Source organism: Vigna umbellata, chromosome 4, assembly GCF_029865625.1.
Source record: "Vigna umbellata cultivar VRB3 chromosome 4, Vumbellata_1.0, whole genome shotgun sequence".
Lineage (NCBI taxonomy): Eukaryota > Viridiplantae > Streptophyta > Magnoliopsida > Fabales > Fabaceae > Vigna > Vigna umbellata.
Genome location: NC_142168.1, coordinates 28,578,667 through 28,649,925, shown reverse-complemented (window position 1 = coordinate 28,649,925; position 71,259 = coordinate 28,578,667). Strand labels below are relative to the sequence as shown.

The 71,259-nt window shown below is 32.1% G+C and overlaps 6 protein-coding genes and 1 pseudogene across 12 annotated transcripts in view; 3 read left to right on the top strand and 4 right to left on the bottom strand.

The window, feature by feature from the left end:
- The window catches only part of LOC124835535 (E3 ubiquitin-protein ligase RING1-like pseudogene), a 9,734-nt pseudogene extending 6,982 nt beyond the window's left edge, over positions 1–2,752 (top strand). The window contains exon 2 of one of the 4 annotated variants that reach the window (XR_015785841.1): positions 2,272–2,752. The product of XR_015785841.1 is annotated as an E3 ubiquitin-protein ligase RING1-like pseudogene, transcript variant X4 (transcript). Of the gene's footprint in view, positions 1–926; positions 1,341–2,271 lie in introns of those variants that run through there. The other 3 variants (XR_015785838.1, XR_015785839.1, XR_015785840.1) reach the window with 3 other exon arrangements.
- A 12,653-nt stretch (positions 2,753–15,405) lies between these two features.
- Positions 15,406–18,358, top strand: LOC124835532 (uncharacterized). The gene is made up of 3 exons (XM_047310467.2): positions 15,406–15,767; positions 16,615–16,751; positions 17,135–18,358. Exons 1-3 carry the CDS (start codon positions 15,642–15,644, stop codon positions 17,922–17,924), a joined length of 1,053 nt encoding a protein of 350 aa, XP_047166423.1. The 5' UTR covers positions 15,406–15,641; the 3' UTR covers positions 17,925–18,358.
- Positions 18,359–19,824: 1,466 nt separating this feature from the next.
- On the bottom strand, positions 19,825–25,386 carry STT3B (staurosporin and temperature sensitive 3-like b). Its single transcript, XM_047310462.2, has 6 exons — positions 24,283–25,386; positions 22,907–23,443; positions 22,050–22,504; positions 21,125–21,247; positions 20,501–20,560; positions 19,825–20,216 (listed from the first exon to the last, which is right to left on the bottom strand). Exons 1-6 carry the CDS (start codon positions 25,147–25,149, stop codon positions 20,087–20,089), a joined length of 2,172 nt encoding a protein of 723 aa, XP_047166418.2. The 5' UTR covers positions 25,150–25,386; the 3' UTR covers positions 19,825–20,086.
- A 2,358-nt stretch (positions 25,387–27,744) lies between these two features.
- On the bottom strand, positions 27,745–31,535 carry LOC124835533 (succinate--CoA ligase [ADP-forming] subunit alpha, mitochondrial). Its single transcript, XM_047310468.2, has 7 exons — positions 31,254–31,535; positions 30,919–31,128; positions 30,295–30,465; positions 29,648–29,771; positions 29,427–29,488; positions 28,820–28,901; positions 27,745–28,052 (listed from the first exon to the last, which is right to left on the bottom strand). Exons 1-7 carry the CDS (start codon positions 31,437–31,439, stop codon positions 27,913–27,915), a joined length of 975 nt encoding a protein of 324 aa, XP_047166424.1. The 5' UTR covers positions 31,440–31,535; the 3' UTR covers positions 27,745–27,912.
- A 1,887-nt stretch (positions 31,536–33,422) lies between these two features.
- Positions 33,423–39,439, bottom strand: PARC6 (plastid division protein). The gene is made up of 12 exons (XM_088111445.1): positions 38,824–39,439; positions 37,914–38,027; positions 37,648–37,785; positions 37,445–37,549; positions 37,233–37,355; positions 36,201–36,569; positions 35,949–36,044; positions 35,723–35,839; positions 35,286–35,351; positions 34,431–35,204; positions 33,980–34,170; positions 33,423–33,855 (listed from the first exon to the last, which is right to left on the bottom strand). Exons 1-12 carry the CDS (start codon positions 39,076–39,078, stop codon positions 33,771–33,773), a joined length of 2,433 nt encoding a protein of 810 aa, XP_087967571.1. The 5' UTR covers positions 39,079–39,439; the 3' UTR covers positions 33,423–33,770.
- A 5,750-nt stretch (positions 39,440–45,189) lies between these two features.
- Positions 45,190–55,239, top strand: RHL1 (root hair initiation protein root hairless 1 (RHL1)). 2 transcript variants are annotated; one of them, XM_088113980.1, is made up of 12 exons: positions 45,190–45,632; positions 46,765–46,875; positions 47,444–47,530; positions 47,654–47,865; positions 48,074–48,187; positions 48,461–48,647; positions 52,205–52,241; positions 52,326–52,375; positions 52,505–52,553; positions 54,097–54,131; positions 54,723–54,767; positions 54,895–55,239. In XM_088113980.1, the coding sequence occupies exons 1-12, from the start codon at positions 45,309–45,311 to the stop codon at positions 54,925–54,927; spliced, it is 1,284 nt and encodes a 427-aa protein (XP_087970106.1). In that variant the 5' UTR covers positions 45,190–45,308; the 3' UTR covers positions 54,928–55,239. The 2 variants fall into 2 exon arrangements, with proteins under 2 accessions (XP_087970106.1, XP_087970105.1); XM_088113979.1 differs by having other exon boundaries at positions 52,202–52,241.
- A 4,112-nt stretch (positions 55,240–59,351) lies between these two features.
- LOC124846098 (putative metal-nicotianamine transporter YSL7) lies at positions 59,352–63,846 on the bottom strand. Of its 2 annotated transcripts, XM_047323313.2 has the most exons (6): positions 63,118–63,846; positions 61,732–61,886; positions 61,246–61,343; positions 61,018–61,152; positions 60,737–60,926; positions 59,352–60,647 (listed from the first exon to the last, which is right to left on the bottom strand). In XM_047323313.2, the coding sequence occupies exons 1-6, from the start codon at positions 63,539–63,541 to the stop codon at positions 59,544–59,546; spliced, it is 2,106 nt and encodes a 701-aa protein (XP_047179269.1). In that variant the 5' UTR covers positions 63,542–63,846; the 3' UTR covers positions 59,352–59,543. The 2 variants fall into 2 exon arrangements, with proteins under 2 accessions (XP_047179269.1, XP_047179270.1); XM_047323314.2 differs by lacking the exon at positions 61,732–61,886 and having other exon boundaries at positions 63,118–63,251.
- Positions 63,847–71,259: the final 7,413 nt, after the last annotated feature.

Below are 71,259 nucleotides of genomic sequence, written 5' to 3'. Positions count from 1 at the left end.
ACCATAAATATGATAATAAGCTCTTGAGTCAATTGTCCATGGTTTTTTATTTCCATAGACTGTGAGATGCTGGTTGTGGACAAACTGAGATGTGTGGTAAGATTGTGCTTGGTTGCTGAAATTAGATTCTTCGTAAAATATAATTGGTTTTATGCTCAAACTAACTTAGAAACTCTCATATAGTTTCTCTAATCTGTCTTTAACTTGTGCATAAGCTAATTTTAGCTTATAGAGAAGTTAATTTCATGTTTTTCTTTTCAATTTTTTCTCCTATAAAAGATTGTGGAGAAATAAGACTCAAATAAAACAAGCCTGCATACAAACAAATCCACGTTTAGGTAATTAACAAACCTGACACATAATTTACATTAAGACTGTAATACTCTGGAAAACCTGTTCAATTGATTTTTTCAGGGTTTAAAATAGAGTGGTGTGGAGTTGCCCCTATCCGCCACCATAGGAACTGCTGTAGCATAGCAGTTTAGTGTGGCAGTCATGGCAGGCCTCAGCAGGTGGTATGTTGATTCTAAAAAAGTCATCTGAACAGAGACATTAGGACTGTTTTTGAAGGCTATTTTTGATATTTTATTTTCCAAAAAATGAAATATACAGATGTAATAACACTGAAAATGATAAAGAAGACTTGCATTTAGAACATGATGATTGATGATTCCTAGGCAAACTTGTTTTGACTTTTGTTCTTATTTACTTGTATGTCTTGTTTAACACACATGACTTCATATTGTCAATTATGAAGAACGCTAATGTTAATTTATCATTCTTTAGAATTTATAAGTATATTATAATATGCATTATATAAACTATATAAAAAATTTAAAAATTGTAGTTATTCTGCTATACACTATACCTAGCCTGTGTGGAGCTGGCCACTATCCAAGATTTAAAACATTGTATTTTTATTACAGGCTACCTTCACTAATTTGCTTTCAGGTTTCAGTGCTGCTAAGATGACACTGACTGCAAAAAACTTTCTGCACTGCCTGATCTTGATGGCATACTTGTTGCCCTATAGTGAATTTGAATTGGATTAGACCAAGCCCTTTTAATTGGGCAGGTAGTTATATTTGATGACAGTTGTATAGGGTTCTTTAAAACTAAACTTCATTCATCATTTAAGGTCATGGCTTCATATGCTTCTGGTTTTCTATTTTCAATTCTATAGATTTCAACAAAATGAATATTGTCCATATATTCATTGACTTGTTGAATTCATGGTATCTTACCAACATCCTCTTGTTCTTGGTTGGAAGATTTAAACTCTCAAATTTATGTGTTTTTTGTTGAAATTATGGTTATTGTATTTTTGTACAGTTTTCTCATAGAGCTTTTTTTGGGTGTATGTACCTATCTTAAGGATTGAGTGTCACATGCTATAACTATTCCTTGTATTGTCTACCCTTCTCTTATCTATTATATATGAAATACATCAGCTCAGCACAATAACTTGCTGATTTTTATCACCTGTAAATTTAAGTTGGTATCAAAATCGGTGCTATCCTACTTTGTCTTTGGAATGCCATTGTCCACTGCTGCCGATCAGTGACTCTTTTGTTCTGCAAAAGTCAAGGTTAGGTATATCTCGAGGAGTGTAACTCAACCCTTGTAGTCACGTGACCAAAAGCTCCCAAATGGGCTTTCACACGCTAATCTCTGTGGGCGTTGCACAGGGTGCGCATGCATGCCATCTTCCTATGGTTATATTCATGTTGGACCAAAGCCATTTGTCCCGTAAGTATCTTTTGGGCATGTTTCTGCCCTCAGCTCCCTATTTCAACCTCCTTGGATAGGTGGTCAAGTCTCTCCCCTTCCATGGAGCTATGGTTCCTTGGTCAAGGATATCCTGACCATTTGGAGAAGGAAGTCAATGTTGTTCCCATTGAAAATAAGTCTTAATGCGAAAAACTTGACTTCTTTATGTATTGTTTTATGGCAATAAATTGAACACAACGTTTGAAAAATACTTAAATACTTCAAGACATGGTCGTTTTTTAAGAAGGCTCGAGATACTTTTGCTAATGATATTCGATGTCTCTTTTATGTGACTCTAAAAGTAGCCCTTCCTCAAATATTGGATTTCTCATCTCTAACAACAAGCTTGTTAGACATCCTAGCTAACTCTTTGAGAGAACCTACAATTTAATTTATATATGTATGAGGCATTATTTCTTCTATTTTTTTTAATGAGAAATGTTACCACTTGCAGATGTTCTTTAAGCTACTTTTACATTTTCTGTTCTTGACCTTTTACAGGATGCTACAATGTAGTTAGCATCTTTTTTGTGATATTGCTTCTCAGATGCCATACACTTGAGCAGATTTTCATTTTTTGAACTTTCTTGCAGGTATGTGGAGTTTTTCAAATTTGCAGCATTTGTTGAATAGAAATGATGTTAAATATCAATTAGTGGTTCGTGACAGTTGAAAATGTTATATTGGATTATAATGAATTTGCGCAACTGTCCATCACCATTTTTTGAGTTCTTTATATAACTAGATCAATACCTGTACGATGCACAGGCAGAAAAAGAAAATTAAAACAGTGGCCCGTACTTTTATCAAGAGTTTGTGTATAAGTAATAAAAAAATTACGCAAAAGATGTGTAGGTCCATAATGCACAAAAAACCAACACGTGGATGAGTAGAAAGTGGTTGGATAGAATTTATAATACTGCTACTATTGATGATATGTACATTACTATTGGTTCAATATTTTCTGAATTTTTGTTTTTTATTGCGTGACTCGTTTTTTTTTCTCTTATACTCCTGTCTGTTTGTTAGCCAATAAATCCTTCTACTGCATTGGTGGCAAAGCTATAATGCACTAGGTTTTCCCCCCTAATGTTAGCAACATGTTCTAACACATTATTGGTAGTCGAAATTTGTTGGAAATCCTAATTTTGTATGTTTCTCAATTCCTCTTTATTTTGTAATTTTCAGAAAATGTCAATAATATTTTTAATGAATGTATTAGAAAGTATATTGTTATTAGTCCTTTAGTAATCTGAAAATTTGGAGCAGAAAACGCCTTCAAACCCGGGAAAGGAAGATTTCTTGTTGCGTGAGTTTTCCTTGTTCCAATGTGGGCGTAGGATGTAATATGCATAGTCTTGTGCTGAATCTGTATGTGCAGGTCATGTTTCCTGCTTTGAAACGTTACTCCTAAATTGAGATTTGTTGAGTAGCGTAATGACATTTGTTAACTTTACGTAGTTGGCTAGAAAGGTCAACTTATTCACCCCTAAAATGGTGCCATTAACTTTGCCATCACTAAAGGAGTTCAGGTTCTAACTGAACATAGGTGCTGTCTAATCATTTGTTCAGAAGTTTCAATGTTTCCTGGAGTTGTGGCACGCACTTTCCCATCAAGAAAGGGGATTCTCATCCTGTGGAGGAAAACCTTCACAAGTTATTTGGCCAGTACCAACTTAGTTTTGACTCAGTTTTTTCAAATTTCAAAGATGATATCATGCCTTAGAAGTGAGTAGAAAACCCAATTTATGTAGGTTACCTAGAACGTACTCAGTCAATAAGTTCCTCATCGTGAACTAGTTAATATAGAAAAGGTCACATATATTTGAAAAACATCAACCTCAGATAAGTGACACCTCACATACTTCATAGAGATGGAAATATGAAGTTCTGAGTTTTGTAAATTAGTGGCCACATAACATTGAATGGACAAAGTTCAGTGTCAAGCCTATTTGCCTAAAGGGGTTAGAAAAAAGAGGTCTAATTTCAAATAACATCATGATAAATGTGTTTGACTAATCATTTTTTAAAATTAAACTTAAAAATACTTATTAACTATTATTGATAGCAAATTATATTTATTAAAAAAATTAAATTTCTGATGACATGAATATCTCTATTTATACATAAAAAATTCATGGGAATCTATTTTATCATTAATCCTTTCCTCTTTTTTTTTATGACATTATTGTCAAGAGTAAAGAGGTGGTGTCTGTGAAAAAGAACGTAAAACAGTGTATTTTAGATCTTTGTAGATGTTATAATAATGGTAATAGTAATACGATGGGAATTTTATATGTTATAATTATCTTAATCTCACAATGTGGACAGAAGTCAGTTCTTGCCAGACCACTTTTCCTCCTTCATCCACACAGAAACGGGTGGCACTCAGCATTTGGATGGGAAAAAAAAGTAAAGAAAATGATTACATTTATATTTTATTTGACATGCCATCATCTATAGAAATGAATTAAAAAATTTATATTATCATAAGGATTTTTAAGGATGGGTTTGATTGGATTTGAACGAATTTGATTAAAATTAATATTAAAGAATTTGTTTGGTTCATTTCAAAGAATTTCGATAAATACATTACCAAACCTAATTCAAATAGGTTTAATTGGGATGGACTATATTTATATATTTTCTATCAAAATTATAAAATTATTTTACGATTTAGAAGATTTTATGATAGTGTATTTTAATATAACTTTTCTAATTTTTGTATGTACATATATACATATTAATTAAATATTGTACTTGAATAAATTAAGAAAAGTGAAAAATAATGTAAAGTAGAAAGACGTAAAATCATCAAAATTTAATTAGTAAGTTGTATTTTATATGGTCTTCTATAATTTTTTTATCGATTTTCTTCTCTTTCATATAATAAATGAGATTTTATATAATAAATGAGATTTTATTCCTCAAACATTATTTTCATTTCTTTACAAAAAAAAAACTAGAAAAAGAAAATTGAGCTTATAGTGAATTTATTAGTGGAGTAAAAAATTGAATAACATGAAATATTACCTGTTAAAGATGATGTAAGGAAGTTTGGACAAAAGAGACTAAAACAAAAAATATAGAAAGAAAAAATATATTCAATTTATGTGATTTTTCTCTATCTTTATTTTCATAAAATATATAATAATAAATTAAAATTGAAAATATGTTATATTGTTTTGGGTTTATAGGTTCAACACTAAATCCACTTGATCCAAAATATTAAATATGTATAATCCAAAATGTTTGAATTTGATTTAATTGGTTTGAATTCATTATATGCTTATATTCATAAACAACACCCTAATTTTTAATTTGAATAAACTAGGTGATGAATCTGTGCTACAGAGAATGAAAATAAAGAGAATGTGAAAAAAAATGAAATACATTGTATAGAGCAAGTTATTTAGTAATGGATGGACAATTTTTTATATTAAAATAATTACACAATTGTTTCTCGCATTCTTCATGTTTATTATTTTGGAAAAAATTATACTATAATTACACAATTAATTCTCTCATTCTTCATGTGTTTGTGTTTGCATATATTGATGGCTAATATAGGAAGAGTAAGAGACGATTAAATCATTGTTCCTTATATATTTTCATCTTAATAGAATCAAATACGAATTTGTTACAACATTCATATCAAACCCTTCTATATAAAAAAGTGAGATTTAATGTTATAAATATTTAAACTTTTTAACTTAAAGTCATTATATAACTTTGAACTAGAACAAGTATTAATAAATAAAATATGTAATTTTTCAATCACGTTGTTGAAAGAGTAGAACATATTATAACACCGTTCGAAAGATTGATTTTGAAGTATACAAATATCACTTTTCAACAATCTATTGATATCTCATTTAGTTGATGAATATTTTAATAGTTGAAGATTTTGTGTAACCTTCTATATCATAATAAAGCAGCAATCTAAATGTTAGGCACTATTTGACTTGATTCATTTGTTTGGCACTACTTTATGACACCAATAACTTCTTTTTTACTTTTATGCAATCGGAAATTGTTCTTTCAACTAATGAAAGAAGGTATGGAACCAATACTTGTAGAAGTGTAATTTACACTAATCCACACTCATTGATGGCTTATCATCTCAATAATTAAACTTTTTTTTTTCGTAAAAATAAGTGTTTAAGCAAGCCATTCAAGTTATTACACTTGGTCACTAGTTAGGTACCATAACATTGGTAAAGTAAATTGTAGAAATTTATGAATTAATTTGATTGCTTCTGTTGTGATTAATATAGGGTTTGACTAATAATGGCTATATATGGTCTTTAAAAATAAAGATTTACGAGGTTTAATTTAATAGTTGATGGGTAAATAATATTTATAAAATAACATTAAACTATAACTAATTTATTGAATATATAATTTATTATTAAATGTAAAATATAAATCACTTTTACTTGTAATTGTATACTTAATATATTCAAATTTATAATAGAAATTAAAACCGTTCATATTTAAAATATCATAGTCAACTCATAATGTTGATACAAAATAATAATTAGTTATGGAATAATTTTTTTAAAATAAATAAACAATGATAATAAAGGTTAATTTTAATGTCTTTATAAATAAAGGTTGTAGAGAGGTGAAACTTGGTAGACGAAGGTATTCTTGTCCCAACAATAAAAACAACCTATGAATGATGTGCATATGAAGGTTGTGGAGGACGCCAAACTCAAAGATATGAAGATCAAGAATCTTTTGTTTCAAACAATTGATAGAGAAACCATAGATAAGGGAACCCAAGGCAATTAGGGAATTTGAGTTACTTGCTATGAAAGAAGGTGAAAAAGTAGATAGTTTCTTGAGTCAAACCTTGACCATGGTAAACAAGATGAAGACCAGTGATGAGAAAATGGAGCAAAACACAATGGTTCGTAAAATATTCTGCTCTTTAACGAACAAGTTCAATTATGTTGTTTGTTCAATAGACGATTCAAATGATCTAAGTATGTTAACCATTGATGAGTTGCATGGAAGCCTACTTATACATGAACAACAAATGTTGAGATAACAAAAGGAGGAACATGTGTTGAAAATGTCCCAGGAAGATAGATCAAGTCATGAGAGAGGTTGAGGTGTATCTAGAGAAGGTCGTGGTTGTTGGTTTGTCCACACAACAACCAGATATACCAAGTATACTAGGTAGTTTGTAGTATAACAAGTATCATATTCACATATATTTGACAAAAAAACACAACGTTCTAACTGGTTTGATCCTTGATAAGACTACAACTGAATGGAAGAACCCAGGTAATACATGATGTTTATTATATTCCAGAGCTGAAAAACAATATCTTAAGCATAGGACAACTTCAAGAGAAAGGGTTAGCCGATTGAAATTGCAAAGTAGTTCATCCTAGGAAATGGTTGATTATGAAAACTCATATGAGTAAAAGCATAATGTTTTATGTGCTATACTTGAAAATTCTTTATGTTTCTAACTAAAATTATTTTAGAAAAAAAACAGCTTACATGTGGCACTATTGCTTTCAACACCTAAATCATAAGGCTCTGAGCACCATTTCCAACAAGAAGATGGTGATTATACTCGTACAACAAAATTGAAGCTTACTTTACAAGTAAAAGGTTTAAGAAATGTCCAAGTGAACACACACTCTTTATAAAGTCACAAGGAGGTAAAATATTAATAGTTGTTTCGGTTGAATTGGTCAGAGGGTCGGTCGTCCTTCCTTACTCTGTTCTCTTTTGATCTTCAATCCTCTCCGAGAACGCGATCCACTCCAATGGGTTGTTGACCTGCAGAAAACACTCTGATGCTCTATGTTTCATAAAGAGGTCTATATTTTATTAAGATTGAAAAGAATCCTTGTACCTGGACAACAGTTGTCTACTTATAAGGCTTGTGACAGCCACGTCCATTGATTAACCATTAGTGCAATATATTTTAGGTAATCAAATCCAATAATTAATCATTAATGTCGTATATTTGTAGAGCGTAAGGCAATCTGATCTATTAGTACCTGCTTAATGACAATCAATTTCGATCGTTATACTTTATATAGTACATAAGTCCCCCAAGTCCGAGCAAGCTCTTTATTAAAAGAGGTGCGTAGGGATTATTATGAGCTATAAAAGAGGTCGCTCACGTTGTATTTAGGGAGTCTATCTTCGATGCTTTAAGTCTTCATTGCTCTATGTACCGAGTGGCGAACTCTAAGAGTTCTCTTTGGATATGTTCCTTAGACTGAACAGAAAATGCTAATAGTTCTCTTTGAAACTTTTTCCTCTGCAAGAGATCTTCACTCCAAAAAATATGCTTTTAAATAAAGTAAATGCTTCAATATTTATTTTTATAATGAAAAGGCATTGGAACCTGACAAAGCTGAACCTGTTGATTACTTGACTGATAAGCGTTCTTTTTCGAACTTCCTGCGTTGAGCGGGATTTTCTGAAGCCATTTTTCTGACTTCCCCCCGAGCGGCTTGAGGCAGAAGTCATTTTTCTGACTTCCTGCGTTGAGCGGGGATTTCTGAAGTCATTTTTCTGACTTGCCCCCGAGCGGCTTGAGGCAAGAGTCATTTTTCTAACTTCCTGCGTTGAGCGGGGATTTTCTGAAGCCATTTTTCTTACTTCCCCCGAGCGGTCCTGAGGCAAGAGTCATTATTCTGACTTCTTGCGTTGAGCGGGGATTTCTGAAACCATTTTTCTGACTTCCCGCGAGCGGCTTGAGGCAGAAGTCATTTTTCTGACTTCCTACATTGAGCGGGCATTTCTGAAGCCATTTTTCTGACTTCTCCCGAGCGGTCCTGAGGCAAGAGTCATTTTTCTGACTTCCTGCGTTGAGCGGAGATTTTTGAAGCCATTTTTCTGACTTTCCCCGCGCGCCTTGAGGTAGGAGTCATTTTTCTGACTTCCTACGTTGAGCGGGGATTTCTGAAGCCATTTTTCTGACTTCCCCCTAAGCGGCTTCAAGCACAAGTCATTTTTCTGACTTCTTGCGTTGAACGGGGATTTCTAAAGCCATTTTTCTGACTTGCCCCCAAGCGGCTTGAGGCGGGAGTCATTTTTCTGACTTCCTGCGTTGAGCTGGGATTTCTGAAGCCATTTTTCTTACTTCTCCCGAGCGGTCCTGAGGCAAGAATCATTTTTCTGACTTCCTACGTTAAGCGGGGAATTCTGAAGCCATTTTTCTTACTTCCCCCGAGCGGTCCTGAGGCAAGAGTCATGTTTCTGACTTCCTGCGTTGAGCGGGGATTTCTGAAGCCATTTTTCTGACTTGCCCTCGAGCGGCTTGAGACAGGAGTCATTTTTCTGACTTCCTACGTTGAGCAGGGATTTCTGAAGCCATTTGTCTGTGTTCCCTCCGAGCGACTTCAGGCAAGAGTCATTTTTCTGACTTCCTGCGTTGAGCGGGGATTTCTGAAGCCATTTTTCTGACTTCCCCCCGAGCGGCTTGAGGCAGGAGTCATTTTTCTGACTTCCTGCGTTGAGCGGGGATTTCTGAAGTCATTTTTCTGACTTGCCCCCGAGCGACTTGAGGCAAGAGTCATTTTTCTGACTTCCTGCGTTGAGCGGGGATTTTTGAAGCCATTTTTCTGACTTCCCCCTGAGCGGTCCTGAGGCAGGAGTCATTTTTCTGACTTCTTACTTTGAGCGAGAATTTCTGAAGTCATTTTTCTAATTTCCCCCGAGCGGCCATTATAACCTGACCAAGTTGAGGTCTGAACCTTCCTGCATATAATGTTTTATAATTTAAAATTAAGAGTCGTTAGAACCTGACAAGGTTGAATGTAGCTCTGAATCATCCTGTGCATAATATTTTATAATTTAAAATTAAGAGTCGGTAGAACCTAATAAGGTTGAACGCAACTATGACCTGTGCATAATATTTTATAATTTAAAACTAAGAGTTGGTAGAACCTGAGAAGGTTGAACGCAGCTTTGAACCATCCTGTGCATAATATTTTATAATTTAAAATTAAGAGTTGGTAGAACCTGACAAGGTGTAACGCAGCTTTGAACCATCTGTGCATAATATTTTATAATTTAAAATTAAGAGTCGATAGAACCTGGCAAAGTTGAACGCAGCTCTCAACCATTCTGTGAATAATATTTTATAATTTTTATAATTTAAAATTAAGAGTGGTTAGAACCGGACAAGGTTGAACGCAGCTCTAAACCATCATGTGCACAATATTTTATAATTTAAAATTAAGAGTTGGTAGAACCTCACAAGGTTTGAATGCAGCTCTGAACCATCGTATGCATAATATTTTATAATTTAAAATTAAGAGTCGTTAGAACCTGGCAAAGTTGAACGCAACTCTGAATCATCCTGTGCATTACAAGGTTGAACGCAGCTCTAAACCATCCTGTACATAATATTTTATAATTTAAAATTAAGAGTCGGTAGAACCTGACAAAGTTGAACGTAGCTCTGAACCATCTTGTGCATAATATTTTATAATTTAAAATTAAGAGTTGGTACCTTCCTGTGCAGCTTTGTACCTTCCTGTGCAGGATATATTTACTCACAAAAATATGAGTTAAACAACTATATTATAATTTGTAAATTATAATGAAAACTAGAACCTGTCAAGATTGAATGTAGGACTGAACTTCCTGAAAGTTCTTAAAACAAAAGATATGCTTTTAGGAATTATTACGAAATTTTTTACTCTTGTTACAAAACCTGGTGTTGATCCGAAGTAGCTATGTCGAGACTGAGCGCACGTCTGGTTCTTGGTGGTTTCATGGGGATGCCACTCGGCCCCACGGTGGACGCCAAAATGTTTCGGTTGAATTGGTCAGAGGGTCGGTCGGTCTTCCTTGCTCTGCTCTCTTTTTGTTTCGGTTGAATTGGTCAGAGGGTCGGTCGTCCTTCCTTGCTCTGTTCTCTTTTGATCTTCAATCCTCTTCGAGAACGCGATCCACTCTAATGGGTTGATGACCTGCAGAAGACATGTTTCATAATGATGTCTATATTTTATTAAGATCGAAAAGGATCCTTGTACCTAGACATCAGTTGTCTACTTATAAGGCTTGTGACAGCCACGTCCATTAATTAACCATTAGTGCAATATATGTTAGGTAATCAAACCCAATAATTAATCATTAATGTCGTATATTTGTAGAGCATAAAGCAAACTGACCTATTAGTATCTGTTTAATGACAATCAATTCCGATCTGTATACTTTATATAGTACAATAGTCAATCTTTATGTTAATGATTTAATATTTATTGGAAATGATAGAGCCATGTGTGAGAAGTTTAAAACTTCAATGATGTTGGAATTTGACGTGTTTAACTTGGGAAAGATAAAACATTTCATGGAAAGAAATTAAACAGTGTTCAATTGAAGTTTTTCTTTGTCAAAGGAGGTATATACGAGCAGTGTTCTCTAGATTTGGCATGGGTGATAGTAATGTTATCAAAAATCCAATAATACCAAGAACAAAGTTGTTTAAACATGAAGGGGGATGAGAGTTGATACAACATTGTTTAAACAATTGGTAGAGAGTCTCATGTATCTTATTGTAACCAAACTTGACTTGATATATGTTATTAGTTTGATAAGAAAACTCATATCCAATCCCACTATGTCACACTGGACTACAACAAAACGAATTCTAAGATATTTGAAGGAAATAACTTACTTTTACAGGTTTTATAAATAAAAAGAAAGAAGCTTATTTGAACGAGGAAAATTAGTTTTAAAAATATGAATTATTATATCGTTGTATATTTATTTTTTTATTAAAATATATAATTTTTAAATTATTTTTCTACTTTTCATATTATATTCTACTAATTAATTAAATATTTAATTAATTCATTATTTACTTAAACCAAACACAAGAAAATTACTATTTTAACATGTATATACTTTTCATTTTTCTTTAACGGTAATAAAAAAACAGGCTAAAATCTTTTTTTTCCTCTAGCTTTTATAAAAAATTTAATTAAATCTTGAATTTTTATTTGTTTTAATTTAGTTTTATAAATTCTAAAAATATTTGATTAAATATGTCCGTTATTGACATTAATTAATTTAATAGCAACTCACTCCACTAAAAAATAAAATTAATTTTATTTTTGAATAGAATGATTTAATATATAAATACTAAAAAAATAACCTTAATTTAACAAAAATAATTTAATTAAATTATTTAAAAAAAATTAAATGAAATCAAATAAAAATTAGAGATTAGAGATGTAATTGAATTATGATAAAAGTTAGAGAAAAAACATTATTTTAAAAAACAATTTTTTTTTGTAAACAAATAATATATTAAAACGTGCATACACTTTATTTATACATAAAACTTCAATTTAGTACATTTGACATGATAGATACTAGCTATATCCATTTTTGCATTCACCTTTAATAAATTAAAAACTGTGGTTTTTGACTTTTGATGTAGATTTTTCTTAATAAAAATTTTCAAAACATTATTAGTTAAACAAAATATTAAAATCTTAAAACAATAAAATAGCATATAGTTAAATAGTGTGCATTTTTTGTTTACGATAACAATGCAATAATTAACCTCATAAACTAAACTTTAAAAAAAGTATACAAATATCTTTAATATTATTTAGTAAACGTATGTAGTTTCTATCACGTTGACTGTTTTGAGTAACCTTTCACACGTTAGAATAAAGTATAAATATATATATATATATATATATATATATATATATATATGTATGTATATATATATATATATATATACATATATATATATATATGTATGTATGTATATATTACAGAACCCTGAGGGAGAAGGAATCTTAAGAATGTGAAAGAATCCATTGACTTGATTGCAGCAGCACTGTTTGACTTTGATTATTTGTTAGGCATTAGTTTATGACAGCTATTACTCTTTTTTACTTTCAGTGTTCAGAAATTGTATTTTTAACTAATCTAATAAACTCTTGGAAAAATACCAATAGCACTGTAATTTATACAATAAATTCACTTTTATTCTTCAACTGTTTACATTTTTTTTTCTGAAGAATTATTTAAGCAAGCAGTTATTTTAAGCAAACATTAAATAATAAACATTTTTCTTTGTGTTTAAATTGTGATAATTAGTGATATTTTATTAGTATGTATATTTGTCAACTTCTTTTATGAGGGTATTTATCAACTAAGACTTGATAAATAATAATAAATGTTATGTTTTATTGAGAAAAAAAATTAATGTTTAACATCTTTTTTAAAATGTCAGTAAAACTATTTAATAAAAAACAGTATAAAAAATTAAAAATCACGCAACCATAAATGTGTTCAGATCGACAAAATAAGGAACAATTAATGTCTCAAGCATATTTTTTTTTACTAAAATGTTAGTGCAAGAGCACATGATTTGGTTCTTGTCATTTGCTTGCACAAATTTTATTCTTGAAACTTATATAAAAGTTTTTAAATAATCAAACACTCATTTTTCTAATGTCTTTCAATATTTTAAAGCAAAAAACAAAAACAATACACTCAACTTTCTTGATGTAGAAAAACATTGAAATATATTAAAACAGTGTCTAATAAAAAGTTTGTGGGATTGTTCACACACAATACAATGTGATGGCATTCGATGAATTTTTCTATCCTAAATTAATACATTATGGGTCCGAATTTGACAACCAATACATAAGTTATAGTGGTTTGAAGTTATGTTGAAAATGAGTTTCAAAAATTATATATTTGCAACTAGATCAGACCAAAAGCTTATGGGATTTTTCATTATTATCATGACATTAGTCTCAAATCAATATATTATGGATTAATTGATAATTAGATTTTTTTAATTTTTAATAATAATTGAAATTAGTTTATTTTTAAAATTTTAATTTAATTTAGTTATTTAATTTTAGAAATGTGTGAATTTAATATTTTTAATAAATTTTGTAAAATTATTTGAAATTTAATAGATATTTTTTGACTAACATTGAAAAGTGTGTCACAAATTATAAACAACTTAGATGTTATCTCCTGTAACACATCTAAAACATCAAATAAATTAAAAATTAATTTGATTAAAAAAACTAAATTCAATTATTTCTAAAGTTAAAAAACTTAATTAAACTAAAATTTAAAAAAAAATTCACTAAAAATTAAAAAAAAACATATTTAATTTTTTATTTTAATAAAACTTATTATTTGTTGATTATAAAGACATATAATATAACTGAATTTACTATATATAAATATTTATATCTCAATCTCACCAATATATAAATTAAAGGGTGCTCACATCACACTAATGAAAATAAGATCAAATTCTTATATATAAAATGAGAGGAAATATTAAAGAAATGAAGAATGAGAGATACCACCAAACAATAATACAGAAAAAAATGAACCCAAAGAGATAAAAATAAAAGAGTTCAAAAGTGTTACAATCATCAGGGGACCACATAGTTGAGTGGTTTTGGCTATGTTATATAGTATGTGTCGGTGCACACATATCTCTCACCGCGTTAACCAAATATATAAAATTCGGAACATTAATAGAACGTTTCCCTCTTTATTATTACACTTTACAACACTACAAATCACACACTTTTCAATAAATTAGACACACAAATTTACCAAAAACAATAAACAATTGAGAAACTCAATTAGAAATTGACGAAAGAAATCATTGTGATTCCAAATCTAAAAGTGCTTCAAAGGAGTTTGTTTGCACAATCATTTGACTTTCTTTGTTTTTTTCTCTTTGGTTTTAGTAATTTGCATAATGCCATATTGAAATTGCTTGAAACCAAGCTAACTCACCAAAAGAAACACATTGTTTATTTAAAACAATGAGTCGTGTTTCCAATGTCATCAATTTCCTTAAACTTTAATTTATCTTTTCTTATTGGAATAAAGTATTCTTCTATGAAAACAAACAAACAATTTTATGAAAATTGTAAATACGAAGCGTTGAATATCTATCATGAATAAGTTTTAGGAATCAAAATTTGAGTTTTCAGAACATCTGCTTTGTGGGTAATTTTTTTTTTTTTTACTTCAAATCAATAAAATAATAAATTTAATATAATTTAAGAAAAAAACCTATTATAAAAAAATAGGCAGTATTTGTATCGATTCTATAGAATGTTTTTATTTGACGATGTAAATATGAATGACCCTTATAATAATTATTTAATTTTTATAACAATTATTTTACGAATCAAACTTATTATATAATATTTTAAAATTTTATAGTAACTTTTTATATAGATCAAAATAGAATCAAAAAATATTATCTTATGGTAATTCGGGGTACAAATTATATTTATAGGAATTTGTGATTAATGACAATGTAAAAGAGATTTTTTTAACCATCTATTTGATATTTTTTAAAGATTTTGTGATATCAGTATCAATTTCTCAATTCGTTTCACCTTAAAACATTGACTTAAATTTTGTTAAGAATCTCACCAGAAAGAGAAAAAAAAATGAAAAAATACATTTACATTAATAAAAAAAAGGAAAGAAAGAAGTTAAATAACAAGAAATTGGAAACTCCCATATTTTGCATTGCGGAAATGGTGTTTGTGTGGAATAAAGTCAAATTCCTGTAGAAGCTTAAAAGGATGAAAAAGAAAGAAACCCATTTTCTTATTTATATTTTCCTCTGAAATCAAAATAAAAATCTCACTCCAATAACCAAGCTTCCGTCTATTGTTTCCTATTGTTTCTTTCCTCTATCCATATTCAACTTTCCTTTTCTTCTTCCAAGATCACATTTTTCTTTGACCCTTTTGCTCCCTCTCTGAAATTCCCCTCTTCACCCACTTCCCCTTTAAGTCAATTTCATGTTTCTCTGTCTTAGATCGTAGATCTTGCTGTCGGTGGGTTGATCGGAGTAGATGTCGCCGTCAAACGGGTTGCAGAACGGCGGCGGCGGAGGCGGCGGTAATGGGTTGAGTTACATAGAACACCAGGTTTCAAAGTTTGACACTCTTGCTGGTGTGGCAATCAAGTATGGTGTTGAGGTAATTTCTTCTCTGTGCTTCTTTTGGGTTCGGACTTTGAATTGGTTCAGGCATGGTAAAGTTGGTTGCTTTTTATATTTGTTGTTTTGGGTCATGTAGTTTCTTTTCTTCTTTTTTTCTAGGTGTGCTAAATTGTATTTTTTTTTAGTTTAAGGGTTTTAGATGTATATGAACAAGAATACAAGATAAAGATTTCGTGTGTTATGATTTAGTTTTCAAGATTCTCTGTATTTTTTGGAGGGATTGAGGTTTGTGTTTGTGTTTTGTTTTTTACCCTTTCGGGGTAAGCTAATCTGACACAACCTTCGGAGTCAAGTGCCTCAGTTTTTCCTCTAATCATTAGTAATGCCAATCGGGAGAGTGTGTTAAAGGGGTAAACCTTATACTGTGTATGGTTCTTCGTTATTTGGGAGTATTTAATCCGCGATTACTTCGTGGTGTTTCACTCTCCACTATTAGGATGTTTTTGGTGATAAATTGAAAGATTATGGATAGGAAAATAAGGACAGGAATGAATGGTTCTCAGTTTTGACAGCTGTTTTATGGGAGAAAAGTTGGGAAATTGGGAACAAAGAATTTATCCCCTATCATCTTATGAATGCTTTCATTTGTTCTTTGCATTGGTTAGATCTTTACATAGTTATAGTTTGCCAAACACTATATGAACGTAATGCATTCTATTTTAGAAATGTCTTTATAAGAGACACAGGTGATATCGTATGGCATGGAAAATCACAATTGTATTGACTGTTTTTTGAGATGTCTACACCTCACTCTGAATTACATTAATGCTCTCTGATAAAATGGTACTGAAATCTTCTGATAAAATTTCCTTGTAATGATTTAGGTAGCTGACATCAAAAGGATGAATGGCTTAGCCACAGATCTTCAAATGTTTGCACTGAAGACATTGAAAATTCCATTACCAGGACGTCATCCACCATCTCCTGCTCCTGGTCCACAAGATGAACCTGCCAAGTCGGGGTACTTTAGTTGTACTCATTTCAGTTTTTTTTTCCTTGTCAATTGCAATATTTAAATGCTTTTGTAATAACTTTGCAATATCTTCTATGATATATCTTGCAATTACAATATATCTTCCTTCCCTAATTTGTTAATGTAGCATGTTGTGTATATTATAGAACAATCTACTCCTTTTAGATTTTGACAGCAGTCCTTGCCCCAAACTTGAAATTACAAGTGCTAATATTTTAAGTGCAGTGAATGAAATAGCTGAATAATGAAGTCTAGATTGATTCTTAGAATTTGTTGCAGATAACATAGCTTCACCAGCCAGTAACTTTGATTTATATTTAAGACCCTGTGCTGGATTATGGAAACTCATTTTTAACTGAAACTCATTGCAGAGATTCTAGCGTTGAGAGGAAACCCGTACGCATAGGTCAATCTGCCATGAAGGAACCTCTCCTGTCCTTACGACTGAAACCTCCTCAACCAAATATTTCTCCAGCTATGAGCATTTTACAGAAATTCTATGGCCTCAAATCCTCAGATTCTAAAGACACATTCAATGGAACAGAAATGGCAGTTTATACACCCGTGAGTTCTGATCATTCTAGAGGGGAATGGCTTCCCAAAGCTTCTCCAATTTCAGACCTTCCATCAGCAACAAATGATTACCCCAAGTCAACAAATTTAGTCTATGATCTACTGACAGGGGATGGTGATTACACTCCTCTTGCAGAAATTGTGGACGGTGTATCTGAGAAGTCTGATGAGAAATCTGTCCGAAGACGTCAGAAAGCTGAAGTTGATAATGGAGCCACTACCCCAGAAAAGCTTTTGAAAGAAGGAAATGGCAATGGATCAAATGGTTTTTCTTCAACCGGAAAAACATTAGCCATGAGGCCAAAATCGGCTAGCCGAGCAGCACTGTTTCCTGATTCAGAATCAGGATGGTTAGATTCAATTCCAGTGGGGTTGGGAGAATCTATATTCACCGATGCCCTTTCTGGTGTGCGCAAATCATCCAGTGCATCAAGCCTCAGAGAGCAGGAAAGGATCAACTCAGCAACAGCCTGGCCGCCGGCAATATGGAACTTGAAACCAGACTTGCAAGCAGCCATTTCCAAGCCTATCTTTGATGGTTTGCCTATTCCAATCACTGGCCGCAGAAGCAAAGCTGCCCTTGATTAGTGTAAATTGATTCCCTTTTGAGCAAATTATTTTTTGACATTACATGAACATAAATTGCAACAGATGCACAACTGCTTCAGGTTAGTAAGCCTGAACAGAAGGTAAAGAAGAAAAAAAAAAGGAAGACAAAACAAGATTACACAACTAGGATATTTATTTATTCCAAGCCTAGGAAGGGGTAGATGACCTCCTAAGGAGAAAAGTTTCAGCAGTAAGAAACTGAGTAAAAGGTGCTTGAAAATGCTAAGCAACTGGTTTTTCATGTGTACCAATAATGTAAATCGGTCAATCCCACCTGGGTTATAAAGAGTTATTTACATATTGATAATTTCCTTTGTTAAAGTGAAAGTCACTCTGTTCAGTGGTTAACTGTGTCATGTTATTATTATTGAATACATTATGTAAGTATTTATCATATTTTTTCTTCAGACCAATTATACTGCAATAGGGTTTAATTTGTTTAAACCATGTTTACAGGGTTACTTTACTGCAATAGGATTTGTTCTTTTACCCTCATTCATATATCTAACATGTGGGTGTATTCCGTTATCTGTTATAAGCAATGAAGCTCTTCATCTTATGTTGATTATTTGATTCTGTGATTCTGCTATTTCAAAATGTATATAATGAAAATATAAAGCTCCATGAAGTGGTCCATCCAATCATGGGCACATGGTACAAGATCTGTTATCGTGTTCATACGCAAAGTATGGTGGTTGCGTTTTTCACATAAATGTACATTATTAAAGTTGTGATGAAACGAGTAAAGAAAAAGTGTTGAATTGAAATTAAACAACGTGTGATGAAGGGATTAATTAAGTCACATGCGTGTTCCCACTTTTATTACACAAGATAATGACAGAGGCACATGGCCTAATCACATTACCGACACGCACACAAATATTATCATTGCTGAAGTTTAAAATGGGTGGCTATGATTTTTTTGATTTTGTTTTTTCGTAGGAAATGTATTACAAAGATTCTGTGTCAAACAAGCCATCACATTCCATGTCTCTAATCCTTTCACTCCCTCGATTCCTTTTTACTTTCCAGTGTATATTTGACAAACATCTCAGATTAATTTATTATAGGAATTTCTAGTTTATAGATTTAAAATGCTTGACATATCTTCTAATTTTAGCTTATTTAAATTTTCTCATTATTGTCCTATATATTTTAATACATTTTTTATTGTTTTTAACTATTTATATATTATTAATTTTAAGTTTACAGATACAATTAATTAATGTAGTATTTATACTATTTATTGATTACCGTTTAAGTTTTACGCCGTTCAAATTAAAAAAAAAAGTCTAACTCTATAAATTTTATTTCATAATGCTACATGAAAACTAAATACAAAAAATATTAAAAAAAAGGATTAATTTAAATAAAAATTAAATTTAAAAAATATCTGTTAGATTAATTCATTTAAACAAAATGAATTACGCAAATAAAAAAAATAGACAACTTTCATGGTAAATATTTTATCGTAAGAAAATATAAACAAAAATTAGTTATTTTAAACGGAACTAAAGTTGTAATTATATAAATATGTACTTTTTCAAAAAAAACATACAATTTTCATTTATATTTATCATCTAATTCATCCGTTAATTTACTAAACATTTATAATCTATCAAATTAACTTACTAATTTGAAACTTATAACCTATAAGCTTATTAACACTACTCAGCATAACAGACACCAATTAGCTTAACAGTTAACTTTGCCACGTTAAACCTGAAAGGGGGGAAAACATCAACTCACGATCTATTATTTTAAAAATGAAAGTTTACATTATCCTGTTTCCTTCATACAACGTAGTATTTATATATTTGAAACTAAATATTAGGCTATTAACCATAGCAGAATGATTTGTTTGGCTCGGTTCTAAAAGTGGTATTACGGCAATATTGTATAATCTGTGGCAAACATGTGACAACAAGCCAATAAGTTAAGTTGGCAGTAAGTCATAAACTGCAGTAAAGAGAAACAAAATCCACAAAATGAGCTCAACTAATTCTACATACTTCAAAAATGGTCCAGAATCTGTAAACAGATTTTCAACGCTCAAGTTCACTAGAAAGCTATCATTTCCCGCGGAGAAAACAGTCTTTGTTTTTTGCATTTTTTGGGCATTTGGGGATGGGAGATTAGAGTTACCATCTGTTTTTAGGAGGTTTCACTTTATAAATACGAACTATCCAATTCTGTGTAGTGAATGCCTCTTCCAAGTACTCCAGCTTTATGTCCTTATTTCCAATTTCAACACCTCTAGCGCGATCATATCTGTCATTGCATCAAACAGAACATATTAACACGCATACACACAATACTATAACATAATCTTAACCTACATTGGATGAGTAAATTATAAAAAAGTAAATAGACTTATCGAAGTCCAAAATCTTAAAACATAATTTGGATATTTTTAACGAGTGTAATTTCCATATAGCTAACTAATCAAAGTAGCTTAGCTTCTTCATTCCCATTGTCAAAACCACTAATGTAAGGACACCTAGATTTTTTGGAGTCTTTGTAAATATTGTACAAACAAGAGCCATGGAACTTACCCAGGTGGCTTTCCATATTCTGTTGTCAACTCCCCAAACCGATAATAGGATAGCTTGTACCTAAGAATCATAGATAAGAAAAATATAATTAAATTCAACAAGTATTAATTCATCAAGTGCCTACGATGCAAATACCAGCAAATATTATCCTGAACTTGAAGAATATCCTTTCTCCACTCTTTTTAATGTGCTTAAAAGAACCTGATTCGCACTGGGGAAACAATAGGGTAGCATTTTCCCTTACTTTTACTTTAAATATTACTAATTGAAAACAGTTTGACAGTTACTTGGGGTTTTGGGATTCTAAACAAAAAATTTAAAAAAAAAACACTCCTTTTATGGTAAGAGCCTCTACAAAACATTGTTTTGCACAACTTCTCTTTTTAAGGAAAAGAGAACCCAAAATAAGGTAAATCAAATAATACCTAGGCAAACCCAAATTCCCTGGTCATAGACTGTTTACAAATTCCAACCTATAAACTTCTGTGGCCCTAGAGGACACGTGTCAACACTTAATTTTACTCCATGATTTCATCTCGTCAATTTTAGTCCATAATCCTCTATTTTACACCAGAACCCAAACACAGACTTGTAGTGCTAAACTAGTAATGCTACAAAACTTACATGAGACAGTTCAACATCTTCGGAGCAGCTCCTTTATCTACTCGATATTCTCCATTCACAAGGTAATCAGGTTCCTTTATCACAGGAAAAACTCCGCCACCAATTCTCACCATCCAAAGAAATCTACACAAAATTTAGGAATATGTTTTAAAAGTATTGAAAGTGTTATTGCAGAGAAGATACAGAAATACTAGCACTGTACAAATTAAAATAAGAAACATAAAAATCAGAAGAAAAACTGCAATGTTAATATTTGGGACATACTGAATAAGTGTATATACTTACATCTTCAGACAGGAATAAAATTTTATAACAGAAAAATCTAATAACATACTATCTAAGTTCGACCAGTGAAACCATTACAAACCTAGAAATATTTGTGCATGCCAAAACAGGAAAAGAATTAAAGCCATAATTGGAAATATATATGAATCAAGTTTTCCTAGTTCATGTTTCAATCAAAATGGGCAGCCAATCTGCACAAACTTCATGATGGTGTATATAATTTTTTATTTTCTAGAACATATGAAGGCTAGTACGCACTACTGCTATGAAAGGGGAAGGTAAGACCCACAATAAAGAATAAGGACAGCCTAAAGGCACCAACTATTAAGTCTGAAAAATAGAGGAGTAATGCTACCTACAAAATACGGGTGGCTTGAGCTAGAGTGACAACACTTAAAACATCTATATGATTTATTAGCTTTATCCCAAAAAAGAGGTGAATGCACACTTTATAAAAAAACTCCAAGTAACTGTTTTATGCTTAAGCATATATATACTCAACAACTCTAATGAAGCCACCTGTATGAGAAAACCTCTGAATGCAAGAATTTTCTATTTAGTGTTTTTCATGAAAAAATGGGCACACACATTATGTAAACATGGATGCAAAAGCAAAACAAAATACTTCATATGGTCTTACTTATTAATATCATCTGAAGAATAACCAGTAACACCACCAAACACGACTAATACATAGTCCACATCAAGCGATCTCATTATCTCATAAGCCTCATCCTCATAGGATGACATTGCTCGCCCGACAGTAGCTATGTGAGTGTTGTTCCAGGTGTTATTGTCAACAATTACAGTTCTGTTCCCCATGGCAGTGATTTGATAACCGTAATCCCACCACGACATCACTTTGGCATCTGGTGGAGTGTTCTGTCGAAGCCAAAAGTATGCTTCACGATAATCATCAAAGATGACCCTTTGGCCATGAGCACCCCTCGCAGCCAAGACAATTGAAGGAGATGAGTAAGCCTCTGATGTGACCCAAGTGCAGTGAATAGCATATCTACTCAGCAAATAGAAAGCACCAAGGAGTAACACAATTGCACCATTCCTTTGGAAAGGCTGGGAGTTGTCAACTACACCCTAAACAACAGCAATTATACACCTATTATTAAGTAGTCACATCAACATTCACTGTAACATTAAGAGACAAAAATACCATTTCATACAGTATTTAATATCAATCTGAAAAAAGATAAACAGGTGAAGTTACATTTAGTTTTTGTGAAAGAACATAGCAATTACCATACCAGCTGTCTGGTGCACATTGCCATTTTAGTAATTATTTTGGTTGAAATATACCAAACGACAACAGGTTCTTCTTTCTTGTAATTAAAGAAATGAAAGCAAGTGGATAAATTAGAAGGATAGGTACACTCTGTACTGGATTAGCATGTGAAAATAAAGGAGAGAGACTTTCAACACAATGGAATGCAACTCGTCTGAAGAAGCCTTTCACTAAATGAGCTACGAAAAGAATCTAACCTTAGAAGAACTTTTTGCAGTGCTAGTTCCTTTAGTAGATCCACTTTGAACAGCTGGGCTCTTGGCCCTCACCACCCGTGTTAAATTTTTTATTGTGGCAGAAACGGCAATAGCACTAATGAGGCACACAGCAGGGGTAGCAACAAGAATCAACCGAACCATAACCCCAGCAAAATACATGCTTGTAAGACCATACATAACTAAAAAGATTGTGGCATCAGACAAGCGCTTGAAACAAAAATAGAGACCAGCAGGGAAAAGGAACAGCAAGATATGGAAATCAAACATGAAGGATGACCAAGCAGTTGGTTGATGCTCAGAGACAGATGCTATAATCGGAATGTGATCCTTGGCATAAGTTGGATCAAGCAAGGAGTAAAACCTCCCAGTCCATGGAGAAATATAACCAGACGCCATGCCCACTCCCAAAGCCACAGCACCAACAGCAACCGCACTGGTCACAGTGATCTTCAAAAAGGACTGAAAAAGCTTGGTGTCACTAAGCAAATGCCTCACCCAATCCAGGAAGAAAAACACCTGCAAAAGACAACCAAAGTTAAACACTAAGAGAAAAACAACTACCATGAAAGCACAAAACTTAAGCGCAGTTCCTAATGTGCTTTCACTCGTGTTCTTTAATCAAGAACTAAAGCATCAATTTAGCCATCTATATTGGACATTAATGCAAATATTTACTATGTTACCAAAATTGAAATTCTAATTTTTACTGAAGAAAAAGTTTTAAATTTTGGTCACAACTCCATCATGAACCTTGATATTGCAGGAAAATGAAGCCATAATTGAGAGGACAATTCCCTTGTAATCCTATATTGCAGGAAATTGCAGAGAAATGCAGCATAATTCCCAAAAACTTTGATATTGTGGTTGAAATTGCAGTCACAAATTCCAAAAAAATCCTAGGCATTGCAGCTGAAATCGCAATTGCGGACCATCAATTGTAGCACTCAATCTCAAAAACCTTGACATTGCAAATGAAATCGTGGTTACAAACATTCTTCTAAAACCTCATCAAAACTAACTAAAGAGCTGCATCTAAATTTTGTCCAGGATAAAATCCTACACACATTTGTCCGCAATTTCCTCTAACATGAAGTATCCCATCAAAACTGTCATCACAATTTAAAACCTTGGTGGCGCTTACACTCAGAAACCTGGACATTGCAGCTGAAACCACAGCTACACATCGCCAATTATGGTGCAGTAGTCCAAATAAGAAAATAAAACCTTGACATTGTGGCCAATTCGCGAACCCGGACCCGGACCCTTTTTTCCAAAACTACCCAAACAACTGCCTCTATTTTTTGTCCCAGATAAAATCCTAAACACACATACACGGAAAGAGAAAAGAAACCAACCTGCAGCAAGAAAAACACACCCATTGACGCCATGTGCTCCCCGGACTGCACATGCTGGAACCCCACAAATCTAATCTGCATTGCCAGCAGCATCCCCAAGACATACATGCAGTTATACGCCACATACAACCTCAACGAGTACCTCCCAGTCACAAGCAGCACCAGCACATAAAGCGGCACTAAATTGATTATAAAAACGTAACCTCCCCACGCGGACACCATGTAGAAGTACCCAAACGCCGAACCCAAAGCCCACGCCAGCGACCCAGTGTTCACGGCCTTCACAAAGAGGTAAAAGGTCAGCAACAGCGCGAAGATCGCCACGCCCTCGTTGTCGTAAGAGCCAGCGACGGAGCGCGAGATGTACCCAGGACAGATCGCGATGAGCGCCGCGGCAACAATGCCGGCGCCGGAGTCCCAGACCTCCTTGGCAAAGAAATACGCGACGAGAGTGGTATTGGAGGCGAAGAAAGGGGCCGTGAGGACGCAGACCTCCCGGATGTGAACGAAGAGGCGGAGGAAGCGGAGTAAGGAGTGAATGGCAGCGGCGGTGAGCATGAGGCCGGGGTAAAGCGTGCCGCCGATGATGCGGCCGAGCGGGTACCAGGACTCGGAGTCGAACCAGTTCCAGAACTCGGCGAAGCCATTGCGAGTGAGGAAGAGCGTGGTGCGGTAGTTGAAGTAGGGGTCGAACTCGTGGATCATGGACTCATAGCGGAGGACGCTGAAGAGGCGCGTGATGAAGGCGAGGACGTAGATGAGGGCGAGTGTGGCGACGCGGATGAGGAGCTCCTGCTGCTTGGTCTTGAGCTTTAGGGTTTTGGGGAGCGAGAAGGAGCTGATGGAGGGTTTGAGATCTTGAGCCATTGTTGAAGATTTGAAGGTGAACAACAATGGTGGAATTAGGGTTTCATGGAGAAATTGGAAATGGAATGACAGTGGATCTGAATCTTGTGACGATGGAATGAAGAAGAGTCAGAGTCAACGGTTTGTTGGAATGAAATCCAGAGTAGGGATTGGCAAAGAACAGATTCCAAACACTACCTTTGGGTTTGGATCCAAACTACACTGCACACACACACATACACACACTCTCTTTCTCTCCGGTGTCACTGTCCACGACACTCTAACATATAACACGTGTTTTTTTAAAAGAAAAACCTAGGATTTTTTATTTTGGTACTTTGAGGTTGTTTACTCATTAATACACTGTTTTCTAACATAAAACACTCATTAAACTGAATGTGTGAAACTGTTTTTCTTTTTTCTTTCATAATATACACTGTGTATTTTATATTTATGAATGATTATCATTATTAAAATGGATTCTTTTTTATATTTATATTGTTTTCGCTTTCCGAATTTAAGCACAATTTATTGTGTTTGTTAACTATCTTTTACGTGAAGATGTTTCTAAGAAGGCAACATAGAATATGTTGGTGATACAACTGAAGAGAACCAAATTACTAGCAACACATTAAATGTATCAATGATTAAGTGATCGATTGGATTTTCCATTTGCAAAGTTAAAAATTAACTATGCTTAATTGTGATTGTTTAAGGTAAAAATGTGTAAAAACTCTATAAAATGTATACCATGATAAATATGAGTCCTTAATCACATAACCACTTAAGCATGGGAGTTGTACTTGTAATATGGAATTTTAATTTTCTTTTATTTTATTTACTTACATAGGCATAACTAATTGTGTTAATAAATTTGAAAATAAATGAAATGGTTAAAATTCTGTTTCTCGTATTTGTGTAGTATGAGCTAAACTTTTTGTTAGGATTCTTGCTTCACCTTATAAAGAGAAAATCATTCTAACTTTTGTCACAATCAACTCGACTTATCAAATATTATTACAGACTTATCAAATATAATTGTTTATGACGTTTTTTTTTCTATTATTATTATGATATCTTATCCTTATAGTCTTTTAACAAAATCTTAAAATTTAGTGTTATTATTCGTGTTAGTTTCTTAATTTTGATTCGAATAAATTCAGATCATATTTTTCAAAATACTACATATCTTTTGATAATTTATATACTTAAATTAAATTTTAGAAATGTGAGCAAATCACTAAATTTGAATTTCCGAGTTTAGCTCGATATATAACTACTAACTAATACACATTATTTAAATTTGGTTATAATATTAATTTAGTTTCTATTTTTTTTAGTTTTGTAAATTTAATTCTATTTTTTAATAACGTTTTAATTTTTGTCAATTTAATTTAATTTTGTTTTGTTTTTAAGGTCGTTTAAATAATTAATGGACATAAATATTGTATGTTATATGTTAGTTTATAATTTATATTTTTTTTTAAAATTAATTTTATTTTCATTTTTTTAATTTTAAAAAACAAATAACTATTTGTCAAGTGAGTATTATAAAGAGTAAGTGACATATGTGTTAATGTTATGTGTTAATGTCTTGTGTTCAATTCAAATTTTATATTTATTATTTTTATTCAATCCAGTTCTAAATTCACTTTATATAAAAATTAAATTTTATTTTAAATTAAATATAAGACACTTGACCTACTATGTGATACTACTACTGTCATGACACAATACCAGTATAACACGTGAATTTTCTTTTAAATTAAGAAAAATTTTGAAAAGTTAAAAATATATTTTTAAAAATAAAAAATATTAAAAATCACAAACTAATCCACTTTAGGTTAATTATTCAAATTATGTTAACCAATAAAATATATTAAAATTGAATTGACAAAATGTAACAAATTTAACCTCTAAATTTTTTGTTGAATGCATTTATGGATTTAGATACACCATTCAAGAATTCCAGTAAGATAATTTTATCAATTGACATGAATCTTCACGAGGATAATATTGTTTAGCAATCAACACGCATCTACCTCTAGAGAAGATAAGTTCGTCATCACAGCGTAAATAGAGCCGTGGATGATTATAAAAGGAGCCCAAAAATGCATTGAGTTTCTTCTTGTATGATTCACACAAAATTGGCTAATACTTTCTTTTTTTTTCAAAAAGAAACTTTTCTAATTTAAAAATGTTTTATAAATTAAAATTTTAAACGATAATAATTCTTTGTTTTAGTAACATGTTTAAGTATAGGTAAAATAACAGAATGTAATATATTTGTTAACCATGAATAGAAAGTAAACCTATTACAAAATTTCGAAAACTAACTCAGATGGTCTAAAATGCAACATCAAAGTGATCATTGGTGATGTTGCCTGTTAGTGGATATCTAAGTCTAACTCTAATGTCTGTCATCGTAACAAAAGTGTCTCTATAACAACGCTACCACAAATTCACACAATTTTATCATAGGACATAACTGACTCCAAGGTTATAGACTAGACATTTAATTTTAAGTCAATTTAGTTGCCCGAAATTCATTGGCAGACGGTACGCGTTTACAAATCAAAGCAACGAAAACCGGAATTCAAAGAGGACGTTTCAAACTTCCGCAAATATAAAGCATCTTGAATTTTATTTTGGTGCACCTCTTCGTAACTTCCAAAACTAAAAAAGGGAAAAATAGCCCATCATTACCAATGGGAATCAAGAAATTTTGAACATGTTATAAATAATGTGCCCCAAAATGATTTGATGAAATTAAATCAACCCAAACTATTGCACCAAGCCCCTCTGCTTGAAAACGTCTAGCATGGCAGCTCCAATTTTGGCGGGGGATTCCACGACTGTCACCCCAGCTTCCCTGAGGGTTTTAATTTTGTCTTGTGCAGTGCCCTTGCCGCCCGACACAATAGCTATTTGTCATAGAAATGAAACAGAATAAATTAAAAGGTGATACTGCTTAACGGTTCCACTAAACATGTAATTTCCCATGCTAATTTCACTTTCAAAATGTAATGATATTTTTAACGAGACCTAGAGATGATTAATCACCCGAGGACCATTCAACCTACATGGTTATCATGCTGCCACTCGTGACATATCAAACACAGTTTTTCGAACAAGTGAAACAGAAGGAAGGTTACTATCAACAAAAACAGTTGCTTGTATACCAAACTAACAAATGCCACATTATCTAACAATTAGATCTACTTTCCATCAGTTAGAACCAAAAAATTGGGATTTCAAATTGAAATTTAGATAGAATAAAAGTAGCGTGAGAATTACAATTTTAATATTTGAATTATACAATATGTGTGTGTATTTAAATTGGATAATTAGCCATCTCTTTGATTTGCATTCCAGAACTATCGCAGGCCCCAAGGTGATTAAAAGAGTGGACAAAACTCCCAATTACTTCACAAAATACTATCTACCGCTCACGGCATAAAGCTAATGGAAACACTCAAAAAATAAAATAAAAAGTTACAATACAATTTTAGTCAGCATTATTTGATTATTGGAAAATACCAACACAAACTACAAACTAAAAAATTGGAAACCAAATGAGCAAGAAACAAAACATGCCCAAGAAGCTTATCGCCTAATCATGATGAGTAAAGCAACATGCCAGAATGATATTTTCTCTCAGAAGCTATCAATTCCAAAAATGAAATCTTACCTCCAGCATGACCCATTCGACGGCCAGGAGGGGCAGTCAAACCAGCAATAAATGCAACAACAGGCTTCTCAGTGCCGCTTTCCTGTTCAGCCATTCATAAAATCAATTTAAAAACTCACAAATAGCCCTTTAGACAAAAAAGATAACAATGAGCACGTTTTACTGCTTTCTCTATAAAATGGGGTATTTAACATAAATATCACCAAGTAACTACTAGTAAGTAATAACCATTTAACATCTTGTCACCCAAAATAGGAGATTCACATCTACCAAGATAAGAATTTGAGCTTTTTTCAATAAGCAAATTTGATTTTTTTCTTTACATAGAAATGGTACATGGAATCAATGCATATCCTCTAATGATCTCTTTGCCTAGGTGTAGCTTTATCCATCCATGTACAGTTAAAGATTTTTAATATGCTCCATCATCTCGACTTACATTGTCCACAATATATGATCAAATAAATAATTTTATACCTAATGACAGTTGAATTGATTGAGGGTAGGGTCCCTTCCCCACAAGACAGACAAAGTTATTTTGATTTATAGGATACAGATAAGTACTAAAAGAAATGAATCTATGCATCAGTAACAGTTAAAAAGGAACCTTAATTAGTGCAGCAGCATCCTCTTCCGCAGTTCCTCCTATCTCTCCGATAAGAATTATACCTGACTTGCACAAACAAACAGTAACGATAAATTACAATGTCCCATTAACCTTACTAGAACACTTGATAGGAAAATAAACTATGGATGGACAGAAGACAAAAGTAGTTTATAAACAGAACACACGTTAATATTTTGACGAGATAAATTATGACAAAATACCTTCTGTTTGAGGATCAGCTAGAAACTTCCTAAGGCAGTCAACGAAGTTTGTTCCATTAAAGGGGTCTCCTCCTATACCCACACAAGTGGATTGTCCAAGGCCAACAGCAGTTGTTTGGAAAACCTGAATAGTTAAGAACAAATATATGGTTTATCCACCGGTAATAAAAGGAAATTCAATTTTCAAATGGTAGTAAATCCCAGGCACAATTATATTACTCAGTAATAGACAAGCATCACTTTTCTCATTATCTAAATCCTACACAATTAAAATTTGAAAAGATGTTTGAAAGGTTGGAATTTCTTCAAACTTGTCATAATGACAGTAAAATGTTCCAGAGAAAATAAGCAAGTTGCTTATTATGCCAAACACAGCTGAGGGAAATAATCAAGACATGAATTATAATAACATCACAAGTGGAACAAAAGATTCACAGAACGCAGTCAGTGAAAAGAAGAATAATAGACAGAAATTATTCTAGTACAATGGTTCTATATTTTTTATATGTCACCAACACATCATTATTCATCAGCACGGGTGCATCAATTTATAGTTTTTATTCTAATCATCATACATACAGCATAATCAACATCCCAAACTGTTGCAATAAAAGAAATACTCTCCCTGCATGAAAACAAATACTCACTGCTTCATACGTCAAGGTACCAGAACGAGAGACAATTCCTATGCGACCGGGCTTGTGAATATATCCTGGCATGATTCCAATTTTACATTCCCCAGGCTTGATAATACCAGGGCAGTTTGGTCCTATCAGACGAGTCTTGGACTGCCTGTTAAGTGCTGCCTTAACTCGCACCTGCAATAGAAAAAAATACCAACTACAGTCATTATACTCAACTCAGCAGCATTGATCCAAAAGTAAAGTACACAAGGCATTTCAAACTAGCCCATTGTTGGATCTGATTTGTCTAAAGCAAGCAACTCACATTAAAGGGTAAGGTATGTAATCTCAACATGTTCGAATAAACTTCTCCATGAAAACTCGAGGAAAATAATATAAAACAAAAATGAAATAAACTTCTAAAAGACGAAATCAGTCTATGCATAAGTTAAAACCAGTTTCTAGAAAAACTAAAATGAAAGAACTTCTATATATTAGTTTATATGTAGACACTAATTTTAACTTAGGAGACAGACTATATACCAAAATCAAAAGGCAATCACGATCACGAAAACACAAACCTTAAAGTGCAATGTTTATTTCACAAATTGCAAATTATGAATTCAGAATTTGCGAGAAACGACTTACCATGTCGTGTTGAGGAATGCCCTCGGTGATGCAGACGACAAGATCCAGCTCAGCCTCCATGGCTTCCATGATGGCGGCGGCAGCGAACGGCGGAGGAACGTAGATGACGGAGGCGTTGGCCTTGGTTTCCGCCTTCGCTTCAGCGACAGTGTTGAAGACGGGAAGGCCCAGGTGTTCGGTTCCACCCTTCTTAGGAGTCACACCACCAACCTGTCGTGTCAGTAGTTAGGGTTAGCAGACGCAAAAAGTGTGCATACGATGGCGGATTAACGAGAAAATAATGAAAAAACGAATGGATCGAAATCGAAATCGAAATGGAGAGAGAGAAAGGGAACCATGTTAGTGCCGTATTCGATGGCTTGTTCGGTGTGAAAGGTGCCGTTCTTGCCGGTGATGCCTTGGCAGATCACGCGTGTGCTCTTGTCGACGAACACAGCCGGCGTGGCCGCCGAGAATTGGCGGAGGCCATGGCGGCGCGAGGCAATAGAGGACAGCAATCTGGTGACGGCTTGTCTTCCCATTTTTGTCTCTGTATTTTGAGTGGAGAATGTGAATTCCTGTACTACTATTGCTGCTGTTTCACAGATCAAAACCCACTGCCCCCAAATACCTCCCTCCTTCTTGGACTTTTTACTTTAAAAAAAGAAAACACAATATTATTTAAAATGAAAAAACGTTAAATACAATGCCTTTATTCCTTAGTTTTTTATGAAAGATTGTTCTATTTTTTTTTTCTTTTTATTTCTCCATTTTAAAATTTCAAAATTAACATGATTTTTTTCAATTATATATTTATTTTCATTTATATTATCATTTAAAGTTTTCTTAACATTTAAAAGAAAGATAATTAGTAAAAATATTAGGGAGAAAATGAGTGTCACTATTAAAAATGTAGAAAATGGTGATCATTTACTTAAATAACAGGAAAATTAATATGTATTAAAAGATTAAGAAAATGTGAGTGAATATACGTTTATTTGAAAAATAAACGTGAATATCTATTTTAGTATTAAAGATAATGTGTGCATCGTTTACAAATCTATTTAATGAATAGTGTGTATAAATTAATGAAACAGTAGAATGAGGAAAAAAGAAACAAGTATAATTGGTAGAAGAGAGAGAAGAAGAATAATAAAAGAGAGAGAAAACCTACTATAATCTACATTAAAAAAAAGTAGAAAGAGAGAAAAATAGTTAATCCAGTTTGGAAAGAATTTCATTGATACAAATTTTACTAAGTAAGAACGTAATTTTAATTTTAATTGATGCACTTTTTAAAAGAGTGACTAATTTGACATTTTCAAGCCTGGAGAGAAAATAGGGTATTAAACCTATTTCATATCAAAGTGTATTCTAAGAGGTCTCCCGTAATAATTTGATCTTAAACATAAAATTCTTAGTATAATTTTCGGTATTTTTTATATTCCAATTTTTTTCTTTTTCATTATCAAAATCATAATAAAAGCAATTTATAATTTAATCTCGAGTAAATTAAAAATGACGACATTCTTAAAAATGCACTCCAGAAATTTCTTTTTAATTGAGAGAAAATTATTAAAAAAAGAACTTTGTATCTTTGTATATTTCACTTATTATTGAATAAATTTATCTAGCAAGTTTTTATTAAATTTTAATCACCCATAATCAATAATAAAAACCCTACCATCGGCATTCTTTTAATAAATAATTTATATAGTTATAGCATCAAAGATTTTTTACACGCATGGCAAAAAATATCTGCAGTTACACAGTATACTCACTTATTAATCAAGTGAAGATGAATAGCAGGTATCACAAACTGAAATTATTCAAAATACTATTAATTGCATATAAAAAAAGTTAAGCATGAATCTTGCTATGAGTAGTTAATAGGCTGAACTCAATGTCAAATACGTGCTATACTTAATTTTTGGTACAGACTAAATAGACTAAGACAGAGTCTTTGAATACCTATATACCATGTATGTAGACTATAATATATAAATGGCTTATTTTCCAATAAAACATTGTTTTCATATTAATGTTTGTTTAAAATTTTATATTTGAAAGAATACTTCCAGATACTTACAGAGATCTATTAGTATTTACAAAATTCGAAAATAAACCTTTTCAATAACCATGCAAGCACGAACAGGTACAGATAATTACTACATGTATCCATTGTTATCCTTATTTTCACACAATAAAAATGTACTTACAATTACAAAATCACTTGTAAGCTCACTCCAATTTTGTAATGGGAGAGAAGGACTTGTTCTTTTTTCTTTTCTTTTCTTTTTCTCTAAAGAATTTTGATTTGCATTGATAAACGTAAAAAGCAAGCCAAAACTAACCAAAAAAAAGTTCTAATTTGTACTCCGTTTAAATTACAACATTGCGCATTGGCTGAAGGGCATTGCAGTCTGATGATGTCTTGCTAAAAAGATAAACAGGTGATGGAAAATTACTTGTCCTTGAACTCTACATTTTTTATTTCCATCACCATCAAACTAAAGGTCGTTGGAAAAATACGAATAGCAAAAGTACAATTGACTTACTTCAGTTAGAATTAGAATAAAATTGAATCAGAAATGTTATTTTTTTCATTTTTTTTCTGATACATCACAATGAATTCGAATCAATCAGTAGGACCATATAAATCCCAATGAATTTCTTACAGGTAAAGATCATAAAGAAGAGGGGGTGTAGGATCTTATATTGTGTAAAGTGAAATACTTAGGTGTCATCATTGACCTGAATGGAGATCTGTATTTGAAATTTAAGGCTCCAGAAAACAGAAGGTTAGGGGAGGAACCAAGTTAGGTGTGCAACATAAGTTACCCTGGCGTGGCATAGTAATAATCAGCCAAACGTCATGGTGTTTCTATTATATCATTTTCACAGAACTTCCATGATCCATCGTCTTGCCTCTTCATAGCATACTTGACTTTGTAAGAGCTGCAATCAATCAATGAAAAAAGATAAGTTAATAAACAAATTATTAACACTATGCAGTGCTTGATTGTTGTTACCAAGGAAAACAAATATCAGAAACATATAGTCAGGCAGTTGGGCATGTTACAGATAATAGTTAGGGTTCTTTTGCCGAGAACCGTCAATGAGTTCAGCTGCTTCCTCTAAGAGAGCTTCTATTTCTGCCATGTCAGCTCCATTTCCATCTGATAGAATGTCAGCTCGAATGATGGATAACTTGAGCAAAAGAAATCTCCAGTAACAGGATCTTTCTTTTGCAGCAGTGGCCAAACCGTTCCACTGTCAAGGATAACAACACGAATTAATTCTTTTCTTGAGTTACATGACTTTGTATTCGTTATAATTCCATTCTATTATTATATTTACAAACTACCAAATACATGTCACGTGTCAAAAGCAATCAAGAAAATATACGGGTGGGGCCTGATGATTTTACAGTGAAGTGGTTCACTGAATGCCGAGATGAATTATTGAACAATACCAAGTTGAAATGGCACTTGACCACATCAAAAAGAGGTTAAAGCCACATCATGAGCTACCTGAGCAAGCATTGATTCGTCAAGAACTTGAGCTAGGGAACTAACTTCATGGCTAGGTCCCAAAGCTTCAGCTTTGATTGTTTGCCATTGCCTAACAATGGTTTCTGCTTCTTCCACAGGCATTGGCCTTCTGGAAATATTAATAGAAGACGAGGTACTGGTCGTACGTAAATCATGATTTCGGGCACCTGGTTGCTGCAACAAATGTATCTTAAACATCAAAAGGATCCTCTTCAGTTTGTTGGCCACAGTACTTTGCCTAATATAAGCTGGGCCTACAGGGTTGTCAGCTGAATCTGCAGCCCAATTAATGTTATCATTTGCTTTAGTAAAAGCCGAATGAGAACCAATAAGAGTCTTGCTTACGCCAATTCCTGACAACTTAATGGAAGCAAATGCAATACAACCCAATACAGTAAAGTATGTTATTCTTCCAAATATGTGTCCTTGAGGGAAGTAACCATGCCAAATTCCTGAACTCCGATGACTACCAAGGTTCCTTTTCACTTGAACTGGTGGCTCTATAGGATTGCTTACATTTTCATTTCTACCTGATAGCAATGAACTCCGCAAATCAGTAGGAGTCAGCTGCTTGACAGCAAACCCTACAGTAGGAGAAGAGCTCATGTATGAGCGAGATTCCTCAACATCTCTTCGTTCCAAGGAACCAGATGAGGATAGAGGTCTATGACATATAGTGGGCAACATTTGTTGAGCTCCTCCTTTAGAATTCTTGCTTCCAGAAAATTTCTGCTGAGCATTAAAGAAATGGCCCTACAGAAATGTTCATCAATAAACATTAATTTTCAAAATCAAAGTGAGAAACTAGTTGTTGCCTACTATAACTGATCTCACCAAAGCTGGAGAACAATCTTTAGTATCCGGAAATAATGCAAGAACTGAATCCTTCAGCCAAATTTCCTGCACAAGGTCAGCAAGGGGTCTGATATAAGAAATTAAAAAAAGCCTGAGATTTTATCAGTCTCAAGATGAAAAATATAACGCAAGACTTGGAGCATTAAAGATAAGCTGATATGTCACGTAGAAACTTAACAACATCCATAAAGATTGTTCTATCGCCAAAAACACAAGTATTTTCTGTCAAAAGGAGTTTCTTCTAAGTCAAAAAATAAATACCTAAATGAGTATATCAGTCCGCCATTTGAATTCTAGGATAAACATTTTATGAGCATAAATTGCTCCAAAATACAATACTCTTTGAAATCCAAGTCATAGTTAACATGTCCCAACAGCAACAAAAACGATAATAAACATGGTAACAAGAAAAATACCAATGATGGGTTTACGGCAGAAGCATCCATTATTGCCTTCCCCAAGACTGAATTATTTTTGGGATTTGAGTTTAACTCAAGTTGTTTAAGCTTTTCAACCACCTCAGCCTCCGTGCACTAGAATTTAAGACAAAAGTAGAGACAAATAATGCTGCAGATACTACAAGGACAAATTGGAAAGGGAGGAAAAAATAATTGCTGCTGGAAACCAAGATTCAAAATGTACCTGACCAAGTAGGAATAAGCAAAAAGATTCCTCGAATTTCAGATCAATACCCTCTGAAGCTATCAAACATTCGCATATTCCTTTTGCTTTGTTAATCTGCATAAATATTTAACAGTTCAACATAAACAATTAGTATCAAGATGAAATTCAGAAAGACACTGTTTGAAAATGTATGCCATGAAAACAGTATTTATGAAATATGAACTATAACGGGAGGTATTATATGCCTACAAGATTCAGAGAGGGTATTACCAACTCTTTCTGCTTGCTGGAAAACCCAATTGCCATATGAGCTTTAAAAACTCTATAAAAACAATTAGAATCTATTACTGCCTTTAGATTCTGTGATTCAATCGTCTTCTTATTCTTTCGCATCACAGCTAAGTTATCCCAAGGAAGAAGATCAACAATCTCTTTAGCCAGCAAACTGTCAAATGCTTGGCACAGAAAGGAAGGCCAGTCCTGTACTTGGCATGAAGCTTCAACATCAAGACCCTGCCTGAGCAATTCACGCAAAGCTGAAATTGCACCTCGTCTTCTATCAACATGTTCAGGAGCCTGTGGCATGCTCAGTAGTTCCAAGGTGCAAGCTGGCGCAAGCTCTTCAAGAGATTCTTCAATCTAGAAACCATGACAAGCATCCTCAGGATTGTGTTCCATGCCTAATATAGAGACATGATGTGATAATTCAAACAGAAAAGTAGTTGAGGTTTCAGGGGTGGTTTCGATTGTTTCAGAAAAGAAAATCATTTTGTTTTTCAAAATATCTCAGCAAGCAGCCAAAATGTGACTCTTCTTCAAAATTAAGTTGAACCACCAATGCTACGGAATGGTATATTGGCCAGTAAAAAGTGTATGAAGTGCTGACACAAAGGAAGGAGAATGAAATTAAAATAGAATTTATAGAGTAATAAAGTCGCTAAAAACAAATAAGTACGCGAGTTACTAAATATTTATATTATTGTATTCTCTGATTGTGCCTAGGTTGGCCATTTACAAAGTTGACCAGAAGTCTACTTTTAAAGTTTCTTCAATTATAGTAAGCAATAACAACGTAATGTTGAAATGCAAATAATCGTTTTCACTAAATATGTGCACTGAATAATTCTCAGAAAACTCACATACAGAAATAAAAGTTAGGAGTGACATTTTTTTTCATTTGTTGACTTTAATGATCTTTATTCTTTTCTGTTGAATGAAGGGGTAGGTTTTATAACCCAATCTTTCGCTCATAAAATGTTGACTTAAAAATATTTAGTGAATAAAGACTACTAAAAAAACTACCTGATATAGCAGTGTCATTTTCGAAAGAGATGGTTTACTTCTTAGAAGACACTGGGCACGAGCAAGAGCTTCGAAACCTTGAGATACTTTTTTCTTCTCAAAGCCAATCTTCGCAACTGCACACTTCAAGAAAGCACCAATGGTAAAGAAAGGGTAAATACTGCAACAAATTCAGGGAGTAATTATTCAACCTATCTGTCCACATGTCTTACCTCAGCCAGCGCCATAGAAAGAATCATATCATCAGTATATGGCTTGGCATTTTGGTGCTGAAGATTTGTCTGTCCTATCTCTAGCACAAGCTTTGATTCTCCAACCTAAATAACAGGAATATAAAAGTAATGGTCATAAGCCGTGCAAGTGAACCATTGGAATAAGAAAAACCAAAGAAGAATTATTCGCATGCCAGGGGTACCTCTTGAAGAAGGCAAAGAGCACCAGGCAACCAAGACCATGGAATTCGAAGTGAGGACTTAGGGGGAATCTTTTCCCTCAGGTTGCCAGCATATTCTGGCTCAAAAAGAAGCTTATCCCTAACATCCATCAGAAGATCCTGCAAAGCAAAATTAGACAAGAGCAACAACCAACATTCGGTACAGTTAATTTATTGGTATGCATGTCAAAGGCCAAATTTCGCACAAATTTACAATCAGCTGATCACAGAGCATAACTGATCCACACCTGACGAGCTGCAACAACATCAACTGTGTAACCTTCATCAATTTCTGCATTTTTCAAACCCATAACTGCCTTAACTATTTCATCTTTCTCTGCCCGATCAGGAACACCAATGAGCTGCAAGATGACATAACTATGTGATCAATGGTGAAGTATAAATCTTAAGAAAAATGAAACAAAAGTAGGACCGAATTTTTCTATACAAGAAAGATAGCCCAATATTTATCACTCTAGTAGTAAGCCTGAAATTATAAAAACTCATCCTAGCTGCTGAAAATTTCCAATCCAACCCCCAACACCTTCCCTAAATGGAAAACAAAAATACAGTTACCCACCACTTCTAATGTAGCATAACTGCAGATAAGCTAGGCTCCGCACGCAAGTCTAATAATAAGTGCGTTTGGATAACCGCCAAAAATTATTCTAGTCCCAAAAATCATATCCAAAAATTGAAAAAGTAGAGAGAATTATTTGTTGCTTTGACTTTTATTGTGGAATCAGATCAATTATGAAAGAATTGCATCTAATATAAATTCCCATTGCAATTTACGCATCAAACCAATACTTGGATTAGTGGTTTACTTATCGTCATCCTCTACTGAGAACTTGAAGACATTTTCAGTTTCAGAAAACATGTTTATTCATAATTTTCATTTTCATACATAATTATAATAATGTTACGCTGCCGGTACTTTTATTTAACATTTTAAAATACTTGCATTAAAAAATTGCATTCATGTATCGTTAAACAGAATAAATATTACTAAAATATACAGCATTTTCTAAATGGAAACCCACAACCAGATTCTTCGTTGACCTTACAAATATCTTCGTCAAGTGAAATTTTAACAAATTAAAAAAAAAAGGAAAAACAAAAAGCACACAAAACGACAAACGCAGTGAGCTCTATCACCTGGTAGCACGAAACAGGAATTTCAATTCCAACGCTGAATTTCGTCTGCGCATTGTCGGCAACGCGAGTATCAGCGGACTTCAACTTCCTCCTCTCGAGCAAAACATCGTTCTTCCCCGCACGCGACGAAACGCAAAACGACGCCGAATTCACTTCGCTGTGAGAACCGGCTAGCGAAACCTTGTAGTCACAAAAACCGATGCGAGCAATGCCGCGGAGAGAGGGAGCGATCGCAGCCGCGTAAGTGAACGCCATGAGCTCACACTCATTCCCTGACCTGAAACCCTAAGCAGCGAAAAGCGCTTAAATCAGCTTCCGCGACGCGCGTTGTTCCCATCGAATTGGAACTCAGAGGAACGCATTGCGCGAGGTGGAATCGGCGGTTTGGGAATGGAACTGGTAGAGAAACAGAAAACGTGAGAACGAAGTGATGAGTGTGGAAAACGTTGGAAAAAAGAAGGGAGCGAAAATGCAACGGAAAATGAAGAGAGAAAAAAATGAAAATTAGGAATATTCTCAGGGAAATTATAACATGAAAATTTAGAACATAAATGTGTTAAGTGGAAATTTCTGGTGTTTCTCAAAGATATATCACCGATTGAGCTATATTTGTGGGATTTAATTTAACCTAATGCTTCTGACATGCTCTTTTGAACATAAATAACACGATAATGTCTTATCCTCCATTAATTATATATTAATTATTAATTATTAGTTATATGTATAATGTTGCAATATTTTAATTAAAAAAGTATAAAGTATGCTTCGTTTCTTTTTATATTTTAAAGAAAGCAATAAATAAATTACTGCTTAAAAAAAATTACTTCTTCATATGAATTACTAATTACTAATGTGAAAGCAATATTTAAACATGCTATTTTACTAATAATTGATAATTATTTACACCTATAAAACTATGCAAGGGGTTCATAATATAATTCAAGAGATTTGCGCGTTTTAATTATTAATTAAAAAATATTTCAAGAAATTAGTCTCAACATTTGTGTAGTTCTAATAGTCTTTTTACGTAAAATAAAAGTACTAATAGTCTTAAAAAATGAAATAAAGAAGATATAAGAGTGATAGATAGGAGTAGTTTCCAATTTAAATATAATAAGCTCAAACATTATTATGATCAAATTTTACATATATAAAAAAAAGACGTTAATTATTTCCAAAATTTTGTAGAAAGCGTAATTTTGGTAACGTCGTAGTTTGATAATAACTTCTCTTACAATAAGATAACTTATAACATGTTTTAAACAACTAATAAAATTATTATAGACACATATCGCGTTATTTTAACTAAATTTTATATGATATATTATTTTTAAGACTTTACTTAAATTTTCATTTTAATATAAAACATTTATAAATTTAAAATTTTCATAATTTTGTTTTATTAACATTTATATTTGTTATAATAAAAATCTATTTTATTACATTTTATTAATATCAAAAATATGTTTTAATCGTATGACTCGGCATCTTAGATTTCATAACCTTGAAAATTTGTTAGACTCAAATCTTAGAACTAATCTTTTTTTAGAAATAATCTTAAACTTCAAATTTTAGAAATAATCTCTTTTTAATCTAATTTAAAAATAAGACGTCTGTTTGTAAAAAAAATTAAAAAAAAAATCTATGAACTTTATTTTATGAATAGAAGAATTTACAATTTACATTTATTTTTCAATGTATTTTCATTTTTAGCTTTATAACACTAATTCATGTAAAAACTAACTTATTATACAAGTAAAACTAATACTCTTAACAGAATTTTCAAACCTAGTTACACTAACTTTTTTATTAATTATATATTATACTGAAATTATTTCATTTTTACGACTTCTTTTCTATCATTTTCTAAATTGACTTGTCTATCTACAAAGACACGTGGATCTATGTATGTTCAACATGTTTTGAATACTAAGCTAACATGTTCTTTACTTTTTGAAATAAGTAATGTAATATAATACTTTTTTAAAGCGGTTTCTAATATTATATACATAATATTAATCTTAGGATTTATTTTGAACATTTTTTTTTCATAAACATTGAAAGAGTAAACAAATATAAGAAATAATTAACTTTAGTAAAAAAGTCATTAATTTAAGAAATTAACATTTTTTAATTTCGTTTTTATTATCTATATTTTTTTGTAAATAAATAAATAAATATATATATATATATATATATATATATATATATATGTGTGTGTGTGTGTGTGTGTGTGTGTATGTAGGTATGTGAGAGAGAAAAAGGATAAATTATCAGTTTAATTTGAGTTATCAATTTAGTTATAAAGAAAAGAAAAACATTCATTTTAAATTTTAAACATGATTTTTTAGTCACCGAGCTTCTCGTAGACCTATTTTATTTTATATATGAATGTTAAAAATTCAATAAATATGACTTTTTTTTGCTATGTTTAAATCATATCAGTACATACTAATATTAAAATTTAAATGATAAATATGTATAAATTAAATTTTATAATAAAGAACATGTTATAGTTTTGATTGGAAGAAAAAAAATCAGTTATAATAAAGAAAATGGAATTTACTACATTAATATCATTGTTTGTTTCTTCCTTAATTTTTGTTATTTTTTTCCAAAGCCAGTTTACCATCCAATGTTTTAATAATAACAAATGGAATGAGGTGATGCATGCAAATATGATAAGTTAGTATCAAAATCATTTACGTAAACTTTTTTATGAAAATTTGAATTGTTGAATTATTAATAACTGGATTATAAACACTTAAAAAATAGTTAAGAGCATGAATAGATTTTTTTTCTTTTTATATAAATTGAATTTGAATATTTTCTTATTGAAATATAAAACTTATAAATAAATAAAAATAGTCAAGTTTTGTTTTATAGAGATTTTTTATTTTTTACGTTCTCTTTAAGATTTAGAGCAACTTATTCGTATTTTCGAAAATAAGAGATCGTCATAGATGTTTGGATATGAAATTGTATGATTCTAATCTAACATAATTTTCTCATGAGTAAAATCAAATTTTATCTTTTTTTTTTAATCAATTTAATAAAACAAGTCTCTTGAGTTATTATAACTTAAAAGTTCAATATGAATATTTGTTTATTTAAAATTATTAAGGTATGTTGAGATTGTTTATTTAAAGTCAATAACCTTAGAATATGGAACAAAGTTACTTTGTTGTTAGTATGTTAGGTTGGACGATTTTAAAAAGTATGTGTTATTCTTCTTTATATAGGTACAATTAAATATGTGCTAATGAACAAATGGTGATGTTGTTGATTTTTTAAAAGTGACAGTGATTTGATACAGGTGAAATATATTTGTTTGTGTGAGTAGTGAACTAAATTGATATATCAACTTAGACAAACTTATTCATTTAGATGTTATTTTAAAATAAATATATCAACTTAATATTAGAAAGCATTTGAAAAGTTCAATTAAATCCAATTTGAAGCTTTGATATATCTATTGAGTATTTTGATTTGTGTAGATTATTTGAACAACTCATTCTCTTTATTAATCAAAATCTATCATAGATATGTGTGAAACGCAATATAGATAAGACATGTGTCATAATTTATTGTGAGATATTGATTTAATGCAAGTATGTAATGCAATTGTAGTTATTATGAATGAGAAAATACTATTGTGAATGGTTTTAGAACTTATATTGAATGAAGAATAAAAGATTAAAATATTTATAGTCTACTAGACTAAAAAAACATATTAGGTGGTGCAAATTAATGGAATGTCCTACAATTGTAAAAAATTAATGGAATGTCCTACAATGGTGCAAATTATATATTTATATATATATATAATCGAACTAATTAAAAACTAACTTTTATCACATACATAAATAAATAAGTCAAACAAAACATAACAACAAATGATTAAACTATAAAACATAGAGAAGTAGTAAAAAGGAAAATGATTTGAACGAAAATAACTATGCAAAATTGTATGAGAAGCAACTTGAAGACAAAAAGAAAAGAAAAAGAAAATTATAATATATATATATATATATATATATATATATATATGTGTGTGTGTGTGTGTGTGTGTGTGTGTGTGTTTTTTTCTACTGAAATGGGATGAGGACGACGTCTGTGAAGTGTCTGTCTCCGTTGAACATCCGCTCCGCTCCTCGCTATGTATAACCGATTGGTGTAGGGTGATCTGCAGAATATACTTGATGCTCAAGTCAGAATCTGTGTAGGTCTATAGTAATTCAATGATGAATCAAATTAATCATCTATTTATAGAGTTTATAAGAATCTGACAAATTAATTTACTTCTTAATCATCATTAATGCAAACCTTAACCACTCAATAATAGTCGTTGCAACATTAATTGGATATTAACTCTGCTTAATTGTTGTCTTGACCGAATGACTACGAAGTCATGGTTCGTAATGCGGTCGTCCGACCCATTTGCCTTAGCACCCAGTATGACTGGTCGGGTCTAACCCTATAGCAACAATGTACTATCATCTTCATCAATACATGTATTGTCATTTTTTCTTGTACTATTATCGCGAGTGAAAATCACAACTACCAAAATATAAGGACAAGTTAACATACAATAATCAAAACATCATAACCAACATACACATCAATTATAATATAACAACCAAAGTAAACCTTACATAGTCATGTGTCTCCCAACGTCATACAATTACTCCTATTGTTTCACATCACCACAAAAAAATGTTATTTGTGCAAATAGGACAACCACAAGTGAACTCAACATCAGAAGCCGATTTGTAACTCTCATACGCAACTTACCAATTTAGGTGTCATCTCCCATTACTCTCCTCGGAAACTCCAACAAAATATACATATATCATTTCCTATTACTCTCATTGAGAGCTAAAATGAAGTATACATGTGTCACTTCTCATTAATCTCCTCGAGAGTCCTAACGAAATACACGTTCGATACAATTACAATATTACCTTTCACATAAACACACATTTAGGTTTCCAAATACATTTACGTTTTTAAACAAACATATATTAACATGTTATCATAATCATACTAAATAATATATTCCCCACAATTTAGACTCATAAAATACACATCACATACAAAAGAAAAAATAAGAATATAAGTTTCCTATCTTACATTCTTCACTTTTCCTTAATTTGACGTGTTTTCTATTAAAACCTCCCCTACACTTTTTCTTCCATGTATTTATAAACCTAAATTTAAAAGAAAAATATAACATTTTATTATCACTTATTATTATCTAATAATATTATATAACAATATATAAAAGCTCATAACAACTAACCATGTATAACCATATCTAAAGATATATTTTAATTTATAACAAATATTAACTTATATATAATAATATCTAATAATATTTTTTTTATTAAATAATTTTTCACTAAATCTTTATTTAAAAAAAGTTAAAATAAAATTAATCATTTGAATTATAATTAATAAATCATTTTATTTCTTACTTAACTTATTTATCATATCTATATATTTTTTTAATTATTAAAATTTCTACGATTATTTTAAACCTTCAGAGCAAAAGAAACAAAATGCATTTGAATAATGTGATTAATTTATACATTTCTCATTAAAAAAAGTTACGTGTTTCACGTATATATCTATGTCTATTATAAAACTAGTCACTTGTTACTATGATAGTTAAGAAATTGATTAAAATAAAACTTCCAATTTAGTTGGGAAAGAATAAATGAATAAAACACATAAATAAAATAACGAATTAAAGATAGAAATGATATAGGAAAAAGAAAAAAAATGAAACATGCTTAAGTAATTGAGGGGATAATTTTATCCAATAAAAATAGTAAATACATCTTTGTGATTGTTATTTAAAATTTCTTTCTTCTAAAACTTTTTTTTTTTGTGTTTATGCCTTTTAATTAAATAAGTTTAGACACAAATGTTAAAAACCACAATAAGTAATCATTTAATTAAAAATATTTTGTTTTCTTAAAAAAAAAGTTTAAACAATTGAACCAATTATCAATTTTATTTTTTAGTATAATTACAAAAGGTTTATTACTGTTAATAGTGTTTTTAGTATGTTCCTGATTAAACTTTATTCATGTTTTTTTGATCTATCAGTTTAATATTTGACTAAACATTATCACATAAAGAAGATAAATAACTTTTTGACATTATTATTAGCTAAAATAGTTTCTGTAATTATAAATTAACATGAGTAATATATCTATCTTTCAATGCTAAACTAAAACCTAAACATAACTACACTTATTTGACTAATTTTTTTTATTAGACGTTACATGAAATTGAAAAATAGTTTTTCAAAAGAGCAAAATATCGATTAAACAAAATAAAATAAAATGTATGCAATTTGTTCTTGCCGAGGAATACACCCACCAAAAACGAAGTTCCCCTGTTCCCGCGTGTAACAGAGCATAGCAGGAGCAGAGGCAGAAGAGACCACTGAAGAAGCGTACGAACTTGACCCTTTAATGGCGCGGGGGAAGGCGAAGAAGAAGGAAGAAGAAGACACTGAAATCATAAACCCAGAAACGTTGGAGCGCAAGAAGCTCAAATCTTTGGCCTTTGCCAACAACATTCTCTCGGAGACCCCTGCTAGCAGCTCCGTTCTACTCAAACCTTCCTCCGTCGTGGCCAAGCACCACGGCAAAGACATCATCAAGAAGTCTCAGAGGAAGAGCAGCAGGTATCTCTTCTCCTTCCCGGGGCTAATTGCTCCCCTTGCTGGTGGCAAGATCGGTGACCTTAAGGATTTGGGAACCAAAAACCCTGTTCTCTACCTCGATTTCCCCCAGGTGGGTTTTTGATCTGGTATTTCAGCTTTTGAATACAAGTCGGGGTTTTGTGGGGTTGGCTTGGTTTTGAGTTTCAGGAACTGGGTTGAGAAATCTGGAATTTTTTTATTTATTTACTGTAATTTGGGTCTCGTTTAATTTGATAGAATGTCCTTTATTTTAGGAAACACTGAAAACAGGAAAAATAAAAAGTTTAAGCGAGGATCTTTTTTACTATTTTCTATATGAGCATTTGAAAACAGAAATAAAGTGAAAGCTGAGTTGTATTTTTGTAATAAAAAGTGAAGATAGAAAATAAACGAAGTGAACATTTTCTCAAACTAAACATGGTTGCAAGTGTAACTCGGCTTGTTTCACCTGTTGCTTTGGTCTTCTCTTGGTCTTGATTGGCTTATTTGGAGAAATGTTAAGGAAGGGGATTTATCATGAACCTGTGAACATCAAGCTTATATGCTTGAGTGACTGTTAGTCATAGTGGATTTGGTGTATGCTAATGGCAGGTCATAAGCAGAAGTTAAGGACAACCTGTGAAGAAAACCTTAGTAAACTTTTAAGGGCTTTGCCAATCGTTGTTCTTACTATTAGTGACTGTATCGACTGAAACCATAACATGATAATTCCGGGACTAATAACAGACGAATGTTATCAGTCAGAGAATACTCAACGATCTAAGGAAAAGAAGTAATAAGTAGAGGAGGAAGAAATTAGGAGAAAAATTAGACAGTAGAGGGTATACTTTAGATACAAATTACCTCATCCCCTCATCCCCTCCTTCCCTCTATCATCTCTTAATTCTCACCAAGACTCACCTCATGCATTCTCTTCACTTGGGTTTAGCTTCCTTGACCTACAAGTTCTTACTTGGCCCTAGTTTCTTGCCTCTCATATCTTATTGCATTGCTTCTGACTAACTCAGCTGAACTGAAGTGGCTAGTTGTTGTAGTTCACAAGTCTGGTTCAGCATCATTATAATTGATAACCGGTTGGGTGAAAACCTTGTTTAGAGTGAAGTGTCTTCTTTTATATATCTATCGTTTTTTTCTTTCAAATTTTGGAGCATTTTTAAGATTTCTGATTTGGTACTATGTTTTGTATTGGTAACTGATGATGCATTTTCACTTTCACTTTTCAGGGTCAAATGAAGCTTTTTGGGACCATTGTATATCCAAAGAACAGATACTTGACTCTACAGTTCCCTAAAGGTGGAAAGAGTGTAATGTGTGAGGACTATTTTGATAACATGGTTGGTTTTTTTATCCTCCCTGGTTACTTTTTTTTTCGAGCTTTTTAGACATTGATTATTGTTTAATTACGAGGAAACTTATAAATGCTTAGTCAAAGAAGTTGCTTGTGCATACTGGCCTATCATACCCTTTTATTTCATAATTTTATATTGGGTAATTGGGGTTTAGTAAGCATACTTTCTTTCTTGTTACATTCTTGATATCTAAAGGTAGGGGCTCCAAGGAATTCATATTATGGAAGGTAGATGAAAAGATGCATTGACTTCTGAGAATATGGGGAAAAGTGCTGTCATGATTCCCATTTCATGCATAACGCAGTCTTAATTCCTGCATTTATGATATTAGAGTTAATGTTCATAGTGGATTCATTTCTCTTTTGAAATATACGTGTGTCTATATCTATCACCACAGGTATTCTTCCCTTTTTGTGTCTTCTTTTGACTTCTTGTAGGTATAAGAATAAAAATTTTATGCATTTCCTTTTTCTTCATTTACTAATTAGTATCTTCTGGAATTGCACCTTTTGGGTACGTATGTTCCTCATCAGAAATATCTTGATTTTATTAGATTGTATTTTCGGATGCATGGTGGATTGGGAGGAAAGATGAAAACCCTGAAGAAGCCAAACTTGATTTTCCTAAGGAATTCTATGAGGTTAGGAGCTGTTACAGTATAATAGTTGTCTGATCACAAGAAGCAACTCTTGTTTTCCTTGTTTGGCCTGAAGAGAAAATGGAGTCCATTTTTGTTATCCACTCTGCGAATGGCCTATTTCAGGGGCATCAAGCTGAATATGACTTTAAAGGGGGTGCCGGTGCAGCTTCTGTAGTCAATCAAGGGGTTCCTAGATCCAGGATTCAACATGCAGAACCAGAGTCACCAAAGACACCCTCTGAAAATGAATTGTCTTACAGTGAACTAAAATTAGAAGATACAAAGGAATCGGGTCCATCCCGGCAGTCAACAAGAACTGCAGGAAAATCATACAAGTATTAGCTTCTTTTATATTGGTTTATGCAACGTGTGCCATTCCAGCTACAAAGTTATAAGAATAATTGCTGTATTATGTTAAGCAAAACATTATTTGCCCAAAAATTTAGTCTGTTTTTGTTTGACCATTCTAATATCTGACATGAGTAAAACTTGTAGCAAATCTTGACTGAAATTCCTATTCATTTAGTTCTTTTGTTGGACCAGATTTGCTGAGATTTCGGCCAGTGATGATTCTGGTGAAAACAGCCCTGACATTTCTGATCACGAAGAGAAAGTGGAAGAAGTTGATACTGCTGTAAATGATCATAATAGCTCAAATATCCTTATTGAGTTTGGTATACCCTTAAAATTGTGGGTGAAAAATCTTATATGTGTTTTTTCAAGCAATTATATAAACCTCGTCCCTGTATTTTGCATATCATTTCTAAGGCTACACCAAACTATCCCAGATGCTTTAATAGTTGGTTGGTTGTGTTCAACTTTAGTTTTCCTTTTGATCACCTGGCCACCTGGAATTGATAAGTTGCTTGCTCTTATATATTTTATATCATCATTGAGTTTGTATTTTATATTCCTTAATTCACACATACAGAAAGAAACTGTAGTTTTTGACCTTGATAAGGAGGATGATGCACTGGGACATCCACTCAACCAGGAAAATAATGAGTCAGTGTCTCAATCTACTTCAGTCAGTGCATCTACTAAAGTTAAGTCCAGTAATCGTGGTTCCCTTGTCCAGGCTACTATATCCACATTATTCCAGAAAGTGAATGAAAAGGTAAGCTTTTGAAACTGTTTGAATCTGACCCAGCATTACTAGCTTCGAAGAACAATGTTAAATTGTTTGTTCATCCTTTATTCATTTTATAAGTATATAACATTGTATGCATGCATTAGTCCCCCAGTTAATAAATTCCTCTGTAGAAGGTCCGAAGGGGCTGAGTTAGAGAAACCCAACTCTGTTGTAACTTGCAATTGGAGTTTCTTCTGGAGATATAGGTCTCTCAAATTTCCCCGAGTTGTATCTTATACTTTCCTCCGGAGGAAGTCTTTCCAAGAGTGTCATAGCAAAGATTCACACTTTCTTGCATTCTTTTTCTTTCTTGACCCACACCTAGCTATCTGTACCAGTACTTTTCAACATGTCAACATTAGGTTCCTCTTGTTTCATAATATCTACGTACTAAAATTATGGTAAAATAGCATATAAGATGTGTGATGATGCTTTGAAGTTGCATGTTTACTCTCTCTAAGCAACTATGGGATAGGTTATTTTTATCTCTTGCTAGTCATTAGGCTACGATACTATTTGATCTTGTATTGGAGGTTTAGACTGAAATCCTGCTTTTTACCATGGGGTCCAACATTCTTCAAATGCCTTCTCCTTTTGATATAGTTTTACTGTTATTTTTAAGAAGATTCAAGGACGTACCTACTTACTATGTTGGGGTATTATAATTATTCTTGGTATAGATATCGGTGGGACTGAGATTAATATAAATGCATGCAATATGAGCTGATGATTTTTTGATGCATTGCCAATAATTGATAAACCTTACACTCTAGATGAGGTGGTAGAAAGTTAGAGCGTGAAAAAGGATAAAATGGAAGAAAATTAGAAAGGAAAGTGAGATGATTTTATTTGTTATTAGTAACTTTTTTGTTGCTTTTAATATATTATTATTATTATTATTATTATTATTATTATTATTATTATAGAAAAATGGAAAAAAAGAAAACCACACATAATTGATTATGTACACGAAAAGACAACAAAATACATATTATTTTGTGCACGTAATTGATTATGCAATCGATTATGTGCATGCAAATCTTTACTCATTGGTGGGAAAAAGGAGTTTATGTCTAAAATCTGGTCCCTTTTCTTTTCTTCACAAATCAGTTGATCCAAACCACATAAATCATCTCTAATCCACTTTATTTTCCATCTGTTGCTAGGGGCCCTGAAGAAAACAAAACATTAGTGCAGAGTGAATTTCCCATCAAACACTGAAATTAGACAAGTTCATCTTTATAACTATGAATTTCACGTACTTCATATGATGGAGACATATCATGATATGATATTGATACAAGAATATAAGAAATTGATAAAATAAATAAAAGTTAGATATGGGCTAAATAAATAAACATGAATTTTAAATGTAAAAAAGTGCATTTTACAGAAATGCAAAATATCTGCAAAGAAATATTGGTCATTTCTCATTTGTTGTTGACTATATCAATCAGCGATAGTCTCAATTAACAAAATAAAAAAACTAATGTTAATCATTACGTGTGTAAGTGGCCTGGTTTGGGTAGAGTTTATCTTCTTTACCCTTTTTATTTAGCAACCTAAGATTGGGTTGGGTTTGATCATCGGATTAAATAATTTAAAGAAAAGAATCTTTTATTAGAAAATGCCTCAAATAAATAATTTCAATGTTTCTTAATGTTGGAGATTTCACATTGACTAAGGATGGGGCCAATTTACATCATATAAATAAATGCAAATCTTACCTTACAAGTTGGTTTTGTAAGGTTTAATTATACTTAAAGCTCACTTCTTAAGATGGTATCAACGTCATCTAGAGCATATCCTAGTGAAGTTGGTTGTTTGTTGAGCCTACTCGTCATCCGCTATCAAATATCTAGTTCTATGCTCGAGATGCATATAATTCGGCACGATAGGATATTTTAGAGATCCCACATTAACAAAAATGAGACCAATTTGCAGTATATAACCAATAGGAGTAAAATCTAAAACTTCCTAAAATATTTTGGCAATACTTATAATACTCATTATAAAGTATAAAATTAATATATAAATAATGCTTTTTATTCTATGTTTATTGTGTGGTCAAGTTGGGTTGAGTTCATCGAGTTTGAAATTAATGAACCTGTTACCTATCCCAATTCTAATTGGGTGTACTAAATAAAACCAACCTAAGTCACAAAAATGTAGTTGAGTTGGGCGGCTTCTCAGAGTCGGGTGCAACCTGCTTACAACCCTGTTAACCATAACAAAAGAGCTATTAGTTAGACGTCTTTACTTTGGTCATATCACAATATCTCCCCCCTTTTAATACGATCCAGAATTATTTATATATTTTTCCAACACATGCTACAATGCCACAAAGTATTAGTCCTATTCAAATGAAGTATTGGATCTATATAATTGTTTAATTTTGATGTAGCCTTAAGGGTATAGAGGAAAAGATAGATCTATACATAATTTGGTTCCTATTTAAAGTATTGGATTTATATTCCAAATGTTTTAAATTTCTAAATACATAATGGAAAATTGGACGATAATCCTTGGATAGGAATGTCAAACATGCGTAAATTTCTAAAATCATGTAGGAAATTGGAGGATAATTGTTGGGTACAATAGGAATCTAGGAATGTCAAACATTTATTGGTACAAACTGGTACTTTTCCATTTTTGGAATATCTGGGCTCATAGCTTATGTTGCAATAAATATACATATCAGTGCACAGTGCTTCTAAGTGGGAATAGGTGGGGTTGGTTTCCTGCTTATTTGTTTTAAGTAAAGTCTGAACAGAATTTTAGTTTGTTTGTGAAGCCAACATGTGGTCAGTTTGGTTAGCCGAGTTCAAGATTGGGCCCACTTTGGACTAGTCAAAACCTGTCAATAATAACTGGTTGAACTAGCTGATTTACACAATCTGTTTTATTTTAGATTTTCTTGGATAAAAAAGCTGTTTGCGCTGCATTCAAGATGTGCTAGATGGAAGTATTTGAAAAAATGAGCTTTGAGTGGCTAATCCATCCAATACACACGCACATATGTTCTTGCATTAGGATTGTTTCTATGGCTCTTCATCCAGTTCAACCAGGCAATTTAAATGGTTGAACCAGGACCAGAAGTATTGCCAGCCCACTGTCTGGCATATTTTATAAATGCTGCTTTTAAGAATCTATTGTAAACTTTGAAACTTAAATTAAGAGCTTGGGTTGAGCCACTGGCATTTTGTAACTTATGTTGCTTTGGGAATCTTCCCATTCTGTCCCAAATTTGTTAAACAACACCTGTTATCAAATGACTGTGATTATGCAAAATAATAACTTTCACACCATTCACTGAGCTATTGTTATTTATGTGATTTCTTTCATGAAACCTTTCTAAGAATAGAAAAATGCTTCATGGTTGTCTAAATCTACGAAGTATTTCTGCATGACTTAGGAAACCCTAATTTTACAATGATTTTACCTTTTTGATATAAACTGTTCTGAATCATATATATCATGCTTGGTATGGCTAAACATTGGTCAAATTGATTATCTTACAAAAATCTTATATTTTTCAGAAGACTACAAGAAATTCAAGGAAATCTCCATCATCAAAAGGTTTTACTTTCCTAGTTTTTTTTTTTACATTATCACAGGCAATATTATGATAATTGAATAACAAAAATTATTAATATTTTTCAGCTTCTGGCCAAAAGTTGCAGCCTGCTGGTTCAAAACGAAAGATTGATCTGGTTGAATTTTCTTTCTTCTGAATTTCTTGAATCCCTTTGTCCTCAAGTGGGAATAAGAGTCTTCCTTAATTGGTTATAATCATTTCATATTGGAAAGGATACATGCTGAGTTATTGGCTATTGTTGTAGGATGAAGGACCCAAGAAAAGGGGAAGAAAGCCTAGGAACAAAACTACTGGTGAGTATTCTTCCTTTTTACTACATATCTTCTAATGACTACGTGTTGCTATCATTATCGAAAGGTAGTAATTCAAAGTGAATGATTGTGCATCTCTTCATATTTGGTAAGACCACACTAGGGAGATATTTATTGGTTCCTCATAGCGATGTTTGTAGTTATAACAAGAACCCAGTCAAATATAAACTAGATGCATCTTATTGAAGCTGTATTGTGCCACCACTAGCATTGCCTTGCTTTGTGATGACTGTTTTTGTTTCCCAATAGTCACCATGCCCTTTGCTCCCTAGCAGTCACTGCTTGTTCAGAGCATTTTGTTTTCCGGTACCTCCTTCCGAGCATTCTCTTACTTTCCTGAGTTGTCGTGTCCTATGAGCATTTTTGCTTTCTGGTTGTCATCGTGCCCTCCGGTAATTTTACTTTCTAGCAGCCGTGGTGTCTGCTGAGTAGTTTTTGTTTTCCGGCACTTGTGATTTGTGACCATTTTTAACATACCCGTTTCATATGACACATGTTCGAATTTGATGAAGAGTATTAGAGATATGATTTGATTATGATAAATATATGATTTGATTACATTGAATACGGAGATATTATATGATTTGATAGAAAAATCATATATTCCTATTTAATGTAATCAATCATATTTCTAACGTAATAAAATCATATCTTTGACCCTTCTTCTCAGGTTGGAAGTTATGTACAATGAGACAAACTTGTTACAAGTGTCATCAATACAAGACCTCTTAAAAGGCTTAGTTAACATGTCAAGAACTACTTGGCTGCTGGAGGTGCCAAAGTAAATAATGGCATAGCTAGAGTATATTTCCGGAATTGACTTTCTCTATTATGTCAAAGTGACCATCAATCTTTAATATGCTTCGTTCAATCAAATCTTTAACATAGGCAATATTGAAGGTTGGATTTGTCCCAATGAAGAAATTTTGGTTCCAATGAAGGGGCTAAAAAAATTGGCAATCTTTTCGATTTGCATTTGTTTGGTTGGAAAGAAATGCTACAAATTTCACTAGTCTATTTATGATTCATTTGGAACAGATTTGTCCAAAGGCCTTATTAAGAGGTTGTCTTTGGTAGGTCTTCAATGTTATTAGTGTTGTGTTGTAATACGTGTTTCACGTGCTTAGTCTCTTGCTATCTTCTTTCTCAGTAAATTCTTTGTTCAACAAAAATAATAAAATTGTCAGCAATATAATGATCAAGTAACGATAAGTTCTAGATTAATATTTTAAATAATCATTGATTTAAGACTTCCTATTGTAGTTAGTCTTTCATTTTGAGTGGCCCGGTTGATGCTGTCGAACTAATATATCATTATGCTTGCTTTGTGATTGTATTCTGCCAGCATATAATCAATTGCATGATATTCTAATTGTTGTAGTATCTGTCTAAATATTTCAGATCATTTATATCCAGTTGCATTCTTTTTCATATAACTACCAATATGCATTTAAAGCTGGTCTTAAAAAGAAGCTGTTGCATAAATAGAACTTCGGCAAACTTATCATGCATGTTAATTTTCCAGGTGAAAAAACCAGGGCGAAAAGCAAGCAATCCGATGTAAGTTTTTTTTCTCAATCCATAGCTTTAAGTGATTGAATCTTCTTTAAGCGGGTTCTTACTTTTCATGCTTAATCATAATGCACCCAATCCGGCTACTGATAGGGAAGTAATTTGCCAACCCTTCATCCATTTTTCAAGCGATCAGCTATGCTTTCACAATTGGCAGCACTAATTTGTCTTCTCACTGTTAATTTCACAATTGCTTTCACTATTTAAACTTATCTACTTAAATATATGCTTCTAGGATCACTCCTGGTCTGATTTGTACAAATATTGAAGTCAATATCATTGTTCAATTTCATCCCTGATAATTCTATACTTCTGTTTTATTTATTTTTTCTTTTTTCACGTATCATTGATTTCACTAGAGATATTCCAATTTTAGACTGGCATTGGTTTGTGCTATAAGCATATAAGTATCCGTATAGTTCCATTGATATTTTCATCTGGTATCTCTGAAATTTGAATGAGCATCAATCTCCCCAATATGATTACTTGATGCTCTGAAATATCTTAACAACTAGGAAACTTGGTATCAGTTTTACAGTTCTCTTTGAACTACTAGTTTCATATTACATGATAATGCAGGATGAAGATGATGATGACATTGAAGAAATTTCAAATGCTTCAGAGGTATTTCCCTAACCTTACACATGCCTCTATTCACATGGATGCATGTACCTACACAATCTTATAGTTTCATAAAAGGCATGGGGCTAATCTATATACTTTTTGTGCTTATAATATTTGTTTTGTTTAGGATAATGGAAGTGATGATGAGTGGACTGCTTGACCCTAATCTAAGTTGTGGTTGCTAGGCACAAGAAATGACAAGGCAATGTCATGCAAGTGATGTGATGATACCCTTTATTTCTGTCACTAAGAACGTGACAACTTGGATTTGCTTACCATGTGGTTTTGATGGAATTATGAGAATAGGTATAATACCAATATCATGAGGTTAAGAGGAAGAGAGAATATAATATGTTTAATGTATACTGTTGAAAGTGATGTCATTTAACTCTTTATCTCATTTGGGAGTCATTTGATGTATTCTAATCAATTTTAAAGTGATGTCATTAGTAGAATTTGACAGATTAATTTATTTCTGAAGTATAAATTAGTTAAAGTTGTTTCTACTCAAAATTAGTCTAGGAATTTCTAAATTGACTCTAGGCATTAACTATTTATGTAAATTCACATAATTGACATTTTAACGTGATTAGTGAGAATCTATGTAAAATCAAAGTCACATGTTTTATTGACTTTTGAAAGGAACTAGATGGGAGTAATAAAAAAAAAATGAGTGAACCAGGTTGATTCTCTTTTCTTGGCTTGAATTGAGTCAAAATATAATTTTAGAATTGATGACAGACCTCAGTTTGTACACAATTTTCTCACTTCATAACCCTTGTTTCTTTTTTCCTGTTTTGTTTTTTTTTTAATTTTTTAATTTTATTATTTTTATCAAGAATCAGTTCCGAATACTTTATACTTTTTGAAAAATTATGAGTAAAAGTTTGTTAAAATGCGAATATATTTTTAAAAAGTTATTAACACACATGCTGGTATTACATATCTGTTTACTAACGTAATGTTCATTAAAAAATTGAATTTATCATGGTGCTAAGCTCTGTTTTTTGCCCGAATCATTGAAGAGTTATCTATAATTGTCCACAAAGTTAAAAATTTGAAAAGAAAAGAGATGGACTCTTTTATTCAACTGTCATTTTCAGAGCTTCATACAATAGTTTAATAATATGATCGTTTCCTCACTAAGCCAAAGTTTAATAATAGATCTTTTGATGCAAAAAGGGAAAAATAAAATAAAATAAACAGTGTCTTACCTAAACCAGAAACCCACCAATTATTAGCAGTGTTCTTATACGGCACAACACAATAAATTATTCTCAATTAGGGAAAGGATTCAGAAGTCAAGTTTGTCTGCATAGTTCATCTTCAAAAAAAGGTGTTGCATCGTGGTTCATGGCCACGTCTTTTAGTCAAATAAAAACAAAACTTCATAACGTTTATTTGAGTCAAATTAAACTTGCTAAAAACTAAAGTAGTTGGAACTCAACAATCCATGAATTTTCCTATTCTTCTATCATCCATAGTAAAGGAATTAAGTCAGTTTGGTCACATTCTGATCATTCCAGATTATCAATAATATATATTTAATTCCTTTAAAATAACAAATTCTGCAAAATGTTAAAGTATTATTTTTTTAAAATTTGTTTTTTGCAAATCTGTCATATTGAAAGGAGGATTTCAATAAAAATTAATTATTGACTAGATTGGTTAATACTTTTTACAATAAAGTATTTTTCCACTAATTTTCCTTTGAAAGTTTTATAGGTTTATGGAAAATTTAAGGATTTCATGAAATCAGGATGTTTCTTTCCATGGAAGATGCTAGTTGTGATAAACCAAAACTCAGTCCAGCACGAGGAATTTTAACAATTTTAGAAAATAAAATTACATAATATTTAAATTACTTATAATTTTTTTTAAATAATTTGTTTCGATAGAATAATAAAAATATCTTATATTTAAATTTTTTTGTCAACTTAACTTCACCTTTATACAAGTCAACTTGAATAAACCTTCCGTGCGAGCCAACTTGGCTCAACCTTCAACGCAAACCAATTTGGCTCAACTTTCAGTGCGAATTAACTTGGCTCAACCTTTAATGCGAACCAACTTGGCTACACCTTCAATTCAAACCAACTCAACTAGATCTCAGCATAAGCTAACCGAACTCGGACTTCAACACAAGTAAACTCGACTCGATCTTCAACTTGGGCCTACTCAGCTCGACCTTCGACGAATCGGCTCACCATCAACCAAGTCAACTTGCTCGACTTTGATTCGATTGACTTAGTTTGACTTCGGCCCAGCAAGCACGGCTCGATGTTGAACTTTTGGCAAGCGTACCAATAGTTAACTGTAGTATAATGATTTTTAAGTAAGAGTGTCGATCCCACGAGGAACAACTTCAATTAAATAGATAAATTTATCTAAAACAACATATATACAAGGGTATTCAAACTGATTCATAATGGATTTTGATAATTTATACTACGTTGCGTAAAAGTAAAATATTAACAACATATAAGTTAAAGAAAGTTTAATATGAGAAGTTGGGATTGAATTCATCTATCTCACTCGTCTGCAATCTGAATGAATATAAACATATAGCAACTGAAATTACCAATATTGATGCAACACACAAAAGTCATTTATACCGATTCCTCGCGTATAAAATTCATAAGATAAGTTCCTTGAATATTGATTCCTCACATATCCAACAAACTGTCCAGCATTATATTCAAGTGTTATAAGCAATTGATAAACTGAAATCTATCCCTAGCATCACAGGATATCAAGTATTCTTGTTCAGATCAGATTTTAGAAATACTTTCCAGTCAAAACTAAAACCCACATTCATGAAACTATTGATCAGATAGAATCAAACACTAAGAGCAGAACAAAAATACCAATATTGAATAAAACATAAATGCTATATATAAATATCACCAGATTACATCCGAGTTCGAATCAATTACATTCAATCCCAAGAGAAAAGATCAACCACTCATTGTAGCCATTAGCATTCTAAGAGATGAAGAAGAAGATCCCACAGCTAAAGTGAAGAAAAACTCTTTGGGTAACTTCTTTCTCTGCATCTCTCCGTCTCCCCCTTTCTTTCTGACTCGTGAGTATATATATTGCGCGAATTATCGCTTAAGCGAGAAGAAACTTCTTGGAGAAGATAGTCATTTTCGCTTAAGCTAAATTATTTTCGCTTAAGCGAGAATGACTTTTAAATCAATGGCTTCCTGGATGAATCTAGCTTAAGCGATATCATTTTAGCTTGGGCGAATTGTTGCAGGATTTGCTCTTCTCTATTTTTTCTTCTCTCTTAATTTACCTGGAACATATACAAAATAGGGACCAAATGTTTTCCTTTTAATCAACAACTCGGAAACATATGATTACATTTCATCTTTCTTAGATTGGGGAAAATTGATACAAATGTACACAATTTAATACAGAAGTACCAAAATTCCATATGAAAATTTACTACTTTTTTGCACTTATCACTCGACCTTTGGCCTGAGCTGGCTTACTCAACCTTGTGCCTCAACTTGATCATCGGTCTATGCTGACATGACTCAAATTTAGTTTGGACTACTCAACTTAATTTTTGACCTGGTGAGCCACTTCACCTTCGACTTGGGTCCAGCAGCTTGAGCTTTGACCTGAGTCAACTTGCTCAACCTTCAATTCAACTTGACTCAACTTTCAAATTGAATTGACTTAGTCCACCTTCAGCTTAAGCTGACTTTACTCAACTTTCAAAACTCGAGTCAACTTTATTCAACTTTGGCCTAAGTCGACTTCGACCGATTTCTATCCGGATTAACTCTGTTCAACTTCGACTCGGATTGACTCTACTTGACTTTGATCTGGATCGACTCTGCTCGACATTCTACCCAAATTGTCTCAACTATCCTTTAATCCGAATTGATTCAACTTGACCTTTAGCCTATATCGACCCCTCCTTTCTTGAATTTTTAAACCTTTCCTAAATTGTGATCTACCATAAACCCGAGTCAACTCGTCTTTCGTTCCAAACCAACTTAGCTTGATCATTGTAAAAAAAAAAGTGATAATAGGGTGAAAAAGATTCAAAAAAAAAATTTCAAATTTCTTATACTTTTGAAAATATGTGAAATTTCTCTATTTTATTTATTTAAAATACTTTGTAAAATTCTTTAAATTTGAATTCCTTTCTAATTCGTTTATCTAAACAAGTTATTTTAATATAAAGAAAAAGTTATTTTAGTATAAAAAAATTTAAATTCTTTAAATAAATAAATTATCCTTTTAAATTACTTCATCCAAACACAACATAAAAGTTATTAGAACACAACATAAAAGTTATTAGTTGAAAGTAAAGAACTCATCAAGTGGAAAGACCACTCAGCACTTAAAAGGAGAGTAAAGTTATCCCCGTATCACCAAATGTTAAGACTTTTAGAGTCTTTGCTGCATAGGCACTTGTAACCACATTTGTGAGCAGTTTTCTGCCACATTAAAGACCGCAATGACATGCAACTGCAACAGCAATTTAAAACTTTGGTGGTACACATAAATTCATGGCATGGAGAGGAAGCATATTTGAAATGGACATGTTTTGGGAGCGCCATATAAAACAAATACAATCTGAACATATACTCTTTCTTTCTGACATTTAAATACACACTAATTTTCCTTCTACTGTTGTTTTGATCAACTGTATGGCTGCAAAAGTTTAAAAACACAAACTGCAGTGATGTTTCACAGATTTACAAGCCAGACACTTTTCACAAGATACCAACCATGTCCAATTCAAACAAGACCTTAACTCCCTAAGAAAGTATCAACCTTCACATTTGTTGCTCTGGACAAGAACTTCATACAAATTGGTGGCTTAACTCCTGCAAGAGCAAGTATTGAAGCAGGAAGAGTCCATATTCCATCCCCACATATCAAACCAGAAGCTACAGCTGGTGCAAAAGCATCTGCCTTAGCCTTGTTAATCCTCTCCCACACATACAATATCAGACTTCCAACACACATGTCAATGGCAAAGTATGGCCCTATGTAGAAGGGTATTGCCATGGCCATTGGAAGTGGAACAAACTTCCCTTTCTTGCCAAGAAAATCTTTGAACAAGTTTATGATAACTGCTGCAGCAAAGAATATGTAACAAAGCAAGAGGCAGTTTTTTGGCAGAAAGCCAAAACCTTGCACCCCCAATATGGCCATATTACGGTATATGATTGCATATGGGGCAGGATATTCACTTGTAGACTTCCCAAGGTCAGGAAAAGCTTTGTAGAAAATCCAAAACACAGAAGGAGAAATTACACAACCCATTGTTGTGCCGATTAGTTGGCTCACAAACATGGAGCGTGGTGAAGCCAGTGTAAGGTAGCCAGTCTTAAAATCCTGCATCAGGTCTGAGGCTGTGGAAACAATGTTCATCATCACTCCACAGGCGGCTAGACCGGCAAGAACTCCACCTTGTGTGGCACCGGCCCATGCTCCAATCGTGAAGATGGCCAGCTTTCCATAAGTGGATGCAAGGGACCAATCAGTTAGTCCACAACCATAAGCATTGCAAAATGCCAAGGTGGGAGCAACCAGATAGATAACAATTATGTAGTACCATTTTAGTTGGTGGAAGATGTGTGGCAGAGTGGCTGTTGAGATGGCAGCAATAGCAACATAACCTGCAACTGCAAACCATGTGGGAATTTGATCTTTAAGGAAAAGTTGGGCGCGGCGCCGATCATCATAAGATAGCTCTGGACTTGAGGGGGAGTCTTGATCAGCAACTGGAAGAACATTCTCCCGTTTTCTCTCTTGGATTTGATGATACAACCCCCAGAGGGTATGAGTTATCACCTTTACGAAGTTATATAAACCATCTCCTAGGATCAAGGCAATAGCTATAAATACCTGAATTCAAGGTACAAGGTAAATCAACTTAACTGATAGACATTGGAAAGAATGTAAGGAATTGTGGTACTTTATATCAATGAACTTACCCTATAACCTTGGATGCCATGAAGATTTGATTCACCAAGGCCTTTTTCATACCAATGACCCTCGTTGGTTTTTATGAGAGGCCACATTATTCCCCAAGAAAGAATTCCCCCAAGAAGCACTGATATGTTTATGATATAAGGGCAAATCATTCCAACTCCAACATATATTGCAGAAAAATCAAAATAAAACCTACAAATAAGTTGAGATGTGATTAGCCATTCTGGATTAGTACAAAATTTGAAGTATCTTGCTTTTATAGAATGAAGATCTGAGAACATACCTGTTTTCATATGCTTTAAGCCCCAATGAAGGGAAGGCTTGAAATCCACACTGGTCAGTAGCTGTATAAAACCATTGAAAAAAGCCCCACAAAAAACTCATACTGAAGAATTTTCCCAACATTTTTACTTGCTTCCTGGAAGAGTACAAAAGAAACAGTAAATTAGTTTGAATGTATAACATCCTATGCAGTCACTTCTAGTAAGATTGAGTCAAAGATAGTGCCTACTTTGCAAGTTTGGCTCCTTGAGGAGTGTGGAAGCTGTTGATGAGATGTGCAGTTGCAGTACCACTTGGATATGTCAATTTGAAGTCAATGATCATAATCTAACACATATAACAGAAGCATAACTTAGCCATAACTTGATTGCAAACGCAATAAAGTGATAAGGATTGAAAAAATGAAACCGAGCAGGTTTTCTAAATTAAGTTTGTATGGACAGCCTTCTCAATAAATAACTAAAGATGAAAATAAGAATGTAAAATGAAATTATAAAAGTTTACTCATTTATATCTCTAAAAGCTAATTTTAATTTATGGCAGAAGCTAATGAATTCATTACACTTTCTTATTCTCTTTTTCTTATGAGTAGAACTCATTGAGAAATTTATCTAAGCATACCCTTAATATATTCATTGTCAAATTTTTATTAGGAATAAAATGGAACATTAATGAACAATGCAATTAATATTTCAAGAATGTGTCAGTGGCTTACCTTTCGGAGAGGTACAACAGAGAAAAGGCCGAGAAAGCTAACAACAAAAAGAAAAGCTATAATCCACCCTAAACTTGGGTCCTTAAAATCACTTGTATCAGTGGATTGATTAGCTATTTCTTCACTCATTCCAAAGAGGTAACTTCCAAATCCTCCTATTCATACAAATCAATCACAGAATGAAAACTTTCATTTAACTGAGCTAAGCATGAAATCTATGAAAAAGAAGAATTCCTAGATTACAAAAAATTAGTTCTATGTAGATAAATTTCTTCATAAACATTTATAAAAGAAGTTAAGAAAGGGAAGGAAATAAACTTCTCACACAAGGTTTTGTTTTAACTTCTCCAAAAAAGAAGTTTATTTTATTTATTCTCCTGCAATAAGTACTTTTGAAGAAATTTAGCTTAATGGGACCTAAGATTCCTTTCACATGTATAACATCAACATCTCACTCTAGAGTTTGGGTATGTTCTGAAGTCCAATTTTCCAGAAACCTAACACAACATTTAAACCAGATTTGACAGTTTGCAATGCTTCATTTCAAAATATGATGCAATACATTTAATGATACAAGATTGAAAGTTTATTTTTTAAAGAATGATGGAAGATGAGAAAAAGTGACTGAGAATTTCTGCTTATGTTCGGTTGAAAATGGTAGAAGGATACACTTATTCAATCAAATAAACTAGGTTTCCAAATTTATTGTCATAAGTTGAAATTCAAAACAAAGAAAAAGTATCTTTCAAAGCATGGACAAATTTGATGCCTTTGTCGGTCATCCATGGCTTTTCCACAGTTAGCATATTCTAGAAGGTCATGTCTGACAGTGAAAAGTAGTAACCTTTGATAACAAAAGACTGTGACTGGGGGAGGGAGCACTAATGATATCATTCTGGAAAAAAAGTTCCTTCAGATTTATTAAAACAGTGGAACAGATAGAATTGACTCTAAAGTTTGGAAATCTTAAAAAAAAAGAACACAGTTGATTCTATACTGATTCAATTAGCCACTGAAGTGATTACTACTTAGATTTTCTCCTTTGAAAATTTATCTGGAAATGATTTAGCACTGAGAAAGTAATTCCGTTTTTTTCTCAGAGGAATTAGATTACAGACTAGGTCAACATGAGAAATTAACCAAGGTCTTGTTCAAATCCAAATCCCCACAAAAATTAGCACACTGTTGAATCTAAAAAGGCACCAAAAATCCAACTGTTTGATAAATTTATAGTTAATTTCCCAAAAAAAAAACCCTTTCACCCCATGGAACAAAAAGGGTCAAAATCAAAACTCACAACAATTAACCATTTAAAAAACAATAGACATCAACACCATGACAACAGTAAACAAATCCAGAAAAGTCAGAGTGAAAAGAAGAAGGTACCGCTAAAGGCTATGCCAGAAGAAGCCACAACACAGGTTTGGATGACAGTGTTCTCTTGCCTTGTGAAGGGTTGTCTCAACATGCCAGATTTTTCCAAGAACTTGGTCCAAGTCTTCACAAAGAAGAACCCCAGAAGGCCAGCAGAGACATTGAGAGAAGGAATAATACCAGTGGTGAGGTTGAGCTTCATCACAATGAAACTGAACAATATGCTTAGTACAAAGCTGACCGCAAAGGCTCTCCGAGTCAATTGGTTCCTCCATGATGGCACCAGAAGATGCTGGAACACCCTCTCCACAGAAACTTCTTCCTCTTTGAGTTTGATGCTACCCTTTTGGCTCAGTCCGCGATCAAGCTCATCTACATGCTCAACTGACTCAAAACCATTCTCCACCACTCTATCCCCACTTCCATTTTGAGCCATGATTTGTGGATTTTCCTTGGAAAGTGGTTCAAATCCCAAAACTTTTTTTCTGGGAGTTCGGAATCTCCAAGGATGGTGAAACTTCCTAGATTCCACTAGCCTCCCTTTGTCTTAGGTTAAAGTTTGTGTTTCACCTTTATTCAAAGGTTGAGTTGGAATGTGCATGGTGGTTTACTTACTGGCATTTATTGATGGACTCATAGACTTCAATATCAGCAGCTAGTGGATGACAGAGAGAGAGAGAGAGAGAGAGAGAGAAAGAGAGAGAGAGAGAGAGAGAGAGAGAGAGAGAGAGAGAGAGAGAGAGAGAGAGAGAGAATGTGAATGTGATAACTAAGAAGTTTGAAGACAAAAATTATGTAAAGCTACAACTTTGATAGATGTCTGTGGTAGATGGTGGAATAGACCAGCACACAACATCCTTAGATTTTTGAGACGTAAACACCTTCCATTTTTTATTTTCTTTTTATGTTTTTGTTTTCATAACTAGGACTTTCGTAATTCTCTGATATAACACAAAAATAATTTTTTTTTCTTGCATATTCTGTTTTTAAAGGTTTTTAATGAAAAAGGGTTTTTAATGAAAAATTTAAAATAACTCTAAAATAAATACATTTTACACATCCAAATCTAACTTAATAACACTAATTATATTTTCCTTTTTCTGATAATAGTTAGTACTGTTTATTTTTTATATTTTTATTTCAATTTCATAATTATTATTTTTCTAACATGCATATGAATTTCACTTATTTTCTACTTCTAGAATTATTCTGTCGGTAGTTAGTTTAGGATTGAATTAAGTGTATAGTAAAAAACGTGATATTTAACAAATAAAAAAAAAGTAAGAAACTATTTGATACTTTTGGATAATTGGGAAGCATTAATCATGAATTGTTAAAATAAAAACTAATATTTAATCACTCTTCATAAGAAAAATAAGTTTTTTCTTTCTTTTTTTAATTTTGACCAGTAGAAAATTCGTTAACATTTTCGGAGATATATTCTTTTAGTTAAAAGATTGCTTAAATTAACTTACTTTCAAGTTTTAAATTTATATCATGAATAATTAAATTAATATATAGATAGAGATTTATATCAAAAGAATATTTTTGGGAAAAGGAAAATAGAGAGTCAAAGCTTAAGTTTGAAAAAGTCGTTTATAAGCTTTAAAACTAAACTTGAAGAATCGGTTTAACAAATGTTAACGTTTATTCACACAAACTTTATTGTCATTAAATGGTTTTTCAGATACAAAAGTAACGAATAAAATCCTCAGTAGAAAGAAAAAGAAGTGGTCCTTAAAGAATCCTAATCACTCGTTTAAGGGTTATATATGTTTTTATATTTCAAACTTTGTAGCTTTTTATCTGTCTCCTCAATCAAAATCATAATTTTTGGTCTTTCAAAATAAATAGCGTTAAAATTCAGATGAGATGGCTAAGGTTGATCACGCTGGAAACTTTGAAATTATCTCTCTATAACATTTAATATTTTTTAATGCAAAGTCAATGGAAAGCCAAAATAACGTTTGGTCCAAAGCTTTTCTGTCCCTGGCTGTTCCTCAATCTCAGTTGGTTCGAGAGCCAAAATGTCTGATGTATTGTTACCCTAGGCATAACTTAGAAAGTTTTACACTACCATCCACCCATCACTAGTTAAAGATGGATCCTTTGAGTTATATCAGACTTTATTCTTTTGATCATAACTTTCATAATTGTATGAATAACAATTTGATTTTTAGAATAGATGTGATTCTAAAATGCACCAAAGCAGATTTTAGCATTGCTTGATTCACAAAAAAATGCATACTTTGACTGCTTTTAACCAATTAGATTATGCATTAATTTAAGTTGGATCATGCAAAATCCTGTTAGGAATCCATGTTAGAAAACATAAGAAAGATGACATTTCTTGTTAACTCCCAAGAAAACATACGAAATCACCTTCTGTTCCTCCATTTTCTGCAGCAAATCTTCATCCTCTTCCACCTTTTTAGCTTCAATGTTTCTTGAGACTCTATTTTTGACACCCATCCTTCACTTTCTTGACCTCAACAATGGTGTGTTCAATTCTCCATTGGCACAAACCTTAGGCTTCCAGCTATTGTGGTTGCTTTTTGTCTGTAATTTCCTGTAATCGTACATTAAAACCTTGGTAGATGTCAAAATTGGGTCATACTTGCTTGATGCTTGGAAGAAAAGGAAACAAAATTCTGGTGGCTTCCCCGGCGGCAACAATCGTCACCGGTGACAACCTGAGTGAGTGGAGGTGTGTTGGCGTGTGTGTCCATTGACTTTGCATATTAAAAAATATTAAATGTTGTAGAGAGAGAGAGTTTCAAGTTTCTAGCGCGTGACCAAACATTAGCCATCTCATCTGGATTTTTAACGCCGTTTATTTTGGAGGATCAAAAGTTATGGTTTCCTTAAGGAGAGGGATCAAAACGTACAAAGTTTGAAATAGGGACGAAAAAAAAAATCGCTTGATAGTTGAGGGACTAAAAACATATTTAACCCCTCATTTAATAAGAAAATTATGAATACTTTTTTAGATACCATTCTCCATTGATATTATTTTTAAAAAAAATTTCTAGAGACAATGCATGATCATGATTTGTGTCAACCAATGTTAGTCTAAAAGTTTTTAGTTCTTTTCACAAATATTGTCTTGTATATTTTTTTGTATTAAAGTATCATTAGTTATTTTATAAAAATTCAAGAAGAGGAGAGTTTAATTTAAATTGTCAAGATTTCAATATTTCTTTAACTCTACATATTTAGATTGGATTTAACTTATGATTATAATTTCAAACAATAGTTCTTTTTCAATTTTTGTATAATTCTAAAGAATAAAATCAATTCATTACAAATTTTCTAATAACCTAATTAGTAATGTATATTACAATATCTTAACTTTATTTTTAATAATTTCACATAAAAAATCTATAAATAGTTAAACAGAATATTTTTATGACGTAATGAAATACTCATAAAAACTTTACATTTTCTATAACGTAATGAAATATTTTTAAATTTACAAAATATATATAAAATCGTGAAAACATTAAAATAAATCTTAATCTCACATACTTTAACAATTAAACTCGTGTCAGTGGGATGATACAGGATTTTTTACTGATAGAAAAAAATCTTTAGGATGCATATAACTTTTTTTTGGTTATATTTTTGTCATCTGTATATTATATATCTATATATTATATAGTATGAAGAATGAATGTGGAAAATAATAGTGAGTTGGTCAACATTTGGGTGAATGAATGTGTAGAATAATTGGTAGTATTTTGGTGTTTGTTATTTTTCCATGGCTGTTCCACCAAATGGATATACATTTTCTAAAAATGGTGTCAGAACGTAACCCTATATCTTCATTCATTGCCACACGTTTAAAGCTAATCAAATTTGTCTCTTATAGACTACTTCATATGCATCACATTCCTACATTGTTGTATTATGCTAAATGATCTAAAACGAAATTAAATATTAGTCTATGAAAATTTAGATAAACTATTTCAAAAACTGGTTTTACAAGATTAAAAATATACAAGTTTAAATTATTATGAATAGTTCATATTGAATATAATGTTTTAGGGTTAAGCTAGCTTGATAAACTTTATAGAGGAAGAATTGTTTTGATGGGGAGAACCTAAAACCACACATATGATTGATTAATCCAATAACTAAAAGTTGTGACGCATGATGAATTTTATTCGATAATTCGTGTAAGTATATTGAATTATATTTTATTTATAATCCGGTCAAATCCGATTTAACCCAGGTTAATATAGATGATTTGATATTCATTTTAAGATTATTTTTATATTTGTATTATGGATAAATTATATTATGTTTTTTTTTGTTTAAATTAATTTGTAGAAATTAATTATAACTTATTAATTGATAAGATGATCTTCAATTTTTTAGAAAACCTTTTATCTTAAATCTTAATTTTTCTTAATATTTTTATTTTCTTCCCGAATTTTTAATACATTCATGTTCTTTTTGAAAATCCAACACTAATTAATGGAGTGATTGATACGAAATATACTTAACTTTTTTAGATAATTTAACTTTCTGTCATTTTTCAATGAAGTAATATATTTATTTCTCATGCAACTCTTATGGCATGTGATTTTTCTTTCTTTTTGTTGAAATATTCTTTACTGAAGATGTTAAAATTGTGTCTTGATCGTTAATCAGACCTTTGATTGTATAGATAAAATGAATTTTCATGTGTGAAACTATCTAAGAGAGGAAGGAAAACCAATTTAATTAAAGATTTAAGGTCTTATTGTTGAGTTAAAAAATATATGGTATGAATGTTGTCCTTATATGCTTACTGAAATTTGGAAATAATCTTTATGAGAGGGGTGATTTAATTTGAACTGTGAAATTATGAAATTGTGGTGAATGTGAAAAAAAATTGATGATAAGTGTGATTGGTAATGTATTAATATGAAATTTCATAAATATGTATCGAAGAGTTATTATATAAGATGGAAAAGGAATGAGTGATGTTATTATGGTAAAGATATTGTTTAGATTTATAGGATTGGATGTTTTTGGTGTAGAATAATAATTTTCCTTACAAGCCTTGAAAGTAATTGAACATAGAAATTAAAAACCCGTGAATTTGGATTAGCTGCAAGAGTTATGAATATATTTGTATTACAATAAAATAGTATTGAATGTGGCATCATATTTGTATTATGAGATTCATGGTATGCGTATATGATTGTTATAAAGTGTGAATTAGAAGTGACTTATAGTGTTGCTAAATGGTTTTATTGTATGCTATTTAAGATAATTATGTTTGTATGTATTTATGTTTGTTAGTTTATGTGTATATGTAAAGTTTTTAGTATGTGTGGTAGTCAAAATAGTATTTTCAAGGAAAATGCTAATTTAGGTTGAGTCCAACTTTAGGAGGTAAAATTATTCGGACTCAACTAGTATTTTCACTAATATAGAGTTAAATATCTAGGTGATTTGGTGATGTAAGTTGAAATAGACTTCAAATGACATATGGTATGATATGAAAGAGGATCATACTTAGGGAGCTAGTTAGGTTAACTCTGTCATAACTTAGTTGGGAACAATAGTCCCGAGTGTTGGAACACCAAGAGAGAATTTGGAAGCATGACAAGTGCAGAATTTCATAACTCCATTCAATACACTAGTTTTCCAGCAGAGTCTAGATTTTGGTTACTGTTTGGGCTGATAGTTGTTTAATTCATTGGAATGAGATATCTGGGGTTGATACTTGGTATTTGATTTGACGAATGTGACCTATATGCAATTTTTTACCGGTTCATATAATGAAATATTATTCATGAGTGAGTTATATTGGATTGAAGTAGTGGATTGATTTAATTGAAAAAAAAGGAATAAGTTAAGGATTGAGTTCCATGAAAGATTTATTTTGATAATCTATTAGAAATTATTATTGCTTTTACATTAATCTTCTTCTATAAATACATTAGGTGAACTATATATATATATATATATATATATATATATATATATATATATATATATATTTCTTTATGTGTGTCTTTAAAGATGTAGTGAATAACTGATTTGTTATATATGAGAAAATAAAACAAAATAATTTAAGATTTCCTTTCAAATATACTTTGATATTTTTTATATTTATTTTAATGAATTACTATTTTTAATATACTATTTTTCATATTTTTTAATGCATTAGTTTACTTTTTACAATTGTGTTGTTTATTTTTTTATACAATGATTATGTAAACATACATAATATATATATATATATATATATATATATATATATATATATATATATATATATATATATTGCTGGAAATAATTAACTAAACTGAACTAAACTACAGTTAAGTGTAGTATATTATATTTAATAAAGCTGAACTGGTTTTTACTAAAAATTAATTAACTTGTTTTATACTTCAAGTTAAACAAACTGAACTTTAATAATTTTAGTGCAGTTAACTGGGGTTAACTATGTGAACTGTATGTCTTTCTCCATTAGATTTTTTTTCTTTCGCGGTCAAAGATTTCCTGCTGCCATCGCTGCCCTCTTCCTCCCTGCCAACACATCCAAGAAATCCCCCTTCGTGACACGTTTTCGAATCATGCGGTCGAAAATATCATGCAACCTGACGTATGAAACCACCACATGTCCCTTGACGCCCTACAAATCAAACGGCTTCAAAAAAGGAAAGTAGTCTGAGAGGTTAACCCTCCCTGCGTCCTCCATGATCCTCCACACCAGCTCCTTAAACTCCGGATCTACCAAATCCTCCGGAAACACCATGTTCAATACCAGGTTCAACATAGTCGTGAATGCCAGATTTTCAATTGGAACACCTTTTTCATTCGAACATTGCTTTCGAAGGTGCTCAACAAGTTATACGAGACTTTGTGTCATGTTTTCATCTGCAGGTTCATGTGAAATCAGTTAGTGAATTTCAGGATTTGTACTCCATTGTATGTTTTAGCTTGAAGGGAGCTTGAAATCAGTTAGTATATTATGTCTCAACCAATTTTAAGTGCAGTATACTTATGGAATAGTTTCTGCCATTTTCTTTGTATTATGAAGGGAGATTGAAACTCATTATTGCCCTCAAAACTGCAATCATGTTCTCTGGAATAGTTTCTGCCATTTTCTTTGTATTAAATGCTCTAATATGGGGACAAAAATGGTCTGGAGTAGTGCCATTTGAAACAATGTTTATTCACTGGGCTGCACAATAAATAGTTAACTAAACTGTGAATTAAAAAACAATTTATTCAACAAAACTACAATGTAACTGAACTAAAAAATATTTTAATTCAGTTACTCTGAACCATATTTTAGTTCAGTGCAGTTTTCTTGAACTGGTTTATAGTTAAATATAAACTTCCATAGTGCAGTGAACTGACATACACACACATACTGGAGGAGAGATAATAGTTGATGATGATATTAACACGGATGATGGAGTAAGAAACTTAAGAATTAGTATAAAAATACATGTTTAATTTTAAAAAAAATTGTATTAAGTTACAATGTTTTAAAATACCTATGATTTATATTTTGGATGTGTTTTGAAGTAGAATGTTACCTAGCTTTAAGAATTGTAAAATGAATGTTGTCTCCAATTATTATTACAAATATCTTATGATTATTGAATATTTAATGAATATATATTTCAAGAAATTTGGATTCTTCCAATTGACCTACTTAAAATCTAGAATTAATTTTTGTAAATACTATTATTTTTTTAATTAAGTTAATACTTAGCATTATAATTGAAAAAAAATAATAAAAGTTTTCAAAATCTTGATACAAGTGACCTAATTCAACTTGTTGAATAGTAGATTGGATTGGATTTAATGTAAGAAAAGAAGCAACTTAATCCAAGGAAATACGTTTTTAGTAGGTTAGATAATCCGTTTGCCAAATCCCACTTAACTCAATTCGGAAACACCCTTACCTACCTATGATGCACCTTCTAACTAACTTTTCTTTCCAAAGTATCATTTTCTTTTTAATCTTAATAAATATTTACTTTATTGAGTGTCTTTTGAGATATTTTAGATTATTAACACAATTATATATATGTATATTTTGTCTACCTTATATAATAGGAATGAAATTCAAAGTTAATAATTTTTTATGGACATTTTGATCCCTTTATTTTGTTCAAAACGCAATTCTGATCCTAT

What these genes read in the sequence shown, in the direction of transcription:
- LOC124835532 (XM_047310467.2), top strand. Translation starts at nt 15,642, where the DNA reads ATGTCGCCGTCAAACGGGTTGCAGAACGGCGGCGGCGGAGGCGGCGGT. An exon ending in CAATCAAGTATGGTGTTGAG is followed by an intron (nt 15,768 to 16,614) that starts GTAATTTCTTCT and finishes GTAATGATTTAG; the next exon opens with GTAGCTGACATCAAAAGGAT. An exon ending in GATGAACCTGCCAAGTCGGG is followed by an intron (nt 16,752 to 17,134) that starts GTACTTTAGTTG and finishes AACTCATTGCAG; the next exon opens with AGATTCTAGCGTTGAGAGGA.
- STT3B (XM_047310462.2), bottom strand. Translation starts at nt 25,149, where the DNA reads ATGGCTCAAGATCTCAAACCCTCCATCAGCTCCTTCTCGCTCCCCAAA. An exon ending in CTGCAAAAAGTTCTTCTAAG is followed by an intron (nt 22,505 to 22,906) that starts GTTAGATTCTTT and finishes GCTGTTGTTTAG; the next exon opens with GGTGTAGTTGACAACTCCCA. An exon ending in TCTTCAGATGATATTAATAA is followed by an intron (nt 21,248 to 22,049) that starts GTAAGACCATAT and finishes AATTTTGTGTAG; the next exon opens with ATTTCTTTGGATGGTGAGAA.
- LOC124835533 (XM_047310468.2), bottom strand. Translation starts at nt 31,439, where the DNA reads ATGGGAAGACAAGCCGTCACCAGATTGCTGTCCTCTATTGCCTCGCGC. An exon ending in ATGCTGCTGCACTAATTAAG is followed by an intron (nt 28,902 to 29,426) that starts GTTCCTTTTTAA and finishes ATGGCTGAACAG; the next exon opens with GAAAGCGGCACTGAGAAGCC. An exon ending in TCGAATGGGTCATGCTGGAG is followed by an intron (nt 28,053 to 28,819) that starts GTAAGATTTCAT and finishes TATGACAAATAG; the next exon opens with CTATTGTGTCGGGCGGCAAG.
- PARC6 (XM_088111445.1), bottom strand. Translation starts at nt 39,078, where the DNA reads ATGGCGTTCACTTACGCGGCTGCGATCGCTCCCTCTCTCCGCGGCATT. An exon ending in TTCCTGTTTCGTGCTACCAG is followed by an intron (nt 38,028 to 38,823) that starts GTGATAGAGCTC and finishes GTCATCTTGCAG; the next exon opens with CTCATTGGTGTTCCTGATCG. An exon ending in CCAGCAAGCAGAAAGAGTTG is followed by an intron (nt 36,045 to 36,200) that starts GTAATACCCTCT and finishes ATATTTATGCAG; the next exon opens with ATTAACAAAGCAAAAGGAAT.
- RHL1 (XM_088113979.1), top strand. Translation starts at nt 45,309, where the DNA reads ATGGCGCGGGGGAAGGCGAAGAAGAAGGAAGAAGAAGACACTGAAATC. An exon ending in ACTGCAGGAAAATCATACAA is followed by an intron (nt 47,866 to 48,073) that starts GTATTAGCTTCT and finishes TTGTTGGACCAG; the next exon opens with ATTTGCTGAGATTTCGGCCA. An exon ending in CGAAAAGCAAGCAATCCGAT is followed by an intron (nt 54,132 to 54,722) that starts GTAAGTTTTTTT and finishes ATGATAATGCAG; the next exon opens with GATGAAGATGATGATGACAT.
- LOC124846098 (XM_047323313.2), bottom strand. Translation starts at nt 63,541, where the DNA reads ATGGCTCAAAATGGAAGTGGGGATAGAGTGGTGGAGAATGGTTTTGAG. An exon ending in CAAGGAGCCAAACTTGCAAA is followed by an intron (nt 61,153 to 61,245) that starts GTAGGCACTATC and finishes GTACTCTTCCAG; the next exon opens with GAAGCAAGTAAAAATGTTGG. An exon ending in CTTAAAGCATATGAAAACAG is followed by an intron (nt 60,927 to 61,017) that starts GTATGTTCTCAG and finishes ACTTATTTGTAG; the next exon opens with GTTTTATTTTGATTTTTCTG.